Genomic DNA, 72,089 nt, shown 5'->3' with positions numbered 1-72,089 from the left:
CTAACCAGAATACTCCAGGTTTTTAGTAGATTTTTTATTGCTACATGGCAAACAAGTTACCAGTAGGTGCAGTAGATTCTCAGAAAACAAACAAGACCCAGCATTCATGATATGCACGCTCTTAAGGATGTGCAATTGGGCAATTATGCTGTTTCTGAAGCAAAACCAAGAAATGTAAATGAATTGAGGAATGTTGTTAAAGAATCATGGAGTGGAATAACAGCTGAACGGTGCCACAAGTTGGTTGACTCCATGCCACACAGATGTGAAGCAGTTATAAAAAACTGTGGTCATACAACTAAATATCAGTTTAGTGATTCACAGGATTGCTAAATCCTAGAAACAAAAACGTTTGTACAAAATAGTTTTGAGTTTGTACAGTCAACGGCAGACACTGCTATGTTTTTGAACACACCCCTTTCAACTAATTGCCCAGTTGCGCAGCCTTAAAAGCGTGCATATCATGAATGCTGGGTCTTGTTTGTTTTCTGAGAATGTAGTTCTCTATGTAGTTTTCCAAACCAGACAACCAAAACCATCTGAGAGAAAACAAATTAATCAAAATCAGTGCCACGGGTTGCATTTTGTGTGGACATGTTTTCAGTAGTGACTTAAAAAAAGGACACAGTCATTTATGTTAATAAATTAAATAGTGACTTATTTCCATGTTTAAAGGTGTTTCATGTGGTCACACTGCACAGGGCCGATCACTGAGCCTCAGGTCACTGAAACGGCCCCTTTGATAGACTTTCTTTCTGGTTGTGCATATGACTCTGTTTCCTTTTCATATGACTATTAAGCTCAGCAGCCAGCTGGATTCAAACATCCCCCTGACAAATCACTTCATTCCTTCAGTGCCAAATAACAGAACGGCCCTCTCTGTAATTTCACACTCCCCAGTAAGCATTGTGTTTATTAGATGATGGAGGAGCTCCCTCAGGTAAAAATGACGAGTAATTGCATCTCACAGATACATCACAGAGTTCTGCTTCATCAGCTTGTCACTTTGAAAGCTGCTGCTGATCTGTGATGTTTGCAGCCACAAACTCACTGCACATTTATTTTATGCACGACATGGGGGGTGGGGGGTGTAAAGGGCTTTACACACTAAAACCATAATCACGTTCATATATGAGGTTTCATACAAAAACTGTAGCTCCTTCTTCGTCTTCCTCCTGTTGCTTTTCCATTGTATTTCTCTCTCTGAACATTTTCTGCTACTCAACAATGGATAAAGTCCCCAGGGAGCGCCCAGGCCTTTTGTCCTTGAGACATAAAAGCTAATGATGAAGCAGTACTACTGTATAATGTTCCAGCACTTAGTAGTATGATAAATCACCTCTCCAATATTCATGTCTTTAGATCTCTGCTGTAATTAGTGAGCTTACTTGGCTTTATTATAAAAAATGTGAACAGTAACATTTATGTGAGGTAGCAGGCTGAGCTGAGTTCAGCTGGTGAAATGGATTCTTTTAAAAGTCTGGAAACTGCCTCCTGAGGTCTTCGAAAAGTGATCAAGACTTTCAAGACTAGACATCGCCATGGAAACCAGGGGGCGCACATTGAACTTTTAAATTAGTTCAACGTGAGTAACAAAAATAAGCAACCGCAGTTGATGAACTGGTGAAATGAAAATGATTATTTTTGACTTCTTCAGAGGAAGAAGTTCATTTTTTGTTTGTTTGATTTGCAAGTAAGCATCATCATGTTTACTTGAAGTAAAAGTCAAAGCCACTGTTTTAAAGCCTGCCCAGTACACGGCCCACAGCTCTGCCAAGGCCGGCACCAACAGAGAGAGAGAGAACTCCAGAAAGCTGAGTGATGAAGTCCACTTCAGGAGACAGCCGCTCTGTCTCCCAGACACACTGGATCCTTCGCAACTTCTCAAGTAGGTTCAAGCCTAACCCAAAGTGTAAATTCAGCACTCTTCTCCATCCTGCTTATTTGTTCTATTTTTGCTTTTCAATTTTTTATTACTGGCACAGTATTTTTATATATAAAATACTACCGAAGAACAGAAATATTTATTATCATGTGGTTCACATGAGATAATAGACACACACGCACACACACGCACACAAACACACACACACACACAATGTATTATCTAGCCCCTTACCCTCATCACAGCTTCAAGTTTTCAAAAGTATTGATTTATCTACCTACTGGCTGAAAATGTAAAACATCATATGTCTTATCTCAATGAATGATGTTAAATCACATTGATGTATTGATAATGGACTGATAATCTAATGAGCTACACGTTAATGACAGAAATAATAAATCAAGTTGATCTACCATCAGTCAGCTGAGACAAAGGAGCAGGCTTTGGAAATTGGTACAACAGGGTCATTGTGTCCTTAATTCTATTATCAGCCTTCTCAGACTGGAAAGCTCTGCTACATTTTCTACAGCACGGCACTGAATGGTCAGGTGCTGATCACGGCCGTTTTTTGCAACACAAATCTGCAGTTCACATAACTCAGCAATGAATATTTAAAGACCACATTTATATTTTTCACTTTGTCAGTAAAATATATTTTATAATGGAGCTGCATCAAATAAATGTGAGGTATGGCAAAATTATTGATTAAAAAGTTACTGAAGAATCTTGATAAGATGTTTTTCTCTAATAGCACTTTCACAACAGAAGCTGTGAATGGGAGATAAAGTTCTTGGACATTACATGCTAATCATTTGCAAACAAAATGATTATTATTATTATGATTATTATCCATCATCTATACCCACTTATTCCTAACCAGGGTCACAGGGATCTGCTGGAGCCTATCCCAGCTCTCTGTGGGTGAAAGGCAGGGGTACACCCTGGACAGGTCATTATTATTATCATTTTCTAAATAAAAGCTGGTCAGAGTCAACTTGATTCAACACAATTAGCTCCTTATAAACTCAACGTGACAAATGTGCTGTACCCCACACTCCCAGAAAAAGCCAAACCTGCACCACACAACTACTAAAACAACTGCAAATCCAACAGGATCCTGGATCAACAAGTCCCCAGTACACATTACACATTCCAGGACATCTCTCATCGGGACTATTTTTTGACAGTACAAAATCCTATAACCCATAGGCGACAAAAAGTACATCTAAATGGTAACACTGCACAGAAGGTGTAACAGAATTTATGTCGAAAAGAAATCTGGGATCACAAACTGAGAGTAAACAACCCTGAGAAATCTTTCCAAGCCATGCATGCACCTGGAGGTCATCACAAAACTCTGAAAAGGCACAACCTGACAGCTCACTACAAAATCAGAAATTCAAGATGTGGTGACACCATCTGGACAACAGATGCAGCAAAATACTCACATTTATGAGCTAAATGTGTGATGTGACCACACATGCGCACACCCACACTCTGGCTTTAGCCAGAGACCGTAATCTGGAGACTAAAGGCAAATCTCAGCATAGCAAGGATGGTTTGTAGATCTAGACTGTTGTCTTATTGTTCTTTAGCACATAAAGCAAGACTATGTATGTTAGTTTTATAGTTAGATCATTTTTAGGCATAATCAGTTAAGCTGTTATCCTGTACTGCCCTATTTACACTGATGCTAGTGACGAAAAAAATCCAGTGATTTAATGGACAACATGATGTTTGACTCAGGCACTTCTCAACTGATGATTCAAATCCTAATGTTAAGAGAGCAATGTTACTGGGTGGCCCAAATCATTGGTTATTTAGCTACTATCCCATAATTGTCAGTTGCAGATGTAGTGGACAATCTTCAGGTCTGTCTGACAGACTGACCTCCAGCAACAGTTGAGAAATACAGTAGAGTACAAAATATTTAAGAAGCTTTTTTTTTAAAATTTGACATCATCCTTTCAATAAAGTTATATTAATTATATGAACAGTATATATTAAAACAGAGTAGCCATTTATTTAAAGGATTACAGTTAATCTGTGAGTAATCCTGCACCAAATCACTAAGTGTTTTGTTCACACAAAACAAAATAGGGAAGGTCTGTAATTGCAAGGCAGAGAATATTAGACACTCAATTCGACCACTGTCAAAAAAAAAGCAGCTTATAATTATAGTATAAGATGGGAATGACATGTTTCGCACTTTTAGTGTCAACTGTCATGCATGTAAGAATAAAGGTTTTTTTTCTGCCATTCCTGTCTATAAATGGAGCCCTCTTTATCCCACAGCACATCATTAAGTACGCCACATTACGAGATGACTTTCATCTTTTGGCTGTTTTGCATCCAGCACACTATAGATAGATGCATGGATTTATGGTGGTGTTTATGTGAAACCCACTGATGCCAAAAAGACGACTAAAAATTTTGTTATAAGAAGGTGGTGCAACAGTCTAAATATGTCTTTTGAACAGAATGTGACCTCTCTGAAGCCACACATGTTGCTTCATCTGGTTAGTAGTTATAATACACAAAAAAAAGTGTTTGGTTTTGACAGATCTTGATGACTAAAGTGCTTGAAAACACATTGAAAAACATATATTGATGTAGCATGAAAAGAGGTTTTCCTACAATTGCCACCCAACGAGACACCTCTCAGTGGTTAGTGCTTTTAGCGCTCACTTTCTTTTTTCTTGTGGTTGCTGCTGACCTGAAAAAGAGTACAGCTGACAAAGATTTATGAGACACCTTATGAGGTTGGTCTCTAAAAAGGTTTTAATGATCAGTGGTCTGACAGAAAACACAATGTGCTACTTTCCTGGGGTAAAAGGTGAGAAGGCTGTAATTAAGATACTTAAAAGCATTTTTTGAAACTTGAAAACCAAATGGTGCACATTTAATTTATATCTTAAGACCAGTGCTGGTTGCTGAAAAACATAATATGTGATGTTCCAAAGCTTCAGCATTATAACAGGTGAACGAATGTTCTAGAGTTTTCTATACTTCTGAAGTAGTTTGTGATGAAAAAAAATCACAAATTATTTCTTTAAAATGTCATCAAAGAGCTTTGAGCATCAGTTGGACATGGGCCATAGTTTAGGGCAAATTAGTTGAGGTATAAAACAAGTAGATGTTTTTCACTTGCATAGAGCTTGTCCAAACACTAACATCTCTGTGATACCTACCTGTCAATAGATGATCCAGTAGTCATAAATATATCCAAGGGTCCTTTAGCACCACAGCTGTGCCCCAAATCACTCCCTAGTTATTCTATAGTGCACTACATTTACTGTTAGTCATCTGAATCCAGTGTCCTAATACCTAGGTATGTAAATCCATCCATTATATAGCACCTTCAAAAAATCCTCTAGTATTGACATGTCATTCTGCTAACAACCTTACGATGCAAGGCTCCACATTATGCAGCCTATGATCTGTTTGTGAAAAGAGATGAACAATCAGTCGTGTTGTGTTTTGAAAACAGTTTTCACTTTTATCCAGCACATGGTGATGTTTTTAATGGCTTATAATATTTCCCCTCATCTGTGTGCCATCTGGGTGACTAAGGTCCCGAGTTGGTTCTCTTGGGCCCTGCTTCCTTATGTTTGTGCCTTTACATCTGTTCACATACTTATAACTTTCAAAGTGTCTTTTATATACTGAGGTTTCTATAGAGACTTTTATATTTCTCTGTCCCTCACATCCATCCATTATCTATACCTGCTAATTTCTATTTAGGGTCACAGGGATCTGAGAACTGCTGTTAGGATGGAGAAATCAAAGTAAATGTGTAGATAATCAATGTTGCTTTGAAAACATTTAGTGTTATTTGAAAATTGAGCCAAAGCTACAGTATGGAGAAAATCTGTCACAGCATTGCTTTCCATCCATCACTTTCCAGCAACTTGGTTGCTTAGTTTGTACAAAAGAATTAACACTGGCCTTCTGAAATAAAAGTTTTTGCTCTCTTTTACAACTTGAAATCTTCTGTCGACAAGAGTCAATGTACAAAAGAAATCAGTCTGTGATAATGATCAATGAACAATTCAGTGAATAAGGGGAGTAAGTTCACAAATAGATAAAAAGCTCCTCAAGACTCAGAGAGGCAACTACATGTGTTCATACAGTGTTTGACACCAGTCTTCCAAAAGTCTGCGTCTCCTTCAAAAGATACATTTATCATACACCACTGAGAAACTAAGCAGTTTAAAGTCTGTGGCCATCGTCTGTGCATATCAACACCATAGTAAAAGAGTAAAGTAAAAGGGAAAAGTAAAAGATGGGAGATGAAGGGAGAGAGAAGGAAAGAAAATATATCAAACATTGCAGCCTGAAAGGATGATGTTATTATGTGGTATGTACCTTAATGCACCATGAAATCCTCTACCTTTACCCAACGGTCATTTCTGTATGCTGCCGGAGCTAATTCATCCTCCTCTTTATGCCTTTGATATTGTTGATTTGCAAAGATCTAATGTTTGCATCTATCTTTGAGTTGAAACTCTCAAATAACATATTTGCACAGACTGCACTTCGATCAGTGTCACCACACCAGCAGTTTTGCCTGTGAATGGTTGGCATACAAATCTACTCTGACAATTCAGATTGTAGTGTAACAGTTTATTGATTTGGGATGATTTAGTGTATTCTTCTTGGACTCCCAAGGAGCCATAGCAGTTTATACTCCACTATATTATGTTTAACAGCCAAACAGAGATGGATAAGGACACAGGAGTTGAGCTCTAATGTCACATACACTACACCTCTCACTACACCTAGTCGTCTACTAAATTACATCCATGCAACATGTATATGACAGCAACATGGCATTATATCAGCCAAAAAGTATGAAGAGTGTGAAAGATTGTTCTGGAGGAGTTTTGACTCAAATGAAAGTCTTAGGGATGTGTTGTAGAAAACTGAGAAAACTTCGACTATCACATCATCAACACAAGACCTGTTGTAGCATGAAAAGATTGTAAAGCCACTGTGGACAGAAATAAATGTTCAACATTGCATGGGTTGTATTATTGCTTTCACGAACTAAGAGAGGTTATATGAAATGCACTAATTCAAAATGATACAAACAAAACAAAATAAAATAGAATAAGCTGTATCATGTTCAGGCACTTAGAGGAAAATGTGTGGCCCCGACATCCTGTGGCTATGGCCTCATGTGTACAAATGATACTGGCTTTTGGTGGAAGTATTGATATAAAATTTAGAGCCAGAGACAACATTTTGCAGTGTGAATATCAGCTTGTAGGCTGCACTTCAGGAGCTTATGCTTCTGAAAAGTATGACCATGCCTAGACATCCACATCAGGGAAGGAGATGCACTTAAACAGCATGTGAAACTTTCTGTTTTTCCCATATTTATCCCACATGCCTCTGATCTCTCTCTTCTGGAGTAGATTGACTAACTGCAGGAAAATCTACGAATCCATTGAGATAACAAATGAAGTAGAAACATAAAAATAAATGATGCATGTCCTTGTATTCCTTAAGTAATATCATTTTGAATCACAAAGTCATAATGAAGGAAGGGCTATTAATTCGAATTATCAATTGACCTAGAAAGTTGGTTACAAAGTGACACTCTGAGTTTGCCTGTACACAAAGAGTTACATTTACAGTTCCAGTAATCAACAATTTTATAACATACGATGTATATGTTTAGAAATCCACCATCAGCTGAAGTAGCATGCTCTTTCATCTAATTGATTTGGTTTTTCTAACCACAACCTTACTGTTTTGAGTCACTCTGTCTGTGGCTATAGTCTGTGGCTGTCTATAGTTGAGTAAAATTGTAATTACATTTTCTGTAGATCCATTCTGTGTAGCTACATCCTATTAACATACTCAGACGTCATTTCAATCCTATAATTGTATGCATTCATTTCTGGTATGATCCAAGATAAACACAAAACATCAAAAGATCGGATTTAACACCAGAGCTCAAGGTCCACTAACTAGCATTTGGTGTCTTCTTGTCAAACACCTTTTTTCAAGGTCGAGATTGAACCTTGACACTATCTAACCTCGACCACAAAAACCACAAAAAATCCTTCAAATATACATTTTCCATTTCTCTATACCAGTTGGGGACTGATGTACACAGGTGTTTAGGTGATTTGACATATTTCCCTCTATCACAGGATGCTGAGCTGCCTCATAAACTGCCTATCACAGCATATTTCTCAAACTGTTTTTCCTCCCTAGCCATCATTCGAGATATATTCTCCTCACCTGAATCATTTCAAGGCAGGCTGGGTGTCAAGCATATAATGCATGGGCCGCAAGTGACACACGTGCAGATGAACTACAGACTGTGGTGGACCTGCAACTCAGACCTGTAGGCACTACTTCTACAGTGTATGATCCATAGCTTCAGACTTCCCTTTAAGCCTTGGGCATATTAAGTTGCAAAGCAGCAATGGCCACACTTCCAAGGTCAGTGTCAGAGGGGATGGCAGCAATGATGGAGGAGGATGGGGGGTAAGGATGGGAAGCATAGAGAGGGTAAAGGGTGAGGGCTGAGGAGAGGTACAACAAAACGACAGGAAAAAAATATTGTGTAACACAAAGCATCTGGAGCTCACTCCCCTTCTGTCTGGTACTTGTTTAGTCCTCTATCCATTTCCTCTCCTTGACTGTGACATCTCATCATGATTCCTGTTTGCAGTGGCTGAGCCATTTGCATACAAAGTTCTACTGTACACACTCTATGTTTGCATTATTTAAATGCAGGGCAGTGATAGCCAGTGACACTTTTACCTTGTAATGTGCACTTTTTGGGGCAGCATAATGTTGACAAAAAACAAAGCACCAAGGCCTGCATAATCTTTCTGTGAAGGCAAGCTAAACAAATGCAAGTGCTGATTCCAGGTCTGATAGTAACAGTGAGTTGGGGAAGAGGAAACACAAACTTTTACAGAAATGTGAAAAGACATGCAACCATGTAAAATCTAACTGAAAGACTTTACAACAATAAAAAGCAAGACGACATTACCTTAAGTCATTGCAATAACTGCAGTAATGTTAATGTACAGCTTTACCATCCTCACTGTGGCCCTGACATAAGAAATGAAATGTCAGTGAAAAATGTTATATGACACTATAGACACTACCAGTCAAAGGTTTGGACACATTTACTTATTTAATTGAGTTGGAAAGTGTGTCCAAACCTTTGACTGGTAGTATATATGTCACAGTTTGTTTGCCAAAAGCAGATGTATTGTACATTTTGTACACTAAAGCACAGACATCCAGCTGGTCTGGCCTAAGTTCATGTACAGGTCTTGTACACTGACTTGCAGGGCTAACTAAAGTCAGCAGCATGTTGCTGATGGATTTTCTTGATTCTGTGGAGTTTTATTACATGTACCTTCAGTCGATATTCTGGAGAGGTGTTGAATATTAAATGAATATGTCGATTTCTGAGCTGGGACAGCTTGTTTAAAAAAAAAAAAAGGGGAACTGCATGGCATCCTGACAAAATGAAACCGTAAATTGTGTAAGAGTTACAGCCACGTATACATGTGCAGCTATACATAGTCAATGCTGTGTTGTGGGCTACAAACAGAATACACAAACAGTCTATAAAACTTTGTCTTCTGATATGCCTCGCATGAAAAAACAATGCGGCACTCAGGGGAGAAATGTCTGTAAGTCAGCTGGTCAGTTCTCTGTTTGTTCCAGACTGAAATATCCTGATAACTGTTGGAGCAACTGCACTGCTGCTGTGAAATGAGGTACAGACATTCAATGCTCCCCAGAGGAGCAATCATCAGGCGATCACGCACTTCATCAGGTGATGAAATGAGTGATCACCTGACATCTCTAACATCACTATCAGGTTAACATTTGTGGTCCAGAGCTAAGTAGTTTTTCTTCAAAGACTGAGCTTTAAGAAATGTTGTCACAACCTGTACTGTTATTTACAGTATTGCTGTTAGTTTGCTATTCATTCTGACACTTTTAATAAATCTAAATAAATGACTAAACATTATATCTCAAATATCTGACAGAAATCTGACAGAAATCCCATTGTGAGGATGTAAGTATGCTGAAGCTTGTTATTGTATTCATCTACACCGTATTTGTATACTTATTTTTTATTGTATTTGTTTTGTTTTATAGGTTATATTGCTTCGTATATATTTGAGCCTTAAATTGTACTGTAGTATCTTTCTTTGCTTATGATTTGTGAAGTAGCTGATACAATGCGGAGATTTCCCTGTGGAATTAATAAAGTACTCTATTTATCAAAGTAGACCATAGCCTCATAGTCTTGTTATAATGGTGTTCAAGGCTGAGAAAAGGATTAAAACGTCTATGAGGCAAGAGAAAAGAAGAGGAACAAGGAGCTGCATTGCTGTTGGTCTTTTTTTTGGGGGGGGGGGCATGATAACACTGAATTGACTGTTTACTTCCATTACTCAATTTTATGCTCAAGTCTTCATCTGTAATTACAGATTTGGCTGCAAAAAAGCACAACAGCGACAACATCACCACAATACAGTAAGAAATGCAGAAACACAATGCACCCTGTTGACACAAGTGACTGACCAGCAATTGGTGCACAGTAATTTATTTATTTTATTCATTATTGTTAAAAACGCTAATTCAAGCAAATGCTCTAGGACTAGGTTCATTCAGATGGGATGTTTGTGCACATGGAGGCAGGACATGAAACTTGGACTGGTTGAGATAATTAACCAACTTTAGTATTAGAGGCAGACAATAGGTGTATGGACATGGAGTACTGAAGGGGAACATGCCACCTTCACCAAAAAAATCATGTTGTTTATTACTAAAATTAACAATTTATCCATCACAGTCTCAGATTGAGAGATAAGATGGTAGACAGATCTTCAGGGCAATATTAAAAACAACACTGAGCTCTGATAATAGCAGCCTGTATCACCTTAAATGCATAAGGTTCTCCGCATCTTCCTCTCTGATTTGCTGTACATAAATTCTCCACGATGGTCTTCTGACCCCATTTGCACATCACCTTCCTGGGCATCTTGCCAGGTGGCAACCTCCAAACTGACCGAGGAATCCAACTAAAATACCAACTGCCCAGCCTCACCGCGATGATTAAATAGGGGTGATATTCACAATCAAACCCAAGTGTCTCAATTCAACCCAATTAGGACTTTATGTGTAGAAGATGTTGTCAGAGTAAATGTCATTGTAGAATTTTTACAGGCAATTACCTTGCTCCAGCATGACAAAGGGGTTTTTTGGCAGGAAGGGATTTAGAACATAAAGAAGGCAAAAGTTTCCTCATGTTATTCTATAACTTTCCATTATTGTGCAGAATCAAGTGCTGGAGAAGGCTTTTTTTTACTTGTTCATGCGTAAAGAAGACCAAGAGCCACTGTTTGACCTCAAGAATTTGCTTTTTACTAACTGCTGTCATTTTAAACTTGACTTTTTTAATGAATCACTTGCTGTTAGAGAGCAGCAGATATACACACAGAAAGCATCCACAGGAGACTTGAATTTCAGACAAATGCAAACTGTTCTCTTGGGATGTCATTAGAGCATCTTTGTGTCCAGACATTCTGCTTACTCTAACTTAAAAAATGAACATAATATTATTAATTTTTGGCTGCCTAATTAAAATTAGACCATGTTGTACACCCCCCCCGCAGTTCATCTGTGTTGGGCTCAGAATGAAGCCAAGGTTCTGTAGCACAGGGTGTGCTTTCTACAAACAAGTCTTTCAGCTTCTGTCTGTCTGACTGTATGGGCATGTTGAGGGTAGATGTCTGACACTCATCATGTTCTAGCATTTTGCTGCTCCTCATTATTCCAGACTGAAACCGCTGGAAACTGGAGTATATGTTTTCAGTGCTGACAGATGGAAAAAAATTATTAAATTTCACAGAAACAGAAAAAAAAAAACCTTTTGGAAAATCGAAAATCTATTTCAATTGTTTTTCTCGGTGGAGAAAAAAAGCTACATGTCAAATAAGTGGATATCTATGACAGTCTGCTGTCACAGTGAGTTTCTTCTCATGAACCATGTGGTGCACCATGTTTCATGTGGCCTCATCACTATCTTTAGGCCAAATGGAAATCTCATATTTACAATGGATGTTGTTCAGCCTATTGTATGTCACTTAATCTTGACAATGAGTAAGTGGGAAATTTTCCATGTGCCTTACTCAGAAAATACAGCAGAACATTCTCTGTGCTCAACAATGAAGAAAACACTTCATTTTAAACTTAACAATTGTAGTTTCTAGTTTGACCTGTGGCCATAATGAACCCACCTGGTGCTTTAATTAATTAGATTTAATTGGCATTTGTATAGTAAATGGTCCTTAGCGCTTGTTTTATGGCTAGAATAGAGAAAATGAATGTTCACAGTATTATGGTCCGAGATCATTTATATGTACTTCAAAGTGCCATAATGACACAACCACCTCAGAGACCGTGATCAGCACCACGGACAGCGCCAAGTATCAGTGAACTTGTTTTTGATGGAGCTCTGTATAGCAGCTTGGCTTTAGCCCCGCTCTGTGTTTGAGCCCCGTGATGACGGTCTGATTGGTCTTCCGCTGTCTTCAGCCACGCTCACCCCCCCCCCCCCCCCCCCCCGCCAAGACGTCAGTGCTGGAGAGCGGAGGTTTAAAAACGGACAGAGAGGACAGGTGGCTCTATGAGAGGCAGGAGCTCGTCTGTGAAGTGTAACTGTGTACATTATAGACTGCCACATGGTGGAGCAAAGCCTAATCCAACTTTTCTTTTTTTTTTTAACTTTTCGAACACCCCCTCCCCCCTTCCCCTGAACTGAAGCACAAAGTTTGACAGCCCCAACAGCAACTATCAACAAACTATTTATTATTCCGCATTTCTGTTTGGCTCTATTTCTTCTACTTGATATTTTCTTTTAGAGCAACAAGTGTTACAGATCAGGAGCTCCAGCTTGTCTTTATATTCTTTTTCCACAGAGAAAAAAAAAAAAAACACACACATGCCAAAGACACATTAGTTGCCGTTCCGCGCACTGTGACCGCCCAGTGCGCCACCGCCGTGACACCGGGCTGAGATGATCTTGGCTAACGTGACCCTGAGCGGCTGCACAGGGGCCAACAGCGCTCTATGTGCCGGAGCCGGGGAAGGGCACCTGGGGGGCGGCTCATACCGGACCAGCCTCACCCCAACAGGAAACCTCATTGTGGCTGTGTGCCTGGGTTTCATCGGCACTTTCGGACTCACGAACAACCTGCTGGTGCTCATGCTGTTCTGCCGTTACAAGATGCTGCGCTCGCCCATCAACTTGCTCCTGATTAACATTTCCATCAGCGACCTGCTGGTGTGCGTACTGGGGACTCCGTTCAGCTTCGCGGCCAGCACGCAGGGAAGGTGGCTCATAGGCGAAAGGGGATGCATGTGGTACGGATTCGCCAACTCCCTCTTTGGTGAGTAGCAATACGGAATCAATGAGGTGATGTATGAACGTTTTGTTTGTGTTACATTTGAAGCCTGCTGTATTTTTCTGTCTGATGTGGTTGGCGCGTTGTAGAATCCAGCCAGAGCAGGATCAGATGATGTTAAGCCTCTTTTCTCAGGTGGAAATTTAACATTTTGAAAAACTAGAAAAATACTGGACCCTTCTTCCTTCATGACGCCAGGTGTGAGGTGCACGGTGCTTTTTTTTCCAGGTCATAGCAAACTTCCGTAATAAGGCGTCGAAATGCACGCAGATGGTATGAATTCAAACATGAGAAAATGATAATTACTTAAACGCAAATGTTAGTCTTTTCTTTTCTTTCAAGCTTTTCCTTTCTTTCTTTTGATTCTTTTAGGTGTGATCATGCAGCCTGTCATACCATAGCTCGTTATGAGCTTGGTAAAAGTGTAGATCATCTTATTAGTGAAGGGCGGTGAATCGATGCTGCGGGTCGGATTTCTAGATGCACATGCACGATCGCGGTGCTGCTGTTCCGAGCACATGCAGCTGTGCAGGTTTTGTCCATGTGATTAGTTATATACACATCGGTCTGGAGCGTTTCACGGTCCGGTCATTATCTGTGGCTGATGCTGCTGGTTTACTATTACAGACACTTCCAAAGGTCCATGTGCGTAAGATCACTGTGGATAATTACAGATGCGCTTATCGTTTCCTCACAGATGCTTAGTCATTTGCTCAAATGTCTTCAGTAAGTCTGACAACATGACACACACGGCTGTGGGCTGCGGGGTAAGGAGACGCATGTACCCTATATAGGGCAGAGTGCAGTCTGCTATTAAATGGCCGCTAAATGCTTCTTACTATATAGTTGAGTGGTTGTGCCTCGGGCAGGGAAAGTCTCATCTCTGTTCCTCTCGCTGCGCTGCAGCTCTTTGGTGAGGCTGTGGGCTGCGGGGACACGCTCTCGGTCCGTGAACAGCCTATGGCAGACGCATCAGCAGCGTTGTTTGCCAAGTAAAATCACCTAGTGAAAATCTGTAATGAGAACGGGGGCGGTGGTCTATCTTTGCTCAGGAGCGCTGATCTCGACGCAAATGGGGCACAATGACGATGCCATGATGAGGATAAGGCACTCACTGGCCTGGAACCCGGCCGGTCCGGCTGAGGGGGGAAAAAACCCCAAACAAAAACAAAACAAACAAAGAAACAAAACTCCTTTGTGTTTATTTTCCGGTGGATAAAACATTAAACAGAAAAATGTCCTTCTGTCCTCAGGAATTCTTGGACTGATGTCTAATTTAACGTTCTCTAATGAACAGAGACACAGCCTTAACAAAATGTTCTAACATTTGCCCTGCTGTATATTATAGAACTGTCCAATCAAAATGCAAATTTCAGAGGATGTTTTGCAGTTTATAACCTCAAACATCTTAAACTAACTAATACACACTTCTGGAAGAATGTAGTTGGTATTTAAGTCATTTTTACGGTTAGACTTCAGCAGACTGTATTGTTTTTGTTGTTTCAGATTCAGAAACCCTCTTACTTGAACACCATCTCTGACTGAGTCTGGCTAAGATCAGATGCCAGACTCTTCAGTCTATATGCACATCTCATTCACTGCAGTAAATGTGATTATAGTCTATGTGTGTGAATCATGGCAGTGCAACATGGCTGCCTGTGGGAAAGGAGACCAGCTCTCTATGTAGATTTAGAAGGCTCAATTTAAGGTTAAGAAAACACCATGGTTGGTATTTTCTGGTGATTACACACTACTGACAACATATTTATGAATATTCAATTTCTGATAATAGATCACTTTAAATATTGCACATCAAATCTTTAAGCTGCTAGTGAAAAGGAGATGTAAAAAAAAAAGAGACAAAAGAGAGATGCTGATTTTGTGTTTAGCGCCTGACTATGTGACTTGTGTGTTCACACTCGCACTGACAGCAGAGCACGGGCAGACTGTAACACAGTGAGCCTCTGGGCAAAGGTCCCCACTTCCTAACTAGGACCAAGACCTCCAATGTAACTGTTAAACAGTTAAGGTCTGGACTGTAGACACAGACTTATTCATTTGTCTGTCTCTGTGTTTGTGTCACACTTCTACTGTGGTCATTTTGCTGTTCTGCACTTGTATGTGGTAGTTTCGCTCCAGTGAAAGTTTGCAGGTGAAGCCCAGAGCTCCATATTTCCCCCAGGCTATATCGGTTAAATAAACCATCCATGCAGAAAAGGAAGGATCTGTGCATTTACACACAAAATCAGCAATTCAGATTCATGCAACAGGTGAGGGCAGCAGGCCTTCCCCGCTCAGAACTTTGCCACCAGAGCCCCTGTTAATCTCCTCTATTGCTCAAGTTTTCACACAGCATGTTCAACTTAACTAAACTGATATTTCTTTGTTTAAGAGTCTCTTGGATATGTCAAACCTCTAAACTGAAACAAACAAGCATTACTTCCACTTCCTCTGGGATAAGCTGGCAATTTCCGAAACAGGATTACTGCATTTTATTTAGTGGGGAGAGTAAAGTGTGAGTGTTTCTTAGATGTTCTCTGATTGTATCCAATGTTGAACTAAGTTGAGATTTATGCCTAAATTATGTGCCATCTAAAGATGTGTAACACTGCCATCCATAAGGAGCCAGTGTATGAAAAACAGAATGAAGACAGAGTGTGTGTGTGTGTGTGTGTGTGTCTGTGTGTGAGAGAGAGAGCTGACTCACAGACATCATTAGAGTCTCCACTGTTTATGGATGAGTAATTCTACCATAGGCTCATAAAAACACAGAGTGAAAGAAAGTGAGGCACTATCAGAGAAAGGAAAAATGAAATTGACTGAATTGAATAATGTAGCTGCACAGTGACTGTATCTGTCTTCACCAAATCTCTGTAAAGCTTTTTTTTCCTAAATGATCGCTGTTCCATCACTGTCAGTGACAAAAGACAGTATTACCTTGATGTTAGGACAGTATTGTTAATATTTCTGCTCCCACATCACATTGATTTTTACCAATATTTTTATATATTCTCTTGTTTTTGGCCTATATGTGTTAGATTTTCGAATGACTGAATGATTAAAGAAAGCCACAGCATTGACTTTATGCCTGGAGCACAAACTAAAGACAATTTATGGGAACATGCGTATGTGTGCACTCAGGTCTGCACAACTTCTACTCCCCCCTTGCCATCGGTTTCTTGCTTCCCATTTAGCTGCTTAGCCTTTCCTGCTGACCTCTTTGCATTTGCCATTCACCCCCCTCTCTTTTCTCTCTCTGAACCTTTATTGTCTTAGCTTACACTGTGAACAAACAGGAGGAAATGTTTTGACACCAGGTCTGCGTGTCCATGCATAATGTTGGCTGCATCCATCCTACTGCCTCAGCTGGAGTCTGCATGCAGTCAGTGGATTAACTTCGTGCTGCTGGGCCCACTGGCTGCATGCTGAAGTTAGATTGCTCTCCCACCCACGCACACACACACACACACACACACGCACACACACACACACACACACAAGCAAACACATGCACAGCACACTCAGCTCATAAAAGGGCACAGAAATGGATGAACGTGTACAGAAGAGAGGACATGGATATGCATGTGCATCACACAGGCACAGGCAACACCTGACCTGAGTGATTTTAATATGTTATGACAGTAAGAAGTCTCACCAGGGAGACTTCAAGCAGAGCAACGCTGCTCCTCCACAAAGGTCAGAGAAAGGGATCCAGCTAATGAACTGGTGCAGCACAAATTTAAGCTCTTCTAAAGCAGAGACAAAATATATTTTGTGGAGAGTAAGTGTCTTTCTTGAGTTGGACATTAGTGTCAATAATCATCTTGCTACCCAGAATGGTCATTCAAAATCTAAGCCATTTGTAGCCTAATAAAAAGCATCATCCATTTTTCTTTGTTTTATGATTTTGTTGTGTTACAGGGCAACACAGTGGCTTAGTGGTTAGAACTTTTGCCTCACAGCCAGAATACCGGTTGAGGCAGGTGGCCGCCTAAACTGAGCCTGGCTCTGCTGGAGGATTTTTCTTCCATTAAAGGGAGTTTTTCCTCTCCACTGTCGCCAAGTGCTTGCTCATAAGGGATTGCTGGGTGTTTCTTTTTTGTAAATTGCCTTGAGATGATTGTATTGTGATTTGGCGCTGCGCTATACAAATAAAACTGAATTGAATTGATAGAATAGGAGTAAGTGGGTATAGATAATGGATGGATGGGTATATTGTAGATAATGTGTGGATAGAGGGATGGTTGTGATACACTGCTCCTGTGTACCAGTTGTGACTGACAAAAGATGCAAGGATGAATTTAAAGATCACAGCTTTATACAATCCTGTGATGTCACACTGGATGGTTTCTAACGTTTCTAACTGGCAAATAAGACAGAAGCAGTAAGGGAGGATCACAGAGACAGCAGAACAAAGATGATCCTTTTTTATTTCAGACTTTGTTGGAACATAAGATGTTTCATATTTGAATATTAGATCCAGCTGCTGCCTTTGATCCTGTTGCAGGACTAGAAGACAGGAGGAGGGTAATGATTTATGTCCTGTGCTATGAAGTTGTGCAGGAGTCTTTCACTGTGGCATTACAGTACATGGCTTTGAATAAAGGTTTCCTTATCATTCATAGACTGTGTAAACCCAGGAAACAACTATTCTCATTAGAAACAGTGGATTTTGGATGGGATCAGCTGTTCTAATCAAGTCACATTAAAAGTGATAGTGATAATCAACTAGAACAGTTTAGAAGAGCCTGAGGCAGAGGGTTGCTGTGAGTGGGTTCAGCACCATGACTGCCATGATGTTGCTGAACCTGTCATTTTATGGAGGAGAGCTGCTAATTAGTTTTGGCAACTTTGAGAAAGATGTGGCTCACTTGAATCTGGATGGGCATTAGAGACACCAACAGAGGTTATCATTCTGGCATCTAAAAGATTTACTGCAACACATGCTCTCAACCTGATCTGGACTCTGAGATACAAAACAAGAGATTTTACTGCAAAGAGCTCAATTCAGAAGTCATCTACATTTTGTTGTAGTATTCCTTTACTCTGCTTTGCCTTTAACTTTACATGGAATCTATGAATGGTGCTAGTAAGCAGTTCAGCTACCTACCAGGTGTGCTTGATCCACATTAAAATACTGCTTTTTGCCTATGTCTTTATTCGAACTGTTTTTGTTATCAATATTCTTACAGTCATACCATGCTGCTGAATCGTAGCATAAGAGCCAGTGAATATTTTCAGCATCAAACTCCAACCACAGTCTTTTCTCTTTTCTAACCATTTACTCTATTTTCTTGGCTATAAGTCGCACCGGAGTATAAGTTGCGTTTAGCAAAAACAGCTTTGTTGAACAGAAAAAAAAAAAGTATAAATCCCTTCGGTGTATAAGTCTCATTTCTAATTATACTGATTTAGCCTATGGAGAACATAGACTAAGCATAACAACATGCAACGTGTCAAGTAAAACAACTGCGCCAACATCAGGAAGAAGGTGCCTGGAATCCCGACACTCATTCCAAACTAGTTAAGTGTGAACATAAACGTTTTTACTTCTTTGGAAATATAATATTATCTTCATTTGAGTCAAGAGTGCCATTTAACACCTACTCGACAAAATTACTGCGAATTAACACATATTAGTCCCTTTGCTGTATAAGTTGCAGGACAAGCCAGAGGAGTAAAAAAAAAGTACGACTAACAGCCACAATTAAAAAAAAATGTACTTGATTAATATTAAGGCTAGTTTAGACTCACCTGCAACTGTGTGTAGGTGTCAACTTGTACCCATGTAATGAAGGAGTTTATGTGAATGTGATTTTTACATTAGAATATAGAAAAGTCTGTTTTCAACGTTTTATTGTCAAAATATGAACCTTAAGAAATGATGCACATAGCAACAGTATTACATAGTAACTATAGTGCATAGCAACCATAGTGCATAGCAGCCGTCCTGGGATGTAGTGATTCTCATGACATTGTCGGGAGTTTAACAAAAGAAACTTTTGCTGCTTGTTTTCACACATATATTGTCTTCCTCACCAATTTCTATTTCCTGCCTTACTGTACATTTTCTGTACTTTGTTGTTTGAGCAGAGAATGTTGACATTCGCACAAGTATAAGTGCAAGAGCAATGCAACGGTCTGACCGCACATATGCTTCCATACTGAAGTGACACGAAGTCTAACTTCAGCTTTAGAGGCAGAATGTGGTCAGCGTTGAGTAGAAACTACACTGACTTTCAGAAGGAAAGTTAAACAGTTTCTTGCTACTTCCACTCACCAAACTGACAACTGTCACAAAACCAACAACCAACAACTGCAGTTTTTCTTGCTACAGAGCTCTCCAGAGCTAAGACACAACTAGCAGTAACTATTGTTAGATGTCCTGGTAAACCATGCAGCCAATCAGAAAATAATATTCTCTTTGGCAATCACAAACACAGAGTCTAAAGAAGTGTATATCTGAGTTTCATTTTCAGCTCTAAGATCTGGAATAAAGTGTTACTCCTAGCAGATTGTGGTTTAAACTAACAAGTGTTGCTACTGCATTACACAATTGTAAATACATTCACAAAGATTTTAGTGTAAAAATGATCAGTCAATCCAGCTACTAGGAGAGGTCAGTTCTCTTGTTTCATTTCAAACCTCATTGAGTGCAGACAGAAAATAACAGAGGAAAAACGCCAGAGAAATCTGGCAACAATGAGCAGAGCTGAAAGCATTTTTTTGTCAAAATATATATGAAATATGTTTGGCTTGTGGCAACTGACCCTAGTCAACCCAGAAATACAAGCGAGTTGTTACAAAACAGTGCTGGCTGGCAGTAAGAGCTTAAAGAAATAAAAGCCTGGAGATAAACATCCTGAGCAGGAAAAGCAACATGAACATAATGTGTGGGGTTAATAATGGACACACAACACTGCAGACAAGGAAATACATGGCATGGGCAAAGTAAGGGCATAGTGCAAGTGCTCAAAGGCACAAAAACATTCTGTAAAACCATCATCTGCTATCAGAGTGAAAATTAGTTTCAGTTTTGTTCTACTGCCTCATTTTTGACTTTTCCCCATTATCTTTCTTCCACATTTCTATCTTCTTTCATTCGGGGTTCTCAAAGGAACGTTGAGTTCAGTTCCACCTTCGTGGACATGAAAGATGACTATGGGGATCATAACGGCTTCAAAACAAATAGCAAACAGGATAAAAAGGGTGAGGGGTCAGCACTAAACTCCAGGTGCCTGCGGCTTGGCCCAAGAAGTACTGAGAGAGATATTGAGAAACAGTGTGTGTGTTTATTGAGCAATTACAGAGATATAAGAAAGCTTCTGCAAGTCACCTGTGTTGTTTTTCTCCACATTGCTTCTGTCAAGCAGAGACACTATAGGTAGAGCTGCTGTTTATGATTTAGAGCAGCGTGTATCTGCTGCAGACCTCGGCATTTGAAATTTATGATTCAACCATCGCATTTGTTACAATTTCATTATGCCGTACACTTCACTGGAACAATTTTTAAAAACTGCTCTCTCTTTGAAGCTATACAGCATGAAGCTCAATTTAGCTGCTGTTTAGATTTCAGAGAGTCGTGAGGCTTGATATCAGTGACTGTGCATGTTTTCCTCACTACAGCAGATAAACATTTGGACAGGCAGTGCAGTTTGTATCTGTTTGACTAATTAAATAGAATTTAATTAGAAAGTACAGTAGCCAGTGTGTAAAAAGGAAGAACACACCTGCACATGCTGTGTATGTGCTGTATTCAGAACCTCCTCCTGTGCAGTATCTGCATGCTGCGTAAAGTACCTTGCAGGATGAATTTAAGGGTTTCCTTTGTGTCTACCCTGCTGCAGGCATCGTGTCCCTCATCTCCCTGGCTGTCCTCTCCTATGAGCGCTACAGCACCATGATGGCTCCCACTGAGGCAGACTCTTCCAACTACTATAAGGTCTACTTGGGTATTGCCTTGTCCTGGGTCTACTCCCTTGTCTGGACCCTGCCCCCACTCTTTGGCTGGAGCCACTATGGCCCTGAAGGTCCTGGGACTACATGCTCTGTTGACTGGACAACTAGGACAGCAAATAACATTTCTTATATCATCTGCCTGTTTGTCTTCTGCCTTGTTGTTCCGTTCTTGGTGATCGTGTTCTGCTATGGGAAGCTGCTGTGCGCCATCAGACAGGTGAGGCAATGTTTGGAGGATTTACACTAAACCTGCTGTTGTGTGTACCTAATTTCAGACATCAATTATACAGTTGGTCCAGTGCATATATTTTTTACAAAGCCACTGGTCAGTAGAGAGGAGTGGTCATGCAACTCAAAAAGTAGTTCAATCAAACAACCTCAATTACGTAAACAGTGCCTAATTAAAAGGGTGGTCACTTATCTTCATATGTATCATCCTTTTCTTAAATGGGACAAAAATACACATATATGTGTATGTGCACCAACCAAATCCCACAGTGAAACGAAATATATACTAATGAAATTGTAATGATCTGTGACCTGAAAACTCACAGAGCGACTTTAAGGCCCCACTTAAAAAGACCTGATACACTCGACCTTCCAACATTCAAACAACACATGGTAATTTTATGGCCTCATTTAGCATTACTCTTTTCATATTGTTGTATTTGTATCTGTAGCTGTGTTATTATTTTCTTACTGTTTACATTTGCAGCTACACTTAGTTATTGTGAATCAGTCTTGTGAAAATGGAAACTTGGGTCCAGTCAACCAACTTCAATTATCAGAACACCTTTCCTTTATCCACCCAGCAATTAAGTATTTATACTTGGTGTCATTAATTTAAAGTCTTATCATAACTGTTAGAATCTGGGGCTATAAAGTTCAACAGGCAACAACAGTCTGTGCAATACTTTCATAAAGTAATTATTTCTAAATAAACAAGCCTACAATAATTTACCACTTAGCATAATTATCAAATTACAGTACATGAAAAAGACACTTTTCTGTTGCGGGTCAACAGTTAAGATCGAATAATCTGGCAAAGGAAGTTGTTTATGAACCTGCCATCACAACCACAACATCATCCCACCATTCAGGTATGACTGAAGCACAACAACTCCCTGCATGTGTGCTGCAATCAGTGACTGAGGGCACAGTCAAAACCAAGATTTTCTCAAAATTATTCACCCCAGAGCCAAAACGATGTCACTGCTACATTCCCAATGTCCTGTAGAACAAAGTATGTGCAGGTTGTCCAGATATGAGGGAAAAGGATGCCAAGAAAGTAGGTTAGACTGAAGTGGAAGAGACAGGATCGGAGTGGAATAAGTGAGGGGACATTCTAGTCAGCTAGGGTTCAGCTTGAAAAAATGACAGCTCCTGTGGATTATATCTATTCATGATATGGGAGAAAAGGCATGTGGCAACATGTGAGGCACATTTTGTGTTGACAGAGTAAAAACTGAAGTTGTGACAGCAGTTTAAAGACTTTCCGGTCTGAAAAAACAAAAAACAAAAACAAACCAAAAAAAAGGGCTAATTTGCATTCTAGCTGATGACACTCGCAAACTCCAATATATGCTGTAATTACCCTCAACTTTAAACTTAAATTGATCAAGGACTATAAACACAGAGTACACTCTCGACAGACTTGACTCAGATCAAAGCCCTACCACAGACTTCACTTGTTAGTAATGACTTTTAGAAATTAATAGAAAATCACAGAAATTTGCAATTAATACCAAAAGTAAAACCACCCCATTCTTCAATAGGCTGCGCAATTTGATGTTTAAATCATAATTATAGCACAAATCATTTGGCACTAGTTACACAGAAAACTTCTGTGCTATAATATTAAAGACAGTGGCCGCCACATGGGTCCCATAGTCAGTGCTGCCAGCATTCACTCGATAAAGAGTGAAGAGAATAAGAGTTATTTCAGCAATCACACTAATAACTTCCATTAGCCAAACAAAAAGGACATTCCAGCATAATTATACACTGAGCTGTCAATGTGTATTTGAGCTGGCCATTTACATTTTCCCTCTTAATCAGCCTAAGCTTTGAATACAAATAAAATTAGGCTATTAAAACTTTCAGATTTTACATCTAACACTCCATAGATTGAAAATTGAATTCAAACTGCTAATTACACACTGATGAGCACTGCATGGGCCTAACATATAAAAGCAGGAGAAGCTACGACAGTAGAAGAAAAACTGCCTCTGTGAATAACAAAAAAACACAAGCTACAACTACTGCAAATGAAACATCAGAAGACATGATTTTGTTGCGTTTCTTAGAAGAAATCTTTCAGTGTGCCTCAGAAACAATGGTTGCCTCTGCAGTGCAGAATGTGTACACTGGGTTATGAAACATATGGGAAAAATGCAGATTTCAACAAAAACAAGCTCATCAACTCAAATAAATAAAAATGTATGTAACAAAATGCACATGACACTGTGCAATAATACTAGTACTGCTTTTACTTTTTAAGAAAAAGAGTAAACTTAACTTTAAATTGTGTGTGATTGCTTTACTCTATTACTTCACCGTTCTCTGGCAACATTTTCAGTACAACTTTGTCCTATAGCTTTGCATCAGGGCACCAAAAGCTGCAGCTGCTTTATGAACACTTCATTTTCATACAACTTTGGGCTATGTGACATTTTTACAACCTTCCATCTGAACAGCTGTTTTATAGTAGAACTAATTAGAGTTAGAACCATAAACTGTGGCTCCATCTCACTGAGATTACCAGCCAGCAGTGCTGTCACTGATCACTGTCACTGGGTGTGGTCAGAGAGTGCTCAAACACACAAGAAAAGCCTTTTACCCTGGCACTAAATTACATAGGTTTTTTTTTTTTTTTTTTTTACAGCAAAAATTTTTGCTCTGTCACAACTGCTTCAATAAATTACATTTGGATAGCTCGTGTATCTCCTCAAATGCAGATTTATTCATCGCTGCACCACTCAGCAAGTTATGGAAAAACAAGTTATGTTTATGCAAATCATGGGCTTATTCATTTAATAATTAACTTTTTCATTTGTGAAACTAGTGACGGCAGCGCAATATTTGAGAAATACACCCAACGGCCACGTTATTAGGCTGTACCTCAAGTGAATACAGTCCAAGACAGCCGTCGAAATAATTCACATGCACAATTCACACAATGTTCATTTTTGACAGCTTTGACATACAGATGGTAATAAAGTTTAATAAATCATATATTTCAGTATTGAGCTTGTAGTGAGTGGTGGTGTTATACTGGACCTTTCTCATAATGTAATGTAGGTCGGTCCAGCACCATCTCCAACTGTGGCCCATATAATTCAATTTATGTATTTCTGACCCTAGGCAGCATGGTGGTTAAGTGGTTAGCACTGTTTCCTCATAGCAAGAAGGTTCCTGGTTTGAAACCCATCAGAGACCTTTCTGTGTGGAGTCTGCATGTTCTCCCTGTGCTTGTGTGGGTTTTCTACAGGTATTCTGGTTTCCTCCCACAGTCCAAAAACATGTATGTCAGGTTGATTGGTGACTCTAAATTGCCCATAGGAGTGAGTGTGAGTGTGTGAGGTTGTTTGTCTCTATGTGGCCCTGTGATGGACTGGTGACCTGTCCAGGGTGGACCCCTGCCTTTCACCCAAAGAGAGCTGGGATAGGCTCCAGCTGATCCCTGTGACCCTAAATAAGCAGGCATATGGATATGAATGGATGGAGGGATTTCTGACCCTGTCAACAAAAAGCAAACATAAACTTGGTAAAGTTAGAATTTCTCACACAGCTGTTGCACTGACTTGCCATAAATTGAGAGAGGTGTGTCTAATAAACTGACCATCAAGTGTACTGTATGTTACTGTCTACACTGGGTAACAATACAGAAAGTCTTTTTCAAAGATTCATAAGTCAACAGGATGTGTAGATCAAAGGTGAGTCTTGTACTGGTTCAGTACTGCCAACAGGCAAAATGTGACAGTAATGTAAAACAGTGTGACTGGATGCAGTAACTGACTGAATCAGATGATCTATCATTAAAATTTATTATGCCCTGAAAATCTGTAGGTGTGGGCAGTTATTAGATTGAATCTATCGGTTTATTGTTTTTACATTTTTAACCAGCATAATTCAGTTAGTGTTTGCTATATATACAAAAGACCTCCACATAAAAGAGTGGTGTAATTGACAGTACACTGTGTCTTTGGAATAGTCCTCTTTGCTGAAACTGAGTGTGGGAAGCTGCATAATTAACTTGGGAGTGTTTTCAGCCCTAACTTTCAACACATTAATGTGATTTAGGGACACATGACGAAGACAGTGTGCGATCACATTAACAAAACATTCAGCAGTGGACGTCATGACACGAGGAGAACAACAAAGTATTCCACAGTGGGTTTTCTGGGATTTGCTGCTCCTCCCCATGCCTGTGAACTGTGCCATGAGGTAACCAACGCCTGGTTTGTCACACACTGTGCTACACTGACTGGAAGAGACCGTGTGGACGGCAGTGTTTGATCTCCCCAGGGAAACTAAACATTCATGTGCACACACACATGCACAAACACACACAGATGCAAAGTTTGCAAGAACAGGTCCCAGAGCAGTTTTTCCGGGATTCGCTTACACTCTGAGCATCATGTCCTCTCTGATAAACGAGTTACACGTTTGTGTTTGTAAAAGCATGCTTGACTGTGCAGCCTGTCTCTGAGCAAATTCAAATAAGAATCAGTCTGATAGCAACTATGTGATCCCACTTCTTCCCTTAACTCTCTTTATGATTATGTCCCTTTTCCTTTTGTCCATTCGCATACTTTAACTATTTGCTGTCTTTCCTCATCAGCAAACACAGACAGTTCTTTGCACAGAGGAAGTAGACAAGAGAAAGTAATTGTGTTTGGTGCTGTTTGGCAGCCTATCCCTACCTTGACTTCTCTCCCTTCCAAAATCATTCTCTGATGTATCTATTATATGCCAGCTTCAGCTTTTTATCTCTTTTCACAGCTTTTGGCCCTTCTCTGTGCAGAATTACATGTTGAATTATTTATCTTTGCTTGTTTCAGTGGCTTCTCTGGGTTGTTCTCCTGCTGACAGTGCTATGTAAAGGCCAGCATTGTGGTTTTAGGTCAAACTGGGCAATATCACTGGAGACAGATAAAAGTACCCAACATGACTACTAAAAGCTAATAGACTTTAGCGTGATGATTACTGGAGCTGTTTGCATTGGAGAAAATTGGTGTGTATTTGCCTTCTCCTATTCACTGTGAGAATAGCTCAGGTACTGTATATGCTGTTTGAAATAATTATCCTTTAAGTGTGTCTAGAACTTGATTAGTACCTACTGTAGTGAATTTAAATATATACATGTATTGAACATGAAGGTTTATTATGTCTAGTTTATGAATTATGAATATTATAAACCATCTTAATAATTTGAAGCACCAGATCCTTTAAATAGTGGATCAACCAATCAATTAATAAGTAATACAAGCTGTAAGCTATTTGCACAGGGGGAAATGGAGCGAGAACTGATCTGAGGAATTCGCTGAATTAACGAATAAAACATAACAGTCTAACAGTAGGTTGTTTGCAGTGGTGGAAAAGAAATCTTCAAATTAATTTATGTTCTGTGTTTGAGTCTGAGATCTAAACACAGCTTAGGAGGAAGCTCTAATTATGGAGACCAACTGAGATTAGTGTGAGACAACCAGCAGAGCCACAGGTTACTTGCTTGTCCTCCGGTTTACTTAGGCCCGGTCTGTTTTTCTGTGGGTTGGTTCGACTGCAGTCTGCCGGCAGGAGTAGGAGGGAGTAGGCCTTCCCCGAAGTCTTGGGCTTCAAGCCTGTGCCTGTTTGTCGCCTTTTCTTTCTCCATCTGGCCGCTGCAGGGTCCTCTCATGGAGTTGGTTGATGTGAGATGGTCAGCTGTAGATGAGCTGTAGGACAGTCACACGTGGGGAGGATGTCTTCGTTCCTCCTATGTGTGGGCAGTAAAACAGTCTCTATACCTCATCTTCTCCTCAGAGCGAGAGGATGTTGAGAGTCTGGAACTCTGTCTTTGGGGTGTTCCGTTCCAAGAGTTCTGAGTTCAGGGTTCCACATGTGTCTGTCTTTTTGTGTGATGTCGCGCTGGGTGGGGGAATTCATCTGGCTCGTCCCATGACTGTGCTTGGCATGATGTGATTGGTCCAGGAAGTTCTGCATCCTTGCTGGTGATTGGTTTAAATCTCACTGGTCATGTGTGAATCAAGAGAGTAACTTATTGTGTTGTAAGCTTTAAGAATGTTTTTCTAAGAGCAAACATATGACAGAATTTGTTACTAACCAGAGTCAATAGTTCATCAACAACATAAATGAAAATCAATTAAACTTCACAGTTATATAGAGATTAACTACAAGCATGAATAACAGATCAACAATAGCACCACTTGTAGACCCCTGTGATAAAACTGTGGTGAGGCATAGATCAAGACAAGGATATAAAACCATTTTCAAAGCTCTGAGTGTTTCCAGCAGCACAGTGGTCCAAATGATTGTGAAACAAAAGAAGTTTGGAGACACCAGGACTCTTCTTATCACGGCTGTCTGGCCAAACTGAGCAACGAGCAATGCTTTGGCCAAGGAGGTGACCAAGAACCCAGACTCCAGTATTAAAGAGTAACTTTAATACAGCTTCAGACGTACACAGCAAAGATGGGAGAACCTGTTGGAAGGATGACCATCTTAGCATCACCACATCTCTACTGTCAAAATCTGATCGGCCTTCATGGTAACGTGTACAATTCTTTGAGTGGTGTTCAAACAATGTCCAGACCTAACCCTCACAGAAATCTGTCAAGGCACCTGAAGATGGCAGTTCACAGACATTTCCCTTCCAATCTGAAAAAGTTTGAGAGGATCATCCAGGAAGAATGGGATAAACTGCACAAATCCAGGCATGCAAATCCTGTAGAGACTTACCCAGCTATACCGGAAGTGTATTTAGATTCTGAGCTGACTTTTACAAAGTACTGAATATATTTCAGCTTTTGATTTTTAAGCTCAAAACTGATGAAAATGTTCTCATTTGGTTAAATTATGCTTCATCCTGTTCATCAAATGGTTGCTTGTGGGATCTTAGAAAAGGAAATTGACAAATGTACAGAGAGACACGGCATACAGACATGGGCACAGCTCATCTCTGCTTGCTTGCACATGCAAGTAAGTCAGTGTTGTCATCTCTTTAATCTCTTTAATGCTCCTTTTCTGTAATGGGAAATTGAGGGCATTATCAGTGCCAAGGACAGACCCTGTATCAGAAGCAGGTAGATGCTTTAGAGCGCTACACTGGATAGTTCCTGTTGGCTTTTCCACTGTATAGAGAAGCAAATGCACTATGCTGTAATTTTATTATGTTCTATACATGACATCTGGGCTTTAGAAATAAAATAAAAAATGACTCAACTGTGCTTTTTGTTGTTTGTCTCAAAAGTGTTGTCAGGTTGATGTGATATTGCATGATTGCAGTACTAACTCCACAACACACACACACACACACAAACACGCACACACACGCACGCACACACACACACACACACACACACACACACACACACACACACACCCACACACACACGCACACACACATATTTAAAAGGTTCATAAAATTGTGAAAATGTGAAACGTATGTTGTAACATCACAGCATTTATTTGCATGAGCATTTCATGTCGTTGCAACACATCAAATCTAGTTGATATGCAACATTAGTTTTTATCTAGCTATTAAAATAAAAAGAATAGAAAACTATTTACCAACAAGATTGATGAAACAGCATTTACATCCTCAACAAGCCCAAACACAGCAAATCACCAAAATCTGTAACAGGTAAAAAAAAAAAAAAAAAAAACCTAAAACAGCAAGACAACAGAATTTACCCCAAAGGCGCATGTGATGAACAAGACTACACTCACCTTGTAGTTTAAAAAATTAGGGTCTGCCTTGATGTTTCACATAAGATCAAGATAACAATCACCAAATTACTGTAGATGCATAGTATGTGGATTTGGTTGACAACTAACTGTGGGTGAAGTGATGAATCTTGGGTCTGATGGTTTATAATCAACTCCATCCCGGTTTAGTAAAGCTATTATATTTCCGGACCCAAAGAACCTCCACCCAATACACCTCACCTTCAATTACCTTCAACTACAAAGATCAAAATAAAAACAGAAAATGTAATCCCACAGACTGAGTCTTCTACATGTGACATCTTTACAAGGATCAACCAATACATCCAAGGCACTTGAAATAATTTGGAAAACATTAAATATGCGCATGCACACATACACTTGGAGGAGTATTTGGTTCCCCCCCTTATCTCAACATCTTAACCCTTGGACTGAATTCAATATGTGACTCTGATGTTGCTACAGACATACAGCGACATTCTCAAGTACTTTAATCTTCTACAACATCCTGTCGGCAAAGTGGCAATGGGGTGAAGATGGAGGGAGGGAGGGAGGGAGAGAGGGAGAAAGGAAGATGAAGATTTGAAGAGGAAGGGAGACGAAAGAAAAAACAGGTTAGGTGTGTGTGTGTGTGTGTGTGTGTGTGTGTGTGCGCTCAGCTGAAAGGAAATGTAATGACCTTGCAGCCATGATGTGTGTCGTGATAACTTCATTGGCCACAAGTAAATTTTTTTCTGCTTTTGCCCACTTGGTAATTTCCTGACCTGCTATCATATTTCATAAAAATAGGTAGTGGCTGCAATGAAATGCAATGCAAATGGGGTCATATGCAGTAAGTTTGAGCTAAGAAATTACACTTATTCCTACCGTATTTAACTGGCTGTAAAGGTTTCTCCACCTATTTCATAGTAGAGACAGTGTATGAAAATTAGTGGGCAAAGTGTATTGGTGTGAAGCCAATGAGGGGGCCCTGCATATGTTGCTGCAATAGTATTTTATTTATTTATTTTTTTTTTACATTATGATTTTGGCATTTTTGACAGTGAACTGTGGAGAAAGAATGTAACAGATTTCACTGGTTAAAATCAAGCTGTGGACATTTCACTGATATAGTCACACATTCCCATAGTTTATTGTAATTAGTAAAGTAATGTAAAGCCAGTAATGTTCTTGAGAAGGCAAACCTCTTAGTTTCTAGTAGCTCTAGAAAAACAGCACCAATATCCAGGAGGACAAGGACAATAAAACATAAGAAGAGCATGTACTGTACCGTGTCAAATCTTTTCTGCACTTTTAAATCAGGGAAGGACTGTATCTGAGTACTCAAATCAAAGCTTGGAGGACCACGTACCAAGAGAATCACAAAGGCAGACTATTGCAGACAAAACAGTAAAATGTCTGACAAAAGAACATACTGTAGGCAAGACTGATGTGTAAGCTATTGCTGTCTCAAATATTACAAGAAAGGAAAAGTGGAAAAATCTGTATACAAAAACGCTGATGAGATGAGCCTGTAGTCTGCCATTGAGAATCACTGATCTGACACCAAACACATAAATTTAATTACATTTACAGAAAACTAATTGATGACTGTGGATTGGGCACCTACCTCTCCAACCTTCAAAATGCAACCAGTGCTGTACTGTATATTTTTAATAGAATTGTGATACAAAAGCATAAAATTGCAACTAACCAGGATGAAAGAGGTTTTGTGCAGTTTTTAAAAACATAATATACAGGTAGAAGACAGGTAGGGCTGTGCAATTAATCAAATCTTGATTTTGATTTCGATTTCGGTTCTCAATGATCACAAAAACTATGTAATCAGCCTATACTGTTGGAGAACAAGTCGTGTATGTGGTATCTGGTGGTATTTAAAAATCAGCGTGAGTGAAGATGGCGGAAAGAGAACACCCACAGAAGTCTTCGGTCAACGAAAGAGGTAGAAGCAATTCTGTTGTTGCATTCGCAGAAACGGACACAAATCAAAAATACAGTATATTAAGTGCAAGATTTGCTATGCGGTGGTGTCGGCACCGCTTGGCAGCACCACAAGTCTTTTTAACCATCTAAAATTTAGACAGCAATTAATGTTACATTTGAATATAATTTATATTAATTGTTTTAAGGAGAATTCATTGTTTTATTCAATAAATGCAACATATTTCCAAAGTCAATGAGTCACCGTGTAAAATGATCATGATTATGATTTTCTTTCCATAATTGAGCAGCCCTAAAGACAGGCCTACTTGATGCTGGAAAGGTAGTGACAACACGTCAGCCTACAGACATGCTGCAGCTCAAATGCACTGCAACCACAGTAAATGTGGCTCATTGTCACATTAAGCTGTGTTTGAATCGTGATAGTTGTATTTCATTTCCTAATATTCTGCCCATGATCCTTTATTCACGTCACAGAAACTTGCATATACATAGTATTTATGCCTGAGGATGGACACAAACATGCTCTGTGAAACACGTGTTACCTGATTTGATTAGGTTCACCAAGATGAAACTAATACAGTCTACTACAACCACCCTACAGTACAATAAACTCCCCCATAGAAAGGGCTTGAAGTATCAATGATTCAAGACTAAAATAGGAACAAAGTCAAAGAAAAACAGATGTGCTGGTTCACATCAGATTCACTGGTGTTCCTCACAACAAAAACAAGAGTAACTAAAACCTCAGCACACACGCACAATACACACAAACATGGCAGAAACAGAGCTGAAGCAAGAAGTAAGCACAGCTGTGAAAACACTTCCTGGCATCCCTTGGAATGAAAACTGCTGTACTGCTGCTTGATGTGAACTTGGCGGGGGGAGTGGGGAGATGCTGCAGGGTATGGCTGCTGCACTGCAGAGTAGGCTGCATGCTCAAAACAAATTAGTTTGCCATTAGATTGGCTGCAGGATCAAACTCCTGTTCTATCTGTATGTGGGCTACAAGTGCATAGTCTTTGCTCATTGTCTTGCTGGATCATTGATTGGACTTGTTTTTCTTTTCTTCATTTCCTTTGCCCTCTGAGCATCCATCTTCAGTGCTATCTCCATTTTAACATGACTTTGAACTGTTTCCTGTGTTGTGCACTCTCACTCACATGTCTATATATTCGCACTCTGAATGTCCTTGTCAGTGGCTGTGAACCTGTGCACACACACCCGTTACAACAGCTCATTTCATTTTCTGCTTCAGTCCCTGCTTTCACTTGGTCTTTCGCTCTTCTCTATGCTCTCTTTCTCAATCTCCCAGCTCTCCATGGGCCCTCGTCACATATTCTATTCTATATTTCTCTTTTCACTGTGCCATTATCATCCATCATCTTCACTTTGGTTGTCTCAGTTGCCATTATCACTTCTATTCCAACTCCACCCTTCATCACCTCTCCAGAAAGAAACCTGAAATGTGATTTTTTTTTTTTTTTTTCCCAAAAACAGACAGATTTTGACATCCTATAGAAAGCACTTACTGGTGCATACAAACCAAGCAAAACAAAATGAGGTGAGAAGTCTTTGTTTTGATTTGTTTATGCTCAAATGATCTATTTAGCCATGTGCCCCTACCTGATATGAATACTGAATAAGATGCGCTATAGAGCTAAGAAGAAAAAAAAGCCTAAGATGAGTAGTTGATTCCTTTATTTTGGAATATAATATCTGCCAGACTGTCCTCTCTTCTCTGCTCTGCTGTCAAGAAGTCATGGGCAGCTAATAGTGGTTTGCCATATTAATATAAAAGAACTGAGCAAAGATAGCACAACAGACTGATGGTTGTAAAGACCAAGCCTTTCACAATTTTTACATTGCTGTATGAAAATCTACTGAGCCTTGCTAGTGGCATTCATGACGAAGAAAAAAAAAAAAAATCAGTCAGGCCTTACAAAGGCATTGGAACAAAGGATCGTGTTGAAGCAGACTTTAATAATAAATCCGTAGTGTACATAATAACTTAAAAATACTTTTATGGATACAGAACATACCATAAGTTTATAACTGTTAGTATAGATATTTAAACCTTATCGCTCACTCTCTATATATAACACTATGACAAGCATGGACATGAACGCCACAGCAAAGCATTTTGTTCCCATGCTTTAGTAAGACATGGCCAAAGAATATTCCAGGCCCTAAGACTCTATCGATGTGCTGGTGGCTGTTCTGTGTATTTTTAATAGAAGAGTGATGTAAAAGTAGGGCTGGGCGATATGAAAAAAAATATCCCATTTGCCTCCCATTTGTAAAGGGAAGCAAATGGTTTCACTGGTGAGACTTAGAGTAGTGTGTGTAACTTAGGGACAACTTGATTTAGCAGAAAATCTTCCCACTGGTTTGTGTTGTAACGAAAAGTTCTGTCTGTAATAGTTTCAACTTTTGGCCTTCAGCTTCGACTCCTACACAGTTTAATATGCTAGTTTTCTCATTTACCTTCATTTCTCTTGAAATATCCAACGACGCTGGACTGGACGTTTCCACCGGAACGTTTCATGTTTGTATGACCGTAATATGTGCACCTTTCCCCCGCTATGTCCTTCATGTGTGTCGCTAAATTACCGCCCCCCTCTCCGACGCTGACATAAGTTCCACTTAGCTCCAAATCAGGCCTCAGAGTTAATCCGGTTTTGACAAAAACCAGTGCTTAAATCTCAATGCTGATAATTGCTTGCCACATTTTTGGTGTCATCCACATTTTAGTCCTGCTGAAGTGTGCAGGTAGGATTACAGATATTCCAATATTGTGTCCGCAAAAACAAACACCTCAGCTCCAGCTGCTGCATCTGTCAGCGCCGGGCTTCCAATCTGTGCACGAATGGAAATGAGTGCAGCCAACACTTACTACAACCAAGCTGTGAGACATTATGAGCTTCACACTGTTGATACTTTCATTGATGGCCTCACTTAGGAATATCTCCTCCAAATTATGCCCAAAAGTGTAGCTGATCCCCATTAGGGAAAATTGAATCTGATGGGAAGGAAGTACAATTTGGTTTTAGCAGTAGAACTGATACTGTGGCCGTTAATCACACAAGTCTTAATTATCGAGTTGGAAGCAAAGTAGGCCTTGTGTCATATGGGTAGAAGGTATAAACACACATGTTATCAGTGTTCAAGGGATTGTTTACAGATTTACGTTCAGTACCAAGCACATTAGACACTGCAGAAATAGTTATTTTAGACAGGATAACCTGCCAAACAAATTTGAATTTAATCGGTGACAGTAGTACTGGTTTATCAATCAGGACAAAACTAGATGTAGAGGCAGAAATTTCCATTAATGTGCTAAGTTAAGTTAAATTTATATCCTAGATAAGTATATGTCACCTGAACATGAATCATTAACAGTAAATGCAGGAGTTTTATGAGACAGAAGGGGTCTGTGTTGACAATATGATGCTACGACTAGTAGATAATTTGCTTATCAAATAACACATTTTACAAAATTAGATGTGTAACTAGTTTGAATTAGATTTTAAAGTGTTGTCAGGTCACTTGTTTCCTTCAGACAGAATTCAGTTATTCAGCATTCAACGCCTGTATTTTACTATATGTTTGTATAAGTGTAACTGCTTTTTAAACCTAACCTAACATACACTATAATTACACTGTAGCTTTGCCATATATTTAATCAAACATTGTTAAGAAGAGTGAATATGTTCCACTGTAGTAATTTACATTAAAAGCATGTGCTGCCTTTTTATGCACAAGCCTTTAAAAGTACCGATAATAAAGTAGGAAAAAACCCCTTCAGAGTTGTGAGACCTCTTTTAAAGCCAGCCGGATCCATCATTAGGTCAGTCATAACTGAGATGTGCTCATCCGATGGCAGCTCTAGAGCCATATATTTTACTCCAGTCATTAAAACTGATTAGAATAGATCTGAAAGAGCTAATGATGGGTCATATTAACATGGGAGTGGACAAATATGCCTGATTTATGCAAATGTATGGGCATTATTATAGCAACAATCAAAAGTAATGGCAAATACTATCTTGAATATTCTCCAGAATAATCTCAAGGGTACTGCATGTTTTAAATATATGGTGAAGGCATCACCTGACAAACACAAGCCCAACAGCAACAACAGATACAGGTGTGTCGAGTGATGACTTGGAGAGAGAACAAGAGGAATCACGGCTCTGCAGTGGAATGTGGTAAAATGGATGACTGGAGCAGAGAGGCTTAGCAGCATTACAGGCTGAAAAGATACAGTGTGCAGCTCATAAATGTTACAGCTCCTTAAGACCCATGGACATTGTCCCAGCCTTGCTTGCCAGCTGTTGCAGAGTGTAAAGGAGGCACTAACTCCGAAGTGAAGACAACTTTGGCCTTGGAGTGGACGTCTCCTCTGTGCACAATGTGTGTGTGTGTTAATGTAAAAAAGATTTGTGGCATTGAAAGGCATTTGCATCATTACTCATTAATATCATTTTAACTTTGAGAGCTCTAACTTTCTGTAGGCTTATCAGGGGTGGGTGCTATTAAAGTAAGCTAAAGATATCATATACCATGTGCCTTCTTTATTTCAACTCCCATATTAATGTCTCATTGATTTCAATTGACCCTTTACTAAAACCTGTGTGGGTATACTGGTTATACTGCATAAAGAAACTGTAACATTGTTTAAAACGGTCTACATAATTTTCACATTCACATTTTAGTTTGACTGTTTAACAGAAATGTAAGTCATATCTCATGTCAGCTTCCCAAAGAGGAAATCAAAGTGCATAGATCCAAGTTACAAGAAAAAAGGAATCCACAGGGCAGAAATGAGTCACAGTGCTTTTGTTTTCAATGCAACATAGCCGGTTGTCATAAATCAACTTTGGCTCTGAACAACTCCACAAAAAACTTGGGTTGTGGCCCGCTGAGCTACAGCGTCAGGCCAGTCCTCATCGGAAAAATGTTACCAGATGATTTTTGCAGGATGTTCATTTATATAAACAATCCCGAGCCAGTGCAGGAAGGTGTGTGACATTCGCTTTTGATTCTGAATGCTTTATGATTATTATAATATTCATGCCACACAATAGTGTTGGCATATTTCAGCATTTAACCTAGATGACAATATTTCCTAATGTGCCTAACCAAGTTTCATCTGTGCAGTCAGAGAAAATGTCAAAACACTGCACCTACTGTGGCTTTTGTTCTACATTTGAATGTGTGTATTGCAAGGTCAATGGAAAAGGTCCTGTTTTATTTTTCACACACAGTGTCCTCATCCCTCTGCTCTGCACTGATAGCAGAGTCCTCAGTAAATCTAGCTGTCATTTCCAACCTCTGGCTGTTTGAACAAAAGAGATCTCTCGGCTCACCTAGCATTACAGCAGCTCCCTGTGCTCTCCACTGCAGAGCAGCAAGTGAAGGTCCTTAGAACACTTTTCCATGTCTGAGTTAAGTTTAAGAGCCAGGGCAAAACTGTCAGCTTGAAGTAGTAATTGAAAAATTATTTTTGAGCATTGGTTTTGTGAAATCTAAAATAGGTTTTCAACAAACAATCATAGTTTTCGTTGACGTTAACTCTGGCACTAAGTATGAATGTTTGTAACGAATGAAAAATCAAAGTTCTCATTGGACATAATCCAGGGTTTATTTATTAATTTATTTATAAACATTTATAATATTGAAAATCAGTATTTTTGTCTGGTGATGCAGTTGTGAACCACCTGCTGTTTGAACAAGGACAGCTGCATTTGGAAGGACCTTTGACATGAGACGACATTTTCTATCTTTTAAACTGTAACCAGTCACAACATGTCATTTTAACTAAGCCCCTAGCTGGGATCCAGACTTTATTATTAAAGCTACTGCATGACCTAAAATGATGTGATGTGATCAAATCCAAACATTATGTCATTTTCATATGTGTCTCCCAAGCCTATCCAAAGCTCACCACCACCAAATGCTCTTACTAGAAACACACAGGCAACTTTTTTTTGTCTTCCTGAAATGTTTGCACATTTTATAGAGCAGTTTTTGGCTGAACCTAAAGGAAATGGAAATTGGCATACAGAGTGCATTTACAGATAAAAAACAGCCAATGGTCATGTGTCAAAATTATGGCTAACAGCTGGCTACAGATGAAAAGTCACAATCTAGTATTTCCGTGTATTTGTAGGAGAAGAGGGGCTGTTGTGCCTGTATGGCAATGTTGCTTCACTCTTTCACTCTGCCTGGGCGCTCCTCCTGCACTGACCCAGTAAGCCTTGGCCTAATTGGTATATCTGAATGTGAGACAGCCTCTCGTCTGCCACTGCCAGCTCCTGCAGCCATCTGTCTGGAGGATGTAGCAGCATTTCATTGTTGTCTGTGACACATACACACACACATATATATATACATATGATCAGCAAAGCAGTCATTTGTTCCATATTTTCCAGACCAGGTTTATCGAGGATGGCTGTCTGCTGTTATGACAGAGTGTGTTGTCCTGTCTCCACCCCAGCTGTCTGTCTCCTAAAGATTTAAATCTAACAAACCTCTTGAGACTTCTGCATTCGAAATGGAGCAGTGGCTACAGATGTGTTATCACTTTGATTGGGTTCTTTGTGACCCATTTTCATGCATCACATGTTCCCTAGTCCTCCCTAAAAAATGCTTATGATAATGTTAACTTCTGATGGTGATTCCAACTATTTATATTTTTCTTTAAATCGAAAGGTTTATAATTTGCCCTCTGCTTTAGTTTCTTGTAACACTTTTCTTCCTCTGTGTGATATTTTACTCTGCTCTTTCTCTTTACTCTTTCTCTTATAATCTCTTAACCTGCTTTCAGTTCGGTCCTTTGAGATTTGGATCAAATCCTTGAGCTTTGGTGCAACTGGATGCTGGGTAAGAGAAAGATCCCAAATGTGGTTGAAAAGAAGTTCTAAAAACTTTGCTTTCAGCCTCAGGGAGAGATTGTAGCACCATGACCTGCACCATCAGTACCCTCATTTAATTGCTGTTGGCTTCTCACAGTCCATCAAATGTCTTGTTTAAGGAACCAGAACATAATCTGTAATCACTGTAACCATCAATGCATGAAGCTTAAAGAAATCTTCTGGAAATACAGGACTCTGTTCAGGTCGCCTGTACCGTACACTGTTGTTTCCATGGGTCTGGTTATGTTTCAGAAGAGGGTAGCCTGCTCTAGAGGATCTGCTTCAGAATCCAAATAAATCCTTGTGATTAACTTTAGAGCTCTGTGTGGTACGGTACCTGCCTACCCTGGGGAGCTTCTGCAGCTTTCTATCACCGGCAGCCTTTTCTCATCAGTCTTGGTCGACAGGCCAAAACTTTGGCACAATGACCTTTTGGACCCAAGATCTGTGAATATTGGTCTGGGAAGGATTTTGTGATGTTTGATCTAGAAACACATAAAGTCTCTCTTATTGCCATCCGTTTTCTCGTATTTGTTGTGATTGTCTAAATAACAATAGGAGCTGTGGCTGGCATAATACAATAATGGTTCAGATATGGTTCAGATACATGCACTGAAGGATGTAACAGCCCTACTTTATGACTTTGTCTTGTGTGTCTGTGTGTATGCAGTTGTATAAACATGGGGCAAAGTGCGAGTATCATTTTACAAAACATATTTGATACACGGAAGTCTGCATGAGTTTCACTGTATAGACTGGTTAAAGAGGCACTTAAAACATTTACACAAAGTCCTGACACTTTCCATCAGAAGTACTATTCATATACACAAAACGTTTGAGGTCACCTCAATTTTCCATTCATTGTAAAAATGTATGGTTCCCACACATGTATTGCACTTTTCTTTGCTTTCACTTTTCACCTGGACAGTTTGGAGACCATGATGCCATTCACTCAGAAGTCATCTTGTTCTTTTCTTGTAACCTTTAACTGCCTTCTCCGCATCATTATAAATAATAGTTCAGAGGGTGTAGAGAAACACTGACTTAACACAGTCAGAGTTTGTTTTAACTACTCAACAAAGGTTGGGGCCCCTGTAGGAATTGTTTTCATGAATTTCATTAATCCGTTCGTTCATCATCTATACCCACTTATTTCTATTTAAGGTCATGGGGGTCTGCTGGAGCCTATCCCAGCTCTCTTTGGGTGGAAGGCAGGGGTACACCCTGGAGAGGTCACCTGTCCATCACAGGACTGTTTTCATTCATTTTTAAGGTTTTATTTACTTCAACTGCTGCAGACAACATGTACAGTATGTAATCCATTACTTGATCTATGACATTAACATTAATTTGGGGTTTTTAGTGACATTTAAGCATTTGGTAATTTACCACTTTGCTTTGTACCATTTAAGATTAATCACTGGTCTTACTTTTGACCAGTAACTCACGCCTGCATGTTATAAAAACATTTTGAGCTCTCCAAAGTCTGAATACGTAACTCAGATGGCATCATTAGAGTCTAATGAAAGATGTTGTTGAAAGTCCGAATACTTTGACTGATTTTGACTTTTTTTATCACTTTTTATGAGTCCCTCAGTGTAATAATAGTACAGCCACTGGAGTGCCCCTTTAACATCCTGCTCTGTTTTATAACCACAATCAGTATATACAGTGGGTACGGAAAGTATTCAGACCCCTTTAAATTTTTCACTCTTTGTGTCATTGCAGCCATTTGCCAAAATCAAAAAAGTTCATTTTATTTCTCATTAATGTACACTCAGCACCCCATCTTGACAGAAAAAAACAGAAATGTAGAAATTTTTGCAAATTTATTAAAAAAGAAAAACTGAAATATCACATGGTCTTAAGTATTCAGACCCTGTGCTCAGTATTGAGTAGAAGCACCCTTTTGAGCTAGTACAGCCATGAGTCTTCTTGGGAATGATGCAACAAGTTTTTCAAACCTGGATTTGGGGATCCTCTGCCATTCTTCCTTGCAGATCCTCTCCAGTTCTGTCAGGTTGGATGGTGAACGTTGGTGGACAGCCATTTTCAGGTCTCTCCAGAGATGCTCAATTGGGTTTAGGTCAGGGCTCTGGCTGGGCCAGTCAAGAACGGTCACAGAGTTATTCCGAAGCCACTCCTTTGTTATTTTAGCTGTGTGCTTAGGGTCATTGTCCTGTTGAAAGGTGAACCTTCGGCCCAGTCTGAGGTCCTGAGCACTCTGGAAGAGGTTTTCTTCCAGGATATCTCTGTACTTGGCCACATTCATCTTTCCTTCAATTGCAACCAGTCGTCCTGCCCCTGCAGCTGAAAAACACCCCCACAACATGATGCTCCCACCACCATGTTTCACTGTAGGGATTGTATTGGGCAGGTGATGAGCAGTGCCTGGTTTTCTCCACACATGCCGCTTAGAATTAACGCCAAAAAGTGCAATCTTGGTCTCATCAGACCAGAAAATCTTATTTCTCATAGTCTGGGAGTCCTTCATGTGTTTTTTGGTAAACTCTATGCGGGCTTTCATGTGTCTTGCACTGAGGAGATGCTTCCGTCGTGCCAGTCTGCCATAAAGCCCCGACTGGTGGAGGGCTGCAGTGATAGTTGACTTTGTGGAACTTTCTCCCATCTCCCTATTGCATCTCTGGAGCTCAGCCACAGTGATCTTTGGGTTCTTCTTTACCTCTCTCACCAAGGCTCTTCTCCCACGATTGCTCAGTTTGGCTGGACGTCCAGGTCTAGGAAGAGTTCTGGTCGTCCCAAACTTTTTCCATTTGAGGATTATGGAGGCCACTGTGCTCTTAGGAACCTTGAGTGCTGCAGAAATTCTTTTGTAACCTTGGCCAGATCTGTGCCTTGCCACAATTGTGTCTCTGAGCTCCTTGGGCCGTTCCTTCGACCTCATGATTCTCATTTGCTCTGACATGCACTGTGAGCTGTAAGGTCTTATATAGACAGGTGTGTGCCTTTCCTAATCAAGTCCAATCAGTTTAATTAAACACAGCTGGACTCTAATGAAGGAGCAGAACCATCTCAAGGAGGATCAGAAGAAATGGACAGCATGTGAGTTAAATATGAGTGTCACTACAAAGGGTCTGAATACTTATGACCATGTGATATTTCAGTTTTTCTTTTTTAATAAATTTTCAAAAATTTTTACATTTCTGTTTTTTTCTGTCAAGATGGGGTGCTGAGTGTACATTAATGAGAAATAAAATGAACTTTTTTGATTTTAACAAATGGCAGCAATGACACAAAGAGTGAAAAATTTAAAGGGGTCTGAATACTTTCCGTACCCACTGTATATTGCATATGCAAGAACAGCAAACAAGCCCTCCTGCCACTTTGCTTTAGCCATCACAACATTGGACAAACTGTGCTAATTGGGTTCTAAAGTGCATGACCACTGAACTGGACCATTTGAAAGCTCCATTATAAAAACTCAATGAGGTCATTAAGACAAGTTGCTGTCCAACTTCTCTGTATTGTGGGACTTTGGCAGTTTGTGTGTGAATATAGTTTTAGCAAACTATTGTGTTGGTCCTCTGAAGTATCAGAACTTAGAGGTTTGCAGATATCCTACCTCATTAACTTACCATTAATGCCAAGTCAATCATTTACTCATTTCTCAGACGTATAGTATCACAGTTTCAACCCTTAGTGAGAGTCTACGTGTCTGTGTGTCACCAGTTTTGTCAGTGAACTTGATAACCAGACAACTATTGACTATAACTCAAGACAGATGACTCTTTCAACAAAGCCTGGGGCACAAACAAAAAGCTTTCAAGGGCTCAGTTTGGTTCAGTGAAGTTGACAGTTTCCCTGTAGACGTCCACCTTACAGTATTTCCAGTTTATTTTTTCATGGGGTTCTTCAATTTAACAGAGGTACTGAATATTTTTAGATCTGGATGTGAAACATTTTTATGTCAAAGATGTCACTTGTGTTTGGCAAAAGCAAGCATATGTCAGCACAGCTAACAACTCATCTTTGACACCTCGATCACAGCCAGCAGATATGATGCATTTTGCTCTTGATATTTGGTTCCTAACTCTATAAAGATTTCCCACCTACGGCAGTCCCTTGATTGAATCCCCTCAGAGCACTATAAGGCAGGACAAGGTACGGGATCTTCAGACATTACTGAAAGCAATCCAAAGTCAATTCCACATCACTTTTGCAGTGCCTACCTCTCCCTTTGGTCGTTGGAGTGTTTTTACTCCAAACGAAAATGAAAGTCCATTGCAGTACATCTCAGCGTACACACACATGCACCTGCACGAACCTTCCATCCACTACATCCCCCTCTGAATTCCCCAATCAGCCTGACACAGCCTCACCCTCAATTAGATTCCTGATTCCCTCCCCTTACAAGTTGTTTGTCTGTAGAAGGTAGAAGGTGACGCTTATTCCCCAGTGGCCAACAGATTTACTTGAGTTTTCCTCATTCAATAGAAGTTACAGTCATGCTCCTGTTTTCTTTTTTTTTTTCACTTCGATGTGAGATTTCATTGTAACATGAGGATATGGAAAGGCAGGGATAAGAAGGAGTGGGGGTGCAGTGACTACTTGCAAAGTGACTCAGTGGAGCGTTGAGCATTCTTGCTGAGAGAGGCCCTTTGATGGCCGACAGGCAGGCAGGCCACAGGAGGCTGGTGGTGTACAGGACTAATGCAGCACGCACAAATACTGTGATCAATCATGTTTAGCAGTCAACAACTGCTCTGGCAGAACACCTGGGCCAACTCAGGAGCTGGAATGCTGAGGCAAAACAATTTGGTCTAAAATGCTGTGCCTGTGTCTTTTTCTCTTCTGGATGCATTTGTGTGTGTGTGTGTGTGAGTGTTTGTCTGGGCCCCCAGGTGTGTCTTTAAATGTAAAAATGACTGGTTTCATTTGACTACCCTATATTTATGCTTTTATATCTGGGTTTGTCTGGATGTCTATTTTAATATAAAGAAGTGCTTGAAACTATAGTTCCATACAATGTAGATGTGAGTGTATGTTTCTGTACAGTGCATGTGTGGCTGTTTATGTGCAAACCTTAAAGCAGAGTCAGCAAAAGACTGAAGCTGTGTACAGATTGCGTTCAGGAGTTATTTCCCTATCTCTCACCTACTTCAAGTAAGTAAATTCAGAGGAGAGTTGTCACTCGAACATTTGCTGACAGGTTTCTATGTGACTTTCAGTATGAGTGAAACGTCTTGTCTCCTTGACTGCACCTTTCCACCCTCTGGCATAGTGAGTTGATAGGGAGTGGGTTGATGGAAAGGTGAAGAGTGTGATCAGATTGGAGAATATATAGCTTTCTGGGGCATTGGTAGCAAGAAATAAAAATCTGAGGAATTTTCCAGGGCAGCACGATGGATGAGTGGTTAGCACTGTTGCCTCACAGCAAGAAGGTTCCTGGTTTGAAACCCATCAGGGGCCTTTCTGTGTGGAGTCTGCATGTTCTCCCTGTGCTTGTGTGGGTTTTCTCCAGGTACTCTGGTTTCCTCCCACAGTCCAAAAACATGTATGTCAGGTTGATTGGTGACTCTAAATTGCCCATAGGAGTGAGTGTGAGTGTGTGAGGTTGTTTGTCTCTATGTGGCCCTGTGATGGACTGGTGACCTGTCCAGGGTGGACCCCTGCCTTTCACCCAGAGAGAGCTGGGATAGGCTCCAGCTGATCCCTGGGACCCTGGTTAGGAATAAGTGGGAATAGATAATTAATGGATGGAGGCATGGCTGGAATTTTCCAAATGAATACGCATCAGCTCATATTGCATAGGATGAAACAAAATGAAACTGTCTAAAAATTGGGGGGAATTTTAGACTTTTATGGGTGCTCAGCTCCTGAGCAGAATGTGGCATTTATACATTCCCGTATGTCCACTGCTGTTTCTGCCATGTCCATCCTGCTCTCTCCCCTTCTTTCCCTCTCTATCCTCCTCTCTCTCTCCGTGCTGTCAACCAAATAGCAAACTGAACATCCAATCACAGAATTGATAATATAATCAGAGGTATAAATTGATCCATATTGACGGTATGGTATATGGTATAGCCCTCTTTGGAAGTACAGATTTCCACTTTTGGGTTTCCACAGTGTGTTTAGTTCACCTTCCATAAATGTACGTAAATATACACAGCGAATATGTTCAATTAGTTCATAAAAACGGTGCGATATTTCGTGTTGGTTTGCTAATTAGCCATGTGATTGTGTTGCTGTAATGCAAATTAGCCACATGGGGCAAAGTTACCATTACATTGAATGTAAAGATAAAACGGATTTTTCTTTTATTTGGTAATGAAGAGATAAAGATGCAATGTCATTTACACTAAAATATTCAAGTGTACCACATAGCTCATTACCTGGCAAGTGTGCAACTCAGCCAGGTGTTAATTTTATATCAATGAAATGATCAGGTTATGCTCAGAACACATAATGACAAGTTAAATTGAGTACTTTTGTAAAAGAAACAATATAATTTTTGATGTTTAATAATGTTGCAAATTAGTAAAAATTTGATTTACCTTATATGGACTGACTGGGCAAAAATAGTAATTTCATCCATTTAGAGTTAATCTAAGACACAATAAAACATGCAAAAAGTGAAGATTCAAATTTTAAAACAGTCTCTACCACAATACTTGTCCTATTAAAACTGCAGGATATACCAATGGCTTACATTTCATTTGGCACTTAACTGAACCTTTCCATGCTTTCATTTTGCCTGCCGTTTCAGCTTCTTTCAATTTTGTAATTGACTGCCAAATCTGTACTTCTCTCGCAATGTCCTGTTATAGTTCAAAAATGAAATTTTCCCACTTGACACCAGATAATCCTTATTCGGAAAAAAAAAAAAAAGCATGCATAAAAAATGAGTTATAGGATTGGATATGCTAAGCAGTGCATTTATGTGTTTGTGTCATTTCTACAGCCTTAAGACACAGGTGAATTCAGATGCTTGTTCAATCAAATAGTCCAATCATCTTAATGGTAGGCATAATTTATGGGGGGGTAAGGTGGTAGTAATCCTCCTAATCAACAAAACCAGTCAGTACAACCCTTCAGGTATCATATCATAATGATGAAGTGTTACAAAACATGAGAAAGTGGTCAGCTGTCTTGAATCAATTTAATTGGCAAGCAAAAAATAACATCCCTAGCTAGCTAGACTAACTACTGCTTTAGGGACAACAGGGTACTAGACATTTGCCATTATCTTGTTACTGTTAGGTATAACTAGTTTGTGTTTCTAGGTTGGAAACCTATAGACTATATTTATATTCACATCCAAGAAGGAAAAGGGACAGGGTAGGCAGGGTGAGCAGAGAGGCAGATGTCAACAAGTCAAAGAGTTAAACTGCTGTGGCAACATGGCAAACACTGTTGATCAGGCTAAAATTCATGTTTAAGTCGGCCATTGAAGTGTTTTTTGTTTTTTTTTGCTAGGGGTGATAGATAGGTAGATAAGGGCAAAATAACTGGAACTGAGCATCAAGACCTGCATCGTTAACGTTACCTTTGTCCCTCCTATGTCCTCCTGTGAAAATAACTTTTCCTGTCCTTTCACTTATCAATAGATTTTCTGTCTGTCACTACTTCTGTCTCTTTGTTTTGCACAAGCTCTTGTATGAATGGAGCTGTTTTTATGCACTGATATCTATAATTGAGTGATGAAAAGCAGACTGGAGCTAAACAATAGTATTCAACACAGAAGATACTCACAGACAACAGGAAAAAAACGTCTTAGTGATGACTGTCGGTGATCTACAATTACAGCACAATCAAATCAGATGCCCACACATCCACACACACACAACCATATTAGCACACTCTGTTTTTAATTAATCCACATAATGAGTTAAATTGGAATTCACAGGCTGGGCTAACTCAATTTTGCAGATTAAGTCGGTGGATGCCAGACTGGCTACTAAAAAAATCCCCTCAGCCCTGGGAGGTTAGAGGCATTCAGTATATCTCCTGGGCCTTCCCCAGCTGCTCCCTGCCCACAGCAGCACCTGACACAGGCTATTACACTGTGAGATTGCTGGTGGTGGGGATGCGACAGAAAGCAGGCGGTATGAGCAGACAGAGCAGTGCAAACATGACAGAAACAGAAGGCGGAGGGGAAGCACAAATAGTGGAGGAGGCTTGTTTAAGATGTAAAAGCATACAGAAGCAGCATACGGGAGAAGTGGGACTGGTTCAGTAGAGATAAACTGGAGAGAAGTGAATTTACTCGAGCAGCAGAATTGGAAGAATATAAGGACGAGATGCATCACAATAGATTTAAGTCTGATGTCTGATAATGGATAATCCATGAGTCCTGACTGTTAGTGAGAATCAGCAGATCCTGGTCCTCTTGTTCTGTCCTGGTTCTGGGCAGATGTTGTTTGACTTTGCCCTACAGTATAATCACCAGGTGAAGCTTCCAGCTTGGCCAGTATTTATTTGGCCATCGGGGAAAGTGTGGCACTTGTCACTCCAGTTATACAACTCAAGGCTTAACTTTAAAAGGAAAGGTTGTACATCCAGTGCGATGAGCAAGCAGCTACAAATAACTGCCTCCAAGTGTTTCTTTAAACGATTTGGCTTGGGTCTGTTATCCAGAGAGTCTCTGAGGGTGCATGTGTTTAAAGCAATTAGCATCTAACGCACCAAGAGAATTTTTTGTGAGAATGCACTGTCAACACTCATGAAACTCTTGGGGGATGAAACTGCAAGAACTTTGCAACACTACATCACCACAACCAGGAAAGAAGATTTAGGAGAAAGTGTTTTAACTGTACATACTGACTCCATATCGCCTTCTATTTTTTTACAACGACATTGTCCCATTGTCAAGTGTGCAAGTCAGCTGCATCTAACTTTGTTGTGCTGAGAGCCAAAAACCTATCTTCTGATTGTTGTGGAACAAAACAGAATGTGAATGTTGTGAATGTTGTGGGCAGCTGACTAAAAGCCATGGCATCACAAAGCCTATAGTACAGGATTGTATCTGTCACGTAAAACTGTAACAGGTTTCATTTTGAGGTTGGCCAAGTAATCAGTTGGCCGATTCGTTGGGCAGACTTTAGCCATTTTTAACATAATCCGCATCTGCCATTGGCTGAGCCTATTACAGTGCCCTCCACAATTATTGGCACCCCTGATTAAGATGTGGTAAACTTGGTCGTTATTGGGTCTTTCAGCAGGATAATGACCCAAAACATGTGGCAAAATCTACTAAAAAATGGTTCAGCAGACACAAAATCAAGCTCCTCCAATGGCCATCTCAGTCCCCAAGACATCAACCCGAAAACCTATGGGGTGAACTGAAAAGGAGAGTGCATAAGAGAGGACCCCGGACCTTGGATGATCTGCAAAGATTGTGCAAAGAGGAATGGTTAAAGATCCCTCTCTCTGTATTCTCCAACCTTGTGAGACGTTAGAGGGAATTAAGTGCTGTCTTGTTGGCAAAAGGGGGTTGTACGAAGTATTAAGATCAAGGGTGCCAATAATTGTGGCACACATATAAAGTCAATTATTTGTTAACATTATTTTTGTTTTTTGCTGAATAACTGTACTTCAATTAAAGGTTGGATTTTTTCTCCAATTTTGGTTCTTTTTTTAAAAAGAAAATGAATTTATTAGAAGCTTAAAATCCAATCTTAATCAGGGGTGCTAATAATTGTGGAGGGCACTGTAAGTCAATTACCTGGCAGGCATCTGCATATAAAAGCAAAGAAAGAAAAAGAAAGAGCAGTGGATTTCATGGAGGAGATTAAACCCACAATTAAGCTGTAAAGTTAGTAGTTACAGTTGTCTGCTCTGCGAACACTGGGATAAACTGGTTGTTATTATTAAACCTAGCAGGTGTGTGAAACTCCAGTCCTTGAGGGCCACTATCATGGTTGTTTTACAGCCATCCCTGGCTGCAGGTTCTGATACACACCTGATCCATGTAATCAGCAGTAGGAAGGACAGGTATAGTTGGACAACAAGCAAGGCAGTGGTGTCACTACTTTCTGAAGCATCTCTGAATGAGTAAGAGCTGAAGAGGAACTAGGGTCATTAAAATATGGAAGTAACATCTAGAGATAACAATATTTAAGCAACAGTAGAAGTAATATTTTCCAATAAAAATCTGAGACCATGTCCAGCTGTACAGGGCAAATGAAAGAACAGAAGCCTACTTGAGTTAATATGCTCCTTCTTGATAGTTATCTGTTATTGATTTAGTTTACAGCCATTATAAAATAAATATTCACTTCAGAAATTTTCTTTTCAGGTGTCCCTCCAGTAGGGAAATGAAAATAAACAAAAACTTGAGTGTATGCCATCTACAGACTGCTGCATGAACCAATAGCCAAAGCTTCATTTCTGGCTGCAAGCAGTAAATAGGTAATTGTTTTTTTAAACTCACTCCAGTGTGCAATTCCATTTATACGGTACAGGCTAAACAATATGTCAACAATGAATTGTTAACGATTCTCCTTGTAAACTACCAATCCTAAAAAATCGATAGGTGTTCAGACTCTGCAGCACATTTGCCCCTCCATAAGACCTTTCCATCATCTCTGATAGGACAATAACAACTTCCCCCTGAGATCTGACTTCATTCACAAGGGTTAGTCATACAAAGCACCTGATGCAGCCACAAACCAGATGGGGTGCCCCCCCCCCCCGAAACACATCACAATTGATGTTTCCTCGCATAGGACTCTGGCTGGTTCGTTGCTCAAACCTTATCCTCTGCCTTAATCACTGAAACACATCATCCCCAAATGATATTCATGCACTTTGGCTACTACCTACGTGAACAAGTCTAATAATTGGAGCCGCAGCCTGCAGCATGCACTACATCACTTCTTTTGGCTCTACTTTAGTGTGTCTCTCCAGTGTATGATGACCTTCTCTCTTTGACACAGCAAAATAATGTCTCATTTTCTATAATCTCTTCAAAGACTAATCTACATAATACGTCAAGTGCTTAACTAATAAAGGCGTGTAGAGAAACAGGCTCTACCACTGAGTCACTGTATGACTCTAAGACCTTCAAGTGAACAGGAAGCATGAACAGCTACATGCTGACAATAAAGTGTAACTGTCAAATATCTCAAGTAACACAGCACACTATCCAGTTTATCTGTCTCCCTCACTTCACAGTGATGGCTTTGCCTACAGACAGGAAATTTCTACAGCAGATGTGAGTGTGACAACACAAAACCATAGAATGGCTGTCATTTTCCACAGAGGGACACTGTGGCTGACACATACTGAAGGCAATTCCTTAATGTCAGCCTCAGTAACATTTGGAAGTACAGAAAGCCTGTGTGAAACAGTCTAAAACAGTAAGTACTGAGGAAGAAGCAAAATACACAAAACAATCAGTGTCATACACATCTTTCCTACTGAAGGCACAGTCAGAGTATATGCAGCAGTATCAGCTGTATTTAGTCCCTACAAGGAGTAAGAACAAAACACTGCAGCATGCTTGTTATTCAAAGAATAAGATAAGTCATTTTTGACTTCTGATTTCCAAATGTACTACATGTCACACTTCATTTCCATTGCTGGCAGCAGACTTTGCAGCACAGTGCTGCTGTTTTCTGCCAACTTCCTACACCCAGTGTACACACAGTGGCTCACACAGGCCCAGCCCTTTTTTTTACTGCTGTCTATGCTATGACAATACCTGCTACTTATTTAAGGTGTATATCCCAACAGACTGGATGCAAACAAGGCACACTTTGAACAATCGATCGTCAACCCTGACCTCATCCCTAAAGGACACTGTGGTGCTGCAACTATATTGTGCTGTTTCTTCTCAACATCCTCATTATTATTTACACACACAAGAGTGTGGAGCACACAAACGGAGCATTTAAAAAGTGAGACCAACTGTTTTTTGGTGGGGACCCACACAGTTCATACAGTATATAGTGTATGTTAGCAAATATATACTCGTGTGTGTGTGTGTTTGAGAGGAAAATGAGAAACAAACTATAAATATGGACATAGTAAAAGGAAAAGAGATATAACAGAAGAATAAGTTTGTTTCAAGTGCCAACACCATAAATTCCATTCTATTTATGTGTGTATTTATAGGCACTATCTTTTAGTTTGGTTTAAAACTAATTTTAACATTGCAGCACACTGGCCAGATGATGTGACTAATAACTGACAGCCTGCCAGGAACTCAAGATGAGACGACGTTTCTTCTGTTGCTGCAGAGGAAAATTAGCACTCAGATATCTAACGAAGTCACGGAAAGCTGTGAAGACATCGTCTCTTGATAAACATTTCCCATCAACACAGTTCTTTCCCACTCATCTGTTCACACTCTGAACATCAGTTCTGCAACGGACCACTGCCCATAATCTACAACTCCATATCAAACTGTCATGATGTGGAGAAGAGAAAGGGGATGCTGTTCTCAGTTAAATGCCTTCCTGCTAAGTGCAACATGATGTTGGCCATCATTAAAAACAACCCTACTGTTATTGTGATGCTTATTACCAAGATGGCTGTCTTCAACGTTTTGACAAAAGGCTTCATTATACAGCTTTGGGGATTGCTGTTTAGCATATGAAGTGGTTTCTCTGTAAGGGCAGTCAGTTAGCACACTACCTCCTTTCACAAACCACCCAGCATTTGATTACAATCATTCAGCACTCCATCTCCAGCTCCTTAATTTGTCTGCGATTGCTGCCACTTCATTTATTTAAACGGAGCCAAGATTGAAGCTATTAGCCGCCTATTCTCCAGAGCTGACAGAGTGAGAAAAAGTCTGCAGTTGGGAGCAGAGACAAACTAGAAAGAAATAAAAACTTATCCTACCTGAAATGCCAACATTTTCAGTAAAATACTTCTAAAAACATAAATCACAATATGAGAAGATGGTAAAAAGTAATCTCATGTCGTGTGTCAGGGGGACTAAAACAGGTGGCACTGAGCTATGGCACAGCTCACAATAGTTGTTTCCTGAACAGCTTGTTTATTGCACTTTTTGTCCTGCTGTCCTGCCCATTAAGTAAGAGGTTTGATGTGAGTGAGTGGAATGAGTCCAAACAAATTCAGGTAGCACAAGTGGCTTCAGTATCATAGTCTTGCCTTTGCTTTCTGTCGCTGTTGTACTACACACAAAAACTACAGGTTCTTTTTGTGAGGGAGTCAAACATGAGAAAAAAACTGACTCTGCTGATAGGTACTGACGGACAGCCACAAACCTTGCCTCAAAGAAAGTAAACTAAGAGATTAAACACTGGAGTGAATTAAACTTTCTATTTTATGTACATGGGTTTTCTGAACACACCCTAAATTCCCATTTGCAGAGCTGTGACAGCCTTTTGAGGATAAATGAACTATATGGATAAACACTGCCAATCACTGACATGGCTTGTTCAGCCTGTCACAAAGGAAAAACATTTATTTGTCATATTGCTGCAGAAATACAAACACTCCACCTGCCTGTTGAAAGATGAATGTTATATTAATGTCTATATTCATGCAAATGACTGACAGCATGGGAGCCTACATGAGTGTGATAGTACAGCATGGTCAGAATAATGTCAACTGAATAATGCAACACACCAAATCATCCCCTATGTTCAGACCCTTATAGCATGAATCAACATATATATGTTGTGTAGAATCCTGTAAAATGAAATGATCTAGTCTATGTAAGAGTAGACTAATGTCTAATGACAGCAGGTTCGATTAAGGGCTGAGCAGAGGGATAGAGCAAAGAATATTTTCCGTATGATTAGCTGTCAGGGTAAACATGACTTATCACTATAGGTCCTTACATTATTTTTGTGGTGTTTTTCTGCTCTGAGTGTATACCTCACATCATCCTTACTTCAAATCAGTGAGGGAAAATGAAACTGCCTGTCTATGTGTGTCTTCATGCTGATGAAACCGAGTACCAGCAGCAGGCATGTGGCCATCAGGCAGAGAAACAAATGTAGACAGCTCAAGTTTGTGGAGGGTGATGGTGCATGTCAGTGAGAAAGCCTGTCCATGGAAAAATTTCATCATGTGTTTTACTTTTTCGTTGTGCATATTCATGAGTGGAACAGTCAGAACACAGTGATATTTAAAAGTGAGTTTATTCATGCATTTGCCAATGATTTTTTATGTTTTTATTAATGTATTACAATTTTAGTTAAATCTATGTAGTTTTGTCTGTCATCTAGAAGCAATTGCTTTTCTTACAGGGGAATTAAACAATCTCAGTTTGTAAACAAGCTCAAGACAAGTAACATTTATTTGTTTGTTTTTTGTTTTAGTATAGTAGTAGTAGTATAGTAAATGCACTGCAACATTTCTCCAGGAATCATGGTGCTACATAAAACAATACAAGCTGATAGCTCAGCCAGATAACATGGGGTATCATTACACAGGAAATAAACTGTGAGCACAGCTGGCACAATAAGTTAAAGTAGAACCTGAAGTGTGTAAACAGATTGGATAACAATTTTGATGGGTGGGGGTTTTCCACATTAGTTTTTGTCTAACGTTTTTTTTTTTAATATGAGGAGTCTGATTGCTTGCGTGTCTTGCCCAGTCAGACTGCAATATTGTAGTGTTTCCAGATGTTAGCAGGTAAAGACATTGTTTGACATTTTGAGAAATTAGCTAATTTGCTTTCTTGCTGACAAATAAAATTATTGATAGCATTCTTGTTTAATCTCTGTAAAAGTGCAGCTGGAGTCAGGTATGAAGCCAGGAAAGAGGGGATACTGATGTCTGAAGATGATAAAGATGCCTAAATGCACTCCCTGGAAATGTTTTAGTTTATGTGCATATTCACTATTTGTGTTTATGAGGAAAGATTTCCAGGAAATCCAATAGTAAATGCCAACAAAGCACCATCATTTGTTGAGTCAAGTTTTCTTGCTTCCATTCATGTATTCATCTCTTTCCCCCCATATTAGTATTATTGTCTTATTTGTCTTCTTCCTTCTCCTTTTCCTTGATGTCTTCAGGTGAGGGAAATCAATGCATCAGTGAGCAGGAAACGTGAGCAGCACGTGTTATTGATGGTGATGGTTATGGTGATCTGCTACCTCTTCTGCTGGCTGCCATATGGGATCATGGCCCTGCTTGCCACCTTTGGGCCACCAGAGCTAGTTACACCTGAGGCGAGCATCATCCCATCAGTTCTGGCCAAGACAAGCACAGTCATCAACCCAGTCATCTATGTCTTCATGAATAAGCAGGTGAGAGGTGAGCGAGAGGAAGGGAAGGAGCTGAAGTCAGAGCCTTTTATCTTTCACGGTCATGAAGCAGCAGGTGGAGGTCACCTCACCTCCTGAGGCCAGTCATCCCAATTGTCTTCAAGGTGGTTTGACACATTGTTTTATATTCCTATCAGATGGTATTCCAGTGTGTTGTTAGCATTGAATAGTTGAAAAGTTATCCATTTGCACCTATGTAAAGTTTCCATATGTATCAAGAAGAATCCTCCATGTAATGACATCAATTCAATAAGCAGAGAGAGGAGTCACCGCCTTGATCCTCCTCTACTCCGTCTTATGGATTTCAGTCTATTTCAGGCCACACTGAACAGATCTACTGTATTTTGTATTCGACTAACCAAAGCCTTTCTAACATGGGCCTGATCCTATCCTATATCAGTATCTGGTCTGATATTGATGTCATTTGATCATCGGATATTGGATGAACAGGGCCTATCCATTTACTGATAAGTATTCAATATGAATATCAATATCAGTTGTCTATCAATTTTGTTTCTGAAACGCTTACTGACTGCTTGTCGAACAAGAGGGGGTGTTTGCAATGTCATGAAAGCACTCATTGTCTGAAGTGTTGATAATTAAAACACACAGTAGGACACAATTAACCTTGACCCATTCTGACTTTAGATAGTATGATGAGTAGCTTTGGGAGTAATTATCTTTAACTGGGAGCTCCTATTCTTAGGCTCTTATAAGGGGATTAGGACTATTATGTTTTATTTGCTCTTCTGCTTTGTTCAATTTTAGGATGTCTGTGAAGAGACACAAACTGACACTGATAAGTTTCTTATTAAGAGGGCTACTTTTATCACTGTAGTTGCCAAACTTAAAACTTAAAAGTTTTTTTTCACTATATTAACATAGGATCTGTTTGCTATCTAACATTTGAGCATTGCATATATATCATTAAAATAACAGTTTGACATTTAAAAGAACAGCCTTTCCACTCTGAGATTGAGAAGATCAATACATCACATATTTGTTAAATTAAAAGCTACAATTAGCAGCTGGCTAATTTAGCATAGTATAAAATGAGGACTCCAGGATTGCAAGCTGGTTCATAAAGTTCTCAAAAAGCAGCAAATTGTCATTTTACTCCTTGCTCATACTTTTCTGGGTGATGGGACAAGACAAAAGGGAGCTGAGGTTGGGAAGTGAGCAACATCAGGCATGTTTCATGTTATATATCCAGTGGCCAGTGTGGAAAACCGCTTCTGATTATAGCTGTACATTTCTACTCAAAGAATTAATCACAGCTGATCCTAACAGTAGTGCCACATTTGTCATGCTACTACCGCTTGTTTGTGTTGTTTATTTCAGTCCATGGGAAACAAGCATGTTTGTTTTGAATCATTCAGTCAGAATCTTGTTGTTCAGATAAGTCAGGTTCAGCTAGTACAGAGCTCAGAGTCCAGACCACTGTTTGAAATGGGCCTGATTCCCCCTTCTGAAAATTAGATTAGGCTATTTCTAGCGAAGGTCTTTGGTGAATTTAAATCAGCCATAATGAGACACATTGCCTAATCAGTAGGAGTACTGATGCAGTTTCCTCCCCACAAGGATATGCTATAAGAGGGCAGGTATTGTTTTATGGATAATTCCATTTAATCATAACTGGGGCTGAATGTCCCGGTGTTGTTTCTAACGTTATGATCGACTGTGTTGAAATCATTTGCTCCACTGTAGCATTTTAGATAAAGCAGTATATTACTATATATACTATATATATATATACTATATATACTGTATATTTCACTGCTGGGCCTAAAACTGAGTCAGATTTATTATTCAAATTAATATTGTTATAAATACGTATGTCAATTTTAATATATTGTTCATTTAATGTTTTCTTATCAACCAAATGCCCAAGGGCCCTGTCGTTCTCAGCCTGGGGTTAAAATCAGTCAGAAAGGACAAGAGTTGGTCTGAAAATTTATTTATAGTTTTTTCTTCTTTGTTCCTTAATATTTTTTTTTACTTCTTCAGGCTTATAAAAATCCATCAAATGGAACAATATGACGCTCCACTGACTGGGTTAACTGTTTCCATCCCAAGTCCACACTGACACTATAACCTGAGCCTTTAATTTAAATGGACTTAAAAGGTCTTTATTATTTGAGTTTATATTGTGCTTGCTAAGTGACTAGTCCTAAAAATGTGCTTTGTCAAATGACCACAAACTGATAACTAATTACTAACTAATGCATACACAATATACAGTTACCCACCCTCTGCACACTGTGTAATTGGAGACCAGCAGAAGCGGACAGCTCATTTATACCCTGGATGCTCTTTGCCCATTATCTGATCAGGGTGTTTACACACTCCCTGGTTTATTTTGCCTGCTGCATTTGAGCTATATTCAGATTGTTTTGCTTAAGGTTTAATTTATTGGTTGAAAGCATGTGTTAATCATTGGAACATCCACAATAATTTTAAAGCAAACACAAAATCATGACAGCAATTATTTATGAAGTGACTTGCCAACAACAGTGAATATAAAGCTGCTATCTAGTGTTCCCAGGTGTGTGATAACAACAGCTGCAAAAATGGCCACATATCCTAACTCCAATTCCAACATGGAAGTTTACACAAATATTTTCCCTGTTGACAGATTGTATTTACAGAACATCCTATATAAAGTGAATTTTAGCAGTAGCATACTTAAAGAGTCTAGATTTTTGTTCAACAAATCATATACAAACTTTAAGAAATAGATAATAAGAAATTGGATTTCGACTGTGGGAGATAAAGCAGCATTGCTGGTGAGTAACAGGCAGAGTGCTCTACAGTGACGATGAAAAGCTCTGAAAAGAAAGCCCTGGCTGAAAACATTTAAAATCCAACTTTTCTGTGTGTCCTTTAAGTGATTTCTGTTTCACATCATTTTAAATTACACACTAATCATTGCACTCACTCAAACATTTACCTGTTTCATGAGTTTTTTTTTTTTTTAAGCTGACACACAATCTATAACTCCACAGTAAAGTATATCAAGGTCATCAGATGAAGTTCATGAGTTTCCTAATGAGATTTTGAAGAACTTGAGAACTATTACAAAATGATTAATAACAAATCCAAAGCAAAGTACTGCAGGTAACGTTTGTCCTTGGTTGACAGATAATGTTACTTTCACGAGCTGACTGCCCTGTCACTTAAGACATTTAATGCCTTCTTTGATTTGGGATTCATATTTTGCAGTCCAAAAGTTAACTCTTTAAAATTTTACTTTACTTTGTTCTTTATACTTACTCTTTTTAAAGTAAACTTTTCAAATAAAACTCATTTAGACTCAAGAGTTTTGTTCCTTTCCAAAACACAGTTCATCATAGCGAGAAAAAAAAAAAACAGCCAAGATTTTTCACCACTCCCACTGGGCTGAACTGATAAAATGTTTTCTCTTCTTCTAATCTTTATCATCTCCTTCTGGTCTATTAAGCATAGTGCAAAATGTTTTGCAAAGGGTTTAAAAAATGTTCCCACCAGACGCCGTCAGAAGGACATCATACAGATAATCATATACAGCACTGGAGAAGAATACAGTTTCCATAGTCATGTGTAATAATTTGTTTGTTCACACAGTTGCTGCATTTTTATGAAGTTGGATATAAACAGAAATAACATCCCTGTTCCAGATGGTGACATGGAGGTATGAAAGCCTCCGCCCCCTCCTGCCTGTTCAAGTCAACACCACAGCTAACTCACCTTACAGGGACGTTTCAGCCCACACATCATTGACCTCATGACTGCAGGAAAGAGAGGGACACCAGATGTCCTGTATGTCATTTTCAGTCTTCAATTCCTCCCAGCCCGTTACTATGGAAACTGTGAGTTGAGGCGAGTTGAAGACTAAAAATGCTGTACAGATACAAGTAGCAACTGGTCAATGAGTGTCCCATCAACAGATAACCTGCACGTCAAGAACCTGCATGGACAACCATAGGAATTATGGGTAAGTATAGACATGGTGACATGGTGGGTATTGTGCTACATGTCTGCTGAAAAAGTAAAACCTGAAAAAGGAAGTGTCCTTGGGCAAGACACTGAACCCCAAGTTGCCCCCAGTGGCTGTTCCACTGGTGTATGAATGTGTGAGTGTGGGTGAATGGACAAAACACCTTGAGTACACTTGAGTGTAGAAAAGCACTATACAAGTATAAGACCTTTTACCATAGGGCAGATAAACTGTTGTTGCTTCATAAACCTTATGTCCATTTCCAAGTTCTCAGATGATTAATACTACAGTTCACTACTTCTTAGTGAACTACATAGCACTGTAAGTAAACAGGTAATGGAGCATAGTCTGTCAGAGCCTTCATCACATACAGCTAACAAACACTATCCATACAGGGACTAATATATATGAATGCAAGCAGAACTAATACTAAAGTGATAGTTTGACATTTCTTTTTTTACTGGGAGACAAAAATAAATAAATAAAATTCTTCATTATGTTCACCTGAAGGAAACAATCGACCCACACAGACTACATTATCCTTCACTTACCAGCATGTACCGATAAATAGCACACTAAGTAATGATTCTGTGTCCTGAACAGAGTAGAAATGTTTGTGTTTTTACTTTTTGACAGTAGAGCAATCTTTTTCTCAGTGAGGAATGTTACGCAGGGGGTTTGTGTTTGTTTTCTGTGCTCATTGAAAATTCCCAGCTAATAAGTTAATAAGACTAAGAAGCTAATAAGACTCTCAACTAAAATAATTAAAAGACTAATTTCAGTAAATCAGGAGAACTCTACAGCTTATCAGTGAGACAGCAGTGGATACTTTTCTCCTGCAGCCCTAATCTGTGCTGCTGTGACCTAAATGGGAAATGCATTTGTGACATGATTTTAGGAGCCTTTAGGCTGACTTACCTTACAGTTGTACTGCTTTGTAATATCTTTATATGATCATCTTTTTAATTAAAATATTTAAATAGTATCATACTTTAATTTACCCCTTTGGCATTATACAAAATTATTTTTGATGGTCTATTGTGTGTATCTACTTTTATAACCTAGTTCTACACTTGTAGACAAGAGACATGCATTTTTTAGCGAGCTGAGCAGAAATAATGTGTTCAATGAGTAAGGGTGCAGCCTGAAACAAACAAGCTACTGTTATTGTGTTGTAAGACTGCAATTTTGGTTTGAGCAATTCCTTTATCTTCTGTTCAAATCTCTTAAATAACTCATCACAAAGACTTGAAACATGTCACTGCAGATGGAAATAGCACAAATGACTATTAAGCATAGCATGCAATACCTTGCAAAATGGCTTTATCACTTCATTTCTATCCTCCCTAGCACAAAGTGCTCCTTTTAAAATCTTATTCCCTGAGGAGTAGAACAATGTTTCAAGTCCATATTAGTGCTTCGTTGAGTATAGAGGTAATAAAGCCAAGTTAAAGAGCCAGTTTTGGCTGATAACATTAGATTTGTTTTCTAATGTAACAAAATGGAAATATTAAAGGGTGAACAGGCCGAAATAACAGTTACATTTTTTGGACTCAGCACACTTGGGCAATGAAATCCTACTTAATTTACTTTCCAGCTGTAGTAAGCATGGTGTACAGTATATGAAAAAGCTCAAGAGAGAGTAAACAGTGACCATCAAATTACTGAATTATAAAGAATCAAAGTTTTCATTTTTGCTTGTTTTCTAGGGAGCACCACATTTAACCATATCAGAGAAACCTGACTTCTCAGGCAGGCTACTTCAAACAGAAACCTCTACAGATGTTGTTGTTTTTGCAGAAAAATTGTTCATGAGACAAGGAGCTGAACTGTTAGAAAGCATTACGTCTACTGCCTTCCCCATCACTAAAATGAGATGTTGAAATGTAAAACGTGTACCTCTACTTTGTTGAACTGAGAATGTGTCAAGAAATACTGATAGGAAATTGGCTGACACTTCTGGTCACATTTTTGTGTGTGTGTGTGTGTGACAGTCATTTTTCTGGGTAGAGCATTCAGATACATTTTTGTTGTGTTCTATGGTCTGCAAGATAGCTCACAAAACTGAGGAGTATTCGATCAAATTGAAACATGCAGTTGTCAAATTAAGCAGTGGGTTATATGCTGATGCCTATAAAAGAAGCTTAATGCTTCCTGCCATTAGTTCACGTCATTCCCTTAAACTGCATTAAAAGTGATTATGTGGACATTGCAAAGATTTGGATTTTAGTGTCATGAACTCGATTAAAGGAGTAGGATGCATTCATTTTTTGCATCCAGCACTCCATATTTTTCAGATTACTCTGAATGCCTTATACAGCAAAAATGATGTCCCCTCTTGCAAAGCTGTGTGAAGCAAATATCTATAAGCTCGTAAAGAAAGTCTCTTCAGGTACAGTCACATACTAAGAGAGCTCCTGTCTTAGTATGTGTAAGAAAAGTGGTTCTAAGTAGATGTGCCCAGCATTAAACAGTAGCCCTTCTTATCTGTGATGATGACTGACATTTGGCTTGTTGTCATTCTCTGCCTGTTCATTGAAAGCATCGGCCCTCATATCAAATTACAGTACTCTGTCAGTGCATCTTGTTGCCTCCATCTCACTGCAATCCTTCATCTATTTATCTGTCACTGCCTTCACCTTTCTCTTGACCTAAGCCTTGATGCCTCTGCCTCTTAACTAATTCAATCCTTTACCATTTGTCTGCCGTCTCCACCTCCCTCTCTTCCATCTTTCTAGAGTTCTTCAGTGTGTTGTTTGGACAGCTTTGGGGAGTGGGAGCATGCATCAGCACCACAGAGCTTGTTGATCGCATTGCTTCTTTACATCTCAGCACTAGCCTTCACTCTCGAATGACCTGAGGTGCGAGATAGATCGACAAAAGTGCCAAATTTGTTGCTCGGACATACAGCAGACTTTCTGATTATGGCCTAGGGCATTTCTCAGTTTCTTTTGGTTCTCCCTCTCTGCATCTCCTCACATCCTGCAATCATTTGACAGAAGCATGTGGAGAAAGTCAAGTCAAATGTCAGAAATGTCAAGTCACAAAAAGAGTTGGTAGCATGGTACATAGTGTTGATATGTTTTCAGCAAAGTGGAAAACTGTTCATGGGTGCAACTTCTTCTAGACTAAAGAGGAGAGGGACCTTCTGGCTTATTATCGGTGCCCAGATCAAAAACCTGCATCTCTGATCGTATAGGGGGCATTAGTGCCTATGGAAGAAGCAGATTGCACAGCTGGAATGGTCCCATCTATGCTGAAAGATATATCCATGTTTTAGAGCAGCATGTGCTCCCATCCAGATGACATCTTTATCAAAGAAGGCCTTTCATATTTCAGCAGGACAATGCTAAACCTCATACTGCATCTATGACAACAACATGACTTTGTAGTAGAAGAGTCCGGATACTGAACTTGCCTCCCTGCAGTCCAGACCTTTCACCAACTGAAAATATTTGATGCATCTTGAAACAAAAAATACAACAAAGTAGACCCAGGATTGTTGAGCAGTTACAATCCTATATCGGGAAAGAATGGGACAACATTTCTTTCCCAAAACACCAGCAACTGCTTTCCTCAATTCCCAGATGTTTACAGACTGTTGTTAAAAGAGGGGATGCTACACTGTGGTAAAAATGGGCCACTTGCTAACAAATTTTCAGCACTTCTACAGACTCACATCCATAGTACTTATCTTCATTGTCACAATAACTGTTGGTTATCATTTTTTATTATTTTATTTTTAATCCTAATTATTGTCACTTTATGCTATAGTAGTTTATCAATCTATGCATTTATCTGCTCTTTATTTTTTTTTCTCACGCGTGACAAATGATTTTGTTCATGGTTCATTAGTGCTCTTAATGTTGACTGTTGTGGTATCTTGGCTCTTACCAGATGCTGTGGTGTGTGCTGAGTTTCATCATATTTTGCATCTCATGAGAAAATGTAGTAGACTACAAGTATACATGTACTCAGAAAGTATACTAAGTATACTACGTTTACTCAAGAGTAGCATCCTTAGAGTCCACAGGAGCTAGGAAAGATGACTTCAAAATAGTCTAAACTGTGGTCTAGTGCTTTACTCTGTTGTGAATATATATCTGCAATGTGTCAGACAATGCCTATAGATTTTAAAGCACAGCCAGATACACTGAATGCATTGTTATGCTTTCAGCGTGCTACTGCGGTAGTCAATTATTTACAATGTTCCTATCTGTCCATCAGCAGATACCTGGACTTGAGTGTAGAGGTTGTTGTAGTCCTCCTGAAACAGAATGATCTGCTTGAAATCATAATCTTGAGATTTAACCCTCTGATGCACCTTCAAAAAAGTCAATGGGAACTTTAATGTCCTTTTGACACAAGAATGCACTTGGGTGCATCAGAGGCTTAAAGCTCTGTTTCTCAGATTGGAAAAATTGATCCAGGGGTCCATTCACTATGCATCATTACCTGACAGATACTGTATACATTCAAATGCCTTTCCCCTGTACCTTGGAGATGTCAAGTCCTCTGTTTTCCACAAAATCATCCAGTAGACTTGTAACTGTTTATGTGGATTTACTAAAGCAATTTCATTAGTCTGAAGTGTTTATGGTACTATGACTTATCTGATCACACCTAAACAGTAGAATTTGAATTTGATTCCCTTTCTGGATGTTTATGATGATGTATTAATTATGTAAATATTGCATCACATAAAAATAAAAGTAACCAATACATGCTGAACATAGGACTTCCTCAGGTTAAGTAATTTTACTTTATCCGGGATATTTATAACTAAATAAACTAAAGCAACCAATGTTAGCTTTAGTGAGTCATTCAGACTTGCTAAAATTCATACAACCATTGAATGTGATGTGCAGAAATTAAATTGCTATAGGTTAAATTGCTTGCATAAATGTGTAGTTGTGCCATCAACTCCTACTCACTAATAAATAATAAATCTGTTTATGTTGGAATAATTACATTTAAAGGTGAGAACAAGTGGTGCTTATTTGATTACGTCCAACAAGTGATGCTCATTGTTACAGACGCAAATTAAAACAGTGATTCTAATGGAAGCCACAGTACTTTGCTAGGCGGACTGAACACACACACTACACTTCATATCCCTTTGTTCACCCTCCAGTCATGCAGGTTTCATTATATTAGTAGCTTGTGTGGTAGAAATTTTTTAAGTTTGAGAGTTGCTAATTCTCAGAAAACAACCACAAGTGTGATGAATCATCTCAGTTTAATCACGGGCCCGGAGAGGACGTCCTTGCAGAAAGTCCTCTCCCGTCTGTGTTAAAAGACCAGTTTATATACATTTTGACAAGAAAGGGGTGGACTAATCTTGAACAGACTCCACGTTTGTTCAGGTACTATCTTCAGTCTTCTTACCATCAAAGAAACAAATTGTTGGCAGTTATTTACAACTTCCTACCCTAAAACACTAAAACAATAAAACAGATAGAACCACATACCATGAAAGGGTCAAGCAAGCATTCAACCCCCACATTGGTTTAAGTTAGTGACCATTTGCTCTGTTGTAAAATCCTCACATTCCCCCCTTTTGACACAAAGTGTCAACACAATTATAATTACCAATCAGAGGGAAAAAAACATTACATTATTAGTCAGGGTATTTCTTTAGCACTGTCATCATATGGGTTTCCTGAGGTCCAATCATTCAATTGTATTTCATCAGTCTTTGTTGATTCAGTTATAGGATATGTGTCCATGTCCTTTAAAGTGTGAAACTGTTCTCTTTGAAGCTGATTCTGAACAAATCCTTGGTTTCCCTGACATCTCCTTGCATTGTTCTGTCGAGATCGCAGGCTCCTTCTGCGAGGTTGTGTAGTTTCCTGCTGGTGAGCGGAGAATTTTATTTTTTTACCCGGTCCATGTCTGACTCCTCTCGGTTTCTTTCTGCGTGTAAGACATGTGCCCATACATTTTTCAGTCTTTGTTTCCCAGCCGACACATGACATCATGACGCAGCTCCTTGGGCCAGGTTGAGACATTTATTAATGCAGTTTTCCACAGGTGACAGTATGCCGCATTATCCGGAGTGTGCAGCGAATACAGTCACCATGCGGGTGCAATAATCAGCTGGAAACTCACCCCCCTTTTGTCCAGTATCATGAATCTGAAACCAGCAGACTCTCAGAGGAATTGCAGTCCGCACAGCTTCATCCAAGGTGTCCATCGTAGCGGTGAATTGTTGTGACCCCACTGGTGCTGTGTTGTGGGTCTGATGTGTCCCCATCGGAGTTTGACGAACACATAACTTCTACTTTCTCACCCTACATTTCAATTTTACCTTCTTATTCTCCTCAACATCACTTCTCTAACTTTACCCTTAATTCTGCAGCAGATTTTTCTTACTTCTATTTCTGCCTCCCTTTCTCACTCTTGAAAAGAGTGCCAATTTATTTCTTCCTTCTTTGTTTTCCTTCTTTCACTTCCTCTTCTCCTTCTCAACAACATTCTATAACCACATTTTTAACCCATTTATCTACCATCATTTAGCACTGGGGCTGGTGCTTACACTTTCATTGGGCTTATAACACACACACAATAATTTCTCATTCACACTGATCTTCCCATCTCATCGTATGGTCAGATCTTATCAGACAAACACTAACTTTGGGTAACTTTCTTCAGCCAGGTAGTTTGTATGACACTTTCGTTCCGAGCAACGTACCCTTATTGTACACACATTGTGCATACAAGACACTGAAGGAGTCACCACAAAGCTTATAAAATTATCACCTCATTCATATGCCCAGTTCATGATATGGGACAAATTCTAAGGTGGTTCTTATAGACAATAATAGTTCACTTCTTATAGCCAATAACATCTTACTCCTCATAGACAATAGCATACTTCTCATTAACAATAGCTTACTTCTCATTTAACAACATTGTCGTATTTCTCATTAACAATAGCGTACTTCTCATTTAACAGCTTAGTTCACATTAACAACATTATCGAACTTCTCATTAACAATCAGAGCTTACTTTTTCAGTACTGTCTTAATTTTTTCATGTTTTCCACGTACGGGTCGTTTCCTTAATAAACCATATGGCTTCCCGAAGGAAGACTTACGTTTGTAATCCTCAGCCAGTGGGGTTTTCTCGTTGTTTCTTTTTTTTCCTTCTTTTTCGTTTTTTGTTTTTTAGGATTATTTTTTCATCATCTGGCGTCTGTCCCTCAGACACACTGGTCTCATTACCAGGAGGGATTACAAAGATCACGTGATTACCAAACACACACACCTAGGGTTTTTCATTTTGACGCAGACCAAAAACAGACCAAAAACATAAATCAACACTTAACAGACATACACAAGAAATGATTCATAACACTGTACTCACTTATTAAATGAATGGAGCATCCACTGTCCGCCACCCGTTCTGACCTCAGGCGGGATTCCAGCCCTCCGTTTGTCGGAGCGGAACTTTCCCTTCATTTTTAAATTTTACCACCGGTGGTTCCATCGGTCCAGAACAGGCGCTGGTCAGTGGCCTGTCCATCCCATCCTCGTCGCCAAATTGTGGTAGAAATTAATTTCTACCACACTTGCTAAGGCAGCACATCGGCATTGTTCAACTTTGACAGCTCCCATTTTCAACAAGATCAAGGATCTACCATAAAGGCCACAAGCTTACAGACATTAAAAGACGAGCAGCTTTTCTGACCAGTTTTTGTGTTCTACCATATCAACTCCTTACAAACTGTGCAGCACCTCAGGGCATATTGTTTTGGGCCTGGACACAATGGATATTTTTCTTAGTCTAAAATTGCTGTTTCAAACAGTGGATGATTACCTCAGCCTTTTGATCTGTGCTGCAGTTCTCAGTTCCAGATCAGCTCATCTTGTATCACCAGACTCTGAAGTGCAGTAGCCAACTAGTAGCCCACATTATTTGGGTCATGAAGTGCAGCAGGATGTCTATCTTTGTTTTCTATTTCATTAAGTTGATACAGTCCAAGCCCTGTGATGGACTGGTGACCTGTCCAGGGTGGACCCCTGCCTTTCACCCAGAGAGAGCTGGGATAGGCTCCAGCAGATCCCTGTGACCCTGGTTAGGAATAAGTGGGTATAGATAATGGATGAATGGATGGATGGATGGATGATACAGTGCAAATACAGAGCAGCAGTCAGCCTCTTCTCTCCCCTGAGAGTTCCTCTGACAATCCAAACGGGGACATATGACATCCTTACTGTGTCATTTTCAAAGGGTTGTTACTGTATGTCAAGCCACATCTTGCTGCCTCCTAGCACAATGAGGAAACCATGGAGACACTGATGACTGCTGCCACTGTACTTCCTCATTAACCAATGTGAGTTTATTGTGAAAAGAGCACAAGAGAGCTTCCATTTCACTGGTGGAGAATACTTCACTGTCAATATGCACCCTGTCATGGTGAGGCTTCACTGGGGTTCATCTCTGTGGACAGAAGGGGGGGGGGGGAGACATCTCTGACAACATATTTGTGTACAGCCCTTCTCTTGACCCACCAACAGCTATTGGACTCTAATCAAATTAGTCAATTAATGGAATAAAATAATTATATAAAATACAAATCTGAACAAGTCAAACATGCAGTAACCACAGGCTGTATAAAAGAAAGCCCAAACATAGTACCCACAGTTACAGTGGCACTATCAATCAACATCAATTGTGCCCAACCTAAATATTTTCTCAAACACTAATTCAGTGGAAGTTCTAAGGAAGCAGACAAAAACTTTATGGTTTCAGCAGCTATAACGACAAAAGCCATCACAAAGCTCTTCTTAGTAATCATTATTTAATAAACATGAACTGACAACACATTGAGTGTTTTTTTCTAGAGGTTCATCATCCAGAATAACATCTGTGCTTTTTCTCTTCAGGTGCTTATGCTTTATACTAATGCTGCTGTGGTATGCAATGAAACGTACAGAGTACAAAGCACCCTTTTATTTTAGAAATGTTAAGCCTCCCATACTGTATGTCTGAAGCCATGATGTTTAAGAACCTGATGAACCACTGATGTTAAATATGTGATGATACTGGAGAAAAACATCTGTTTTAATGAACTGAAGCTTACTAGAGCAAATATACTTTGTTATGGCCCACCATGATTACTTGAAATATATAGTTTAGATATAGTTTATAAATAATATGACTTTTGGTGTACTGTGCCACAATGAATGATAGTGAACACACAGGGCCCAGTAACATTGTAAGAGTAAGTAGGAGAAGGTGGTTTCATTCAGTCATAATTACTTGTAATTTGTCTAAAGGTTCAGTAGAAAGCGAGGGAGAGAGAGAAAGATTGGGGGAAAACAATAAGGCAAATTAACTTCCCATTTGTAGAAATAGTAACCTGAACCAAATTCATGTTAGAGGAATATATGGCCAGCAAGGTGAGGTTTTGCACTTTATTCTTCCATGGTCTCAGTTCATTCCTTATCATGTTTGTTTTTATGCTTGTCCCAGTTTTACAGTTGTTTCCATGCCCTGATGTGTTGTGAGACTCCTCGACGAGGCTCAAGTTTAAAGAGCTCCTCCAAGGCTATAAGAGCAGTCACCGGTCCCCGCCGTTCCAACGACTTCCTATTTATGGTAGCCTCATTGGGACAACCAGCTGCCACGGTGCCCCAGCTGGGGCCCTCCTTTGAACCCACCATAGATATCACCAAAGGACCTTCTTCAGACATCAACAACCCTGTCGTAGTATCACTGGTAGCTCACTATGATGGCTGATCATTGGCTAGAATCAAGAACTCCCAATGCCTCCAGCCAGAAAAACGTTAATAATGAAAGGAATAGTTTTAGCGGGGTTTGCAGAACAGCAACTTGCCAGTCCAGGTGGATTTAACTTGGCTGTTGCATTAGTTCTGCACTGACTAGTAGAAATGATGGACCGATATTCCAGGAAATCTTGAATGGCCTCTAGACAATTTGGACAGAAATCAGAGACAGTACACAACAATATGCTGAAGCTGAGAAGTCTGTTCCTCTGCAGAAAAAGTATGGATGGTTTGATGGATGTCAGGATTTTCTTGAGGAAGCACCGTCAGCCTGTGGTGGTAATAGAGGAACTGTAAGCATCATTTATTTTGTGCAAATCTAATGTTTGGAAAGTTATCCACATTCATAAGTTGCCATAAATAATATTATCAGAGTGCAAGAAGATGTATTTTTGCATTCATGAGTTACTGACTGTGCTTACAAAGAGAGGCTAAAGAACAAGTTATTACCCCAGTTATTTAAAAGCTTTATCTAGTGAAGGGAAACATGAAAAAAAGACAAAATAAAGTAGGCAGAGAAATGATAATGTGTTAGAAATAATTTCAAAGTTTCAATCTTTTTAGCTTTATTCCCTGCCAGTCATTGAATTTAATTCATCACTAATAAAGTGCTTGAATTTGTTTGTTTGATGTACGAACTGCAACCATTATTTTTTCTCCATGTGCACTGTTAAGAGTTTAACATGATTTGCTGCTGAGCTTTACTGAATTTGGTCACACCCAAAACACAGGCTGTCATGTGAACAGTATTTACAGAGTGGAACAGAGTGGCTTTCAAGGATCACCAAATTATTATCAGCTCAGATCCATGGCACATAAGTCAGCAGTGCCTGTGGGGAAGTGTCAGCCTCTACTCACCTCAAATTATTCTACCTCCACAAAACTCATGTGTTTAAAAGTCTTGGAAAAGTTGGCATCATCTCAGAAAACGTAAAGTAAAAACAATCAAAAGAAACAGATTTTACTTAACGCAACAAAATTAAACAAAAAAATTTGTTTTGTATATATTGTTTATCATGTGCTGGCCTACATCTTGTTCAGGCATTTGATAACTAATTTGACTATGGAGTTTTGACAGCAGTGCATCAGTGCACCACTCGTGTGGTGGTGCTTCTGGCTACTGTATACAAATGTACCATTTTTGTAACTCAATTTTAGCACAAGCTGTTTTGTATTTGGTGTGAAGCTTTTGAACACAATTATGTACATGATTTGATATAAAAGGTTAAATCAACATATGATGCCTGATTTGATTAAGAAAAATGGAGCCATGAAAATTAAGGAACTTAATTAATCCCCAAAGGGAAATTCAGGTAATTTAGGTATTCAGTAATAGTAATTCAGGTACAGCATCAGGGCGATCAAATGTCAGTGATTATTTCTTATGCTGTGATTGATAAATCACTGCTTAGTTGCTCTAGTACAGGGTTGTAGTAAGAGAGATGTTCTGTATGAAAAGTTTGGGGAGGGGCTGGTATCTGTTTTGTAACCTTAGCAAAACTAAAAACAGCAAGTGATGGCACCGTTTGCAGTTTCCTGGTTTTCTGAAATTTGCCAAAGTAATAAACAAATACAATATTTCTAAACTGTCTAAAACTGTCGTGTCTTTATTCAACACATTAAAACATCCAAAGTGTAAAATGTAACGGCAACACTAGAGAACCTTGACTTATAACAGTGTCACTGTGCTATTCACAAGCAGCATCAACTGATGTGAGCCGTGCCTCACAAAAAATAGAAAGTAGTTGTTGATTTTCATGTAGCTGGGAAAGGTTACCGAGTTATCTCAAAGACTTTAGATATTCTTCAGACCACAGTTAGACATACTGTCTGTAAGGGGAGTTTATTTGGTACTCACGAATAGGCCTGTCGTCCAGGACCGATCAAATTGATCAACAAAGCCCACGGGCTGTATCAGTCCTTTATAACCACTGAGCAGCTGAGATCACACACATTTACACATGTACTGTATACAGGTGAATGTATATTGGTCAGAATCTAGTTAGTAAGTCCCTGTGAATACCTGTTTTTTTTTTTTGTGTGTGCTCCCTGTGTCCCCCTGCTGAAATACAAAACAGTGTCATGTTAACACATCAAAAGGTCTTTGAGTTCACATGGGAAGGGGAGGGGGGGGTGGTGTTTGTGGTGGAACAAAAGGTGGCATATATGAAAAAGCGGGTATGGGCTTGAAGGTCATCTGAGAACAACCAGTGTAAAAATGTAAGCAAGGTCGGAGCTAATGAAATTGAAATTGAAGGTGACTCTATATCAGAATAGTATTCCAGCGTCTAGCAAAGAGTGTGCAGGCTGAAGAGACGACGATGGAGACACAGCAGAGGGAGCAGGGCTGGAGTTAGTTCCAGGTTTGATAGTCACAGTCTCAGGGCTCGAGGTGGGTGGTGGAAAATGAGATGCATTGAGAAGTGGAAATGTGGTAGTTTCACTGCTAACTTCTTCTGAAGTCATGGAGGCAGGATAGAAGTGCTTCCGGGTAAGGAGGCCAGTTCAGACCAAACATAAATTGAGTTATTTGCAAACATTGAGAACCTGTTCGGAAACATGGGGAATGTGGTATTGGGGGGATTTGAGGATAGAAAAAGAAGAAGAAGGTCCTGCATCTATAGGTTGGGATGCAGGACACAGCATCAGTGTCTGGATGAGGTCGAGTTGTGTGTGGATCTGTGTCCGTGATTGATGACAGCCATGGGAGACGCTCTGCTACATCATCAGGAGGGAATGAGGTACTTTGGTAAGAGACAGTTTGGTCTCAAAGGCAGAGTGAAAGCTACATATATACTGTGCTTAGGTCACAGAGAGATATCAAACAATCCAGGAGCTTGTGCTTTTCATAAATTTCTGCTTTTAGTTGCTTGATTTTCTGATATACAGAGAATAGTGGATTGATGTTCACATTTACAGCTACAATCGCAAGCTGAAGCACAGAAAGATCTAGATGACCCTAAACTTCAAACTAAATCTATTATAGAATAGCTTCAGACACAAAACCTGCCTTTTGGAGTGGTCCGGTCAGAGTCCAGACCACAACTCAATAGAGATGCTATGGAATGAGCTCAAGAGAGCCATTTACACCAGAGATCATAAGAATATGACCGAGCTGCAGCAGAAAGAATTCCTCCTGAACATTGTGCAGGTCTTACCCACAGCTGCTGACAAAGGTCATTCAACTCGTTATTAAATGATTGTTAATATAAATAAATATTGTGCCTGTTGATATTTTGACTTTAGTGAAGCTTAGATCACATTTCGTGACCAGGTTATGCAGAAAACCAGGAAACTGCAAATGCCACCATTATTTTTTCTTGCAACTAAATATGAAGGATGGATTAAACGATTAGTCCTGATCCTAAAAGCCCTTTTCTCTTGTAATGTTAAAAGTGAAACAGTGATAGTTTTATTGTGACACTGTGTTTTAGCACATTTTGGGCAGAATGCACAATTTACAATGCAGTTAAATGTTGAAAAAGGCCAATAGCAGGACCAATTAGGCACCGTGCTTATGTTGAATCTGCCCAGGAGTAGCCATCATCCTATGTCAGCTGCCCACCCCGTAGAATTCCAGTTTTCCAGTTTGCTTTTCCATCTGTCAATTTGTAACTAGCTCCAAAGACATATTTTTTAAATTCACACACAGACTTAAAGAGGGAGCCATATGACTAATTGCAATATTGTCAAATACAGTTGTCCAAATTTAAGAATCCTGTTTGCATTTCCCATCTCTTGTCTTAAATCTTGTAACCTTGGTCAGCATAAGATCAATTAGTTATAAAAGCCCTCTCATCTAAATAAAGCTAAAGTGAGATAAATAAATGCTAAAAGGCAAGCGACATCCAGCAGTTAGTGGTTCAGGCACAATGGTTGTATCTAGTGATAAATGGTTATATACTTGTATAGTGCTTTTCTACTCAAAATGATTTTACACTATTTGTCCATTCACCCATTCACTCAAACAATTGCTCACACACTCATACATTGTTGGAACAGCCACTGGGGGCAACTTGGGGTTCAGTGTCTTGCTCAAGCACACTTCAACCTGTGGACCCCTATAGTTTTCTATATTATAGATGCATTTGTCAAAACAATGAAATAACCTACAGGAAATGATGCAGTAAGCAGAAAAGTGCAAACAAAGCCAAATTTAACCATGAAAGCCTGATTTATGCAGTTTCCTCCAAACACCTGACAACGAGATGTGTATGCTACTTGAAGTGTGGACTGCAGTGATGTGGGATCTAATCTGAACTGCAATTAACTGATGATTTCTGAGGCGGATAACTCTAATCAACTTGTCCTCTGCAGCAGAGTTCAGTCTTAATGTCCAGTTGCAGTCCTCATAAAAGACAGTGTTAGATGATTTTTGTGAGTGCGCTTAAAATGACAGTAATAATTGCAGTTCTTTGAGCTTTTATATGTCTTATTTACTTGTACATTATTTCGTGCTTTTGATATCTTCATTAATAATGTGCAAAGTAGACACAGTCAGAAAAAAACTGAACGAAAAGGAGCACGATGCTGGACAGCTACTGCATGACTGATGTCTGGGAATGAGCTCATGTGAAGTAGAATCACTGGGAATAGTGAATTCCACCATTACAGTGAGGCAATAAATACTGAAACAGTCATGACAGAAAATATAACCCGAATTAATCAAGAATCATTAAGTTAATAACATCAATGTAATACTAGTCATATCACATCTGTTGCAATATTGTTACATTAAATATCTACAACTACAGTACTGTGAGCTGTAGATATTACACTATTATGACAGAAGTTGTCCCAATGTACATTTTGTATAAATGTATAAAATGTATAACAAATGATTTACAAGAACAAACTGGCTCCATGAGCTAAACCATATGCCTATCCACCAGAGACTTGGTGCTGAGGCTTCAGGTTGAACAAATCTGCCTCACTCTAAATCTTTGCAAGGCTTCACTACACCTTTAAGGGTGTTTTATTAATTGTTTTTGTG

General features: G+C 39.5%; 1 protein-coding gene across 1 annotated transcript; it reads left to right on the top strand.

The window, feature by feature from the left end:
* Nucleotides 1-12,959: 12,959 nt before the first annotated feature.
* On the top strand, nucleotides 12,960-67,049 carry tmtopsa (teleost multiple tissue opsin a). The gene is made up of 4 exons (XM_026313935.1): nucleotides 12,960-13,332; nucleotides 21,195-21,523; nucleotides 53,075-53,308; nucleotides 66,783-67,049. The coding sequence occupies exons 1-4, from the start codon at nucleotides 12,960-12,962 to the stop codon at nucleotides 67,047-67,049; spliced, it is 1,203 nt and encodes a 400-aa protein (XP_026169720.1).
* The last annotated feature ends 5,040 nt before the right edge of the window (nucleotides 67,050-72,089 follow it).

This window comes from Mastacembelus armatus, chromosome 17 (assembly GCF_900324485.2).
Source record: "Mastacembelus armatus chromosome 17, fMasArm1.2, whole genome shotgun sequence".
In the NCBI taxonomy this organism is placed as follows: domain Eukaryota; kingdom Metazoa; phylum Chordata; class Actinopteri; order Synbranchiformes; family Mastacembelidae; genus Mastacembelus; species Mastacembelus armatus.
Note: the sequence above shows the minus strand (reverse complement) of the source record. Positions and strands in the feature narration are given on the sequence as shown.

What these genes read in the sequence shown, in the direction of transcription:
- tmtopsa (XM_026313935.1), top strand. Translation starts at nt 12,960, where the DNA reads ATGATCTTGGCTAACGTGACCCTGAGCGGCTGCACAGGGGCCAACAGC. An exon ending in TGCTGTGCGCCATCAGACAG is followed by an intron (nt 21,524 to 53,074) that starts GTGAGGCAATGT and finishes TGATGTCTTCAG; the next exon opens with GTGAGGGAAATCAATGCATC. An exon ending in ATGTCTTCATGAATAAGCAG is followed by an intron (nt 53,309 to 66,782) that starts GTGAGAGGTGAG and finishes TGCTTGTCCCAG; the next exon opens with TTTTACAGTTGTTTCCATGC.